The 72,089-nt window shown below is 43.4% G+C and overlaps 1 protein-coding gene across 10 annotated transcripts; it reads left to right on the top strand.

Moving 5' to 3' along the window:
• The first annotated feature begins 12,666 nt into the window (after window positions 1-12,666).
• On the top strand, window positions 12,667-70,244 carry LOC135524284 (ras association domain-containing protein 8-like). Of its 10 annotated transcripts, none has more exons than XM_064951696.1 (8): window positions 12,667-12,803; window positions 16,930-17,037; window positions 52,286-52,347; window positions 61,578-61,784; window positions 62,541-63,517; window positions 67,635-67,800; window positions 67,885-67,992; window positions 69,591-70,244. In XM_064951696.1, the coding sequence occupies exons 4-8, from the start codon at window positions 61,682-61,684 to the stop codon at window positions 69,620-69,622; spliced, it is 1,386 nt and encodes a 461-aa protein (XP_064807768.1). In that variant the 5' UTR covers window positions 12,667-12,803; window positions 16,930-17,037; window positions 52,286-52,347; window positions 61,578-61,681; the 3' UTR covers window positions 69,623-70,244. The 10 variants fall into 10 exon arrangements, with proteins under 10 accessions (XP_064807768.1, XP_064807763.1, XP_064807769.1 ...); XM_064951691.1 differs by having other exon boundaries at window positions 52,286-52,377; XM_064951697.1 differs by lacking the exon at window positions 52,286-52,347.
• The last annotated feature ends 1,845 nt before the right edge of the window (window positions 70,245-72,089 follow it).

The following is a 72,089-nucleotide window of genomic DNA, read 5'->3' as shown; positions in this document are numbered from 1 at the left end:
CTTTTTTTCCCCATCCCTAGCAAACACAGCTGATTTACACAAATTGCATTTTTAACTGAAGATCATAATTTAGTTGATTATTGGAGTTAGGTGTGTTAGCTGAGGCAGGGGAAAAAGTGTGACACCAATCAGGCCCCCGAGGACTGGAGTTGCCCAGGCCTGTTTGTCCCCGCCTCCGACTGGCACAGCAGGCAGGAGGCTGGGGCGATACAGTGTGCAGAGCACTTCACTAGATTCCACGCCCACTTCGCTTCTCTTATTTCCCTTCTTGTCAGCCACGGCAATCCATTCCTTCTCATCTCCACTTGACGAGCCATCAGTTTCAAACAAAACATCTGCCTCCGCCATCTTCTCCATCCTTCTGGCCGCTCCTAGCTGTACTGGCACCTGCCGCTCCTCCTCTCTGACAAGGTTAAAAGGTAAGGGTGATATATTTATGTTATGTATATTTATATTTATGTGAGACTAGCTTTAAACTGTGAAGAATGTTACCTTCATTTAGTGCAATAAAATTATGATTTAGTGTGACATCCATTACATATACGGGTTTGTGCTCGTCTGAAAGATAAAGACTTAGGTGAATGTAAACTATTTATCAGTGCATCATAGCTGTGGGAAGTAGGGGTGCTGAAGATGCTGCAGCTCCCCCTGAAAAATCTGAATTGCAAAAAAATATTAATAGCACATTTTACACAGTACCAGTCAAAAGTTTGGACACAAGCTACTCATTCCAAGGTTTTTCTTGATTTTTACTATCTTCTACATTGTAGAATAATAGTGAAGATATCAACACTATGAAATAACACACCGAATCTTGTAGTAATCAAAAAACTATTAAACAAATCAAAATATATTTGAGATTCTTCAAAGTAGCCACTCTTTGCCTTGATATCTTTGCACACGCTTGGCATTCTCTCAACCAGCTTCATGAGGTAGTCACCTGGAATGCATTTCAATTACCAGGTGTGCCTTGTTAAAAGTTAATTTATGGAATTTATTTCCTTAATGCGTTTGAGCCAATCAATTGTGTTGTGACAAGTTAGGGTTGGTATAAAGAAAATAGCCCTATTTGGTAAAATACCAAGTCCATATTATGACAACAACAGTTAAAATAAGCGAAGAGAAACGACAGTCCATCATTACTTTAAGACATGAAGGTCTGGAAAATGTCAAGAACTTGAAAGTGTCTTCAAGTGCTGTCGCAAAAAGCAACAAGCACTATGATGAAACTGGCTCTCATGAGGACCGCAACATGAAAGGAAGACCCAGAGTTACCTTTAGAGAATAAGTTCATTCGCGTTGCCAGCCTCAGTAATCGGTAATTAACTGCAGTGGCGTCCCGTCATTCAGGGCAGGTGGGGCAGAGCCTGTTTTGAGCCCCACATTATTTCCCCCCCCAAATAAATAAATAAATAAAAATGTGTGTATATATATATATATATATATATATATATATATATATATATATATATATATATATATATATATATATGATTTTATTTTGGGGGTGGCCTATTTTGCATGTTATTGTGGCATTAATACGTGTCACATATCAGTTTGCAAACAATGTAAAAAAAAAATATATTATTGTGTTAATAAAGCCACGTACAAACAGTCAGCTCCAAAATGCAGGTATTTCAGCCTAGCTCAGTGCTTTCTGTTGTGGTGGGGCAGGCCAGCAGAAAATAGGAGCATTGCACTGTGATTGGCTCAGCATTGCATCGTGATTGACTCAGTGTTCTGTCACTCATGGGGACACTGTCACTGCCTTTCGTAAGTTTAGGCGTCAACAATGTGAGGCCTTTGGGCGCTGCCATAGCGTTACATTAGAAGTGCTCTTCCAAGAAGGCTCTACAGTGGGGCAAAAAAGTATTTAGTCAGCCACCAATTGTGCAAGTTCTCCCACTTAAAAAGATGAGAGAGGCCTGTAATTTTCATCATAGGTACACTTAAACTATGACAGACAAAATGATTAAAAAAATATCCAGAAAATCACATTGTAGGATTTAATGAATTTATTTGCAATTATGGTGGAAAATAAGTATTTGGTCAATAACAAAAGTTTATCTCAATACTTTGTTATATACCCGTTGTTGGCAATGACAGAGGTCAAACGTTTTCTGGAAGTCTTCACAAGGTTTTCACACACTATTGCTGGTATTTTGGCCCATTCCTCCATGCAGGTCTCCTCTAGAGCAGTGATGTTTTGGGGCTGTTGCTGGGCAACACGGACTTTCAACTCCCTCCAAAGATTTTCTATGGGGTTGAGATCTGGAGACTGGCTAGGCCACTCCAGGACCTTGAAATGATTCTTACGAAGCCACTCCTTCGTTGCCCGGGCGGTGTGTTTGGGATCATTGTCATGCTGAAAGACCCAGCCACGTTTCATCTTCAATGCCCTTGCTGATAGGAGGTTTTCACTCAAAATCTCACGATACATGGCCCCAGTCATTCTTTCCTTTACACGGATCAGTCGTCCTGGTCCCTTTGCAGAAAAACAACCCCAAAGCATGATGTTTCCACCCCCATGCTTCACAGTAGGTATGGTGTTCTTTGGATGCAACTCAGCATTCTTTGTCCTCCAAACACGACGAGTTGAGTTTTTACCAAAAAGTTATAGTTTGGTTTCATCTGACCATATGACATTCTCCCAATCTTCTTCTGGATCATCCAAATGCTCTCTAGCAAACTTCAGACAGGCCTTGACATGTACTGGCTTAAGCACGGGGACACGTCTGGCACTGCAGGATTTGAGTCCCTGGCGGCGTAGTGTGTTACTGATAGTAGGCTTTGTTACTTTGGTCCCAGCTCTCTGCAGGTCATTCACTTGGTCCCCCCATGTGGTTCTGGGATTTTTGCTCACCGTTTTTGTGATCATTTTGACCCCACGGGGTGAGATCTTGTGTGGAGCCCCAGATCGAGGGAGATTATCAGTGGTCTTGTATATCTTCCATTTCCTAATAATTGCTACCACAGTTGATTTCTTCAAACCAAGCTGCTTACCTATTGCAGATTCAGTCTTCCCAGCCTGGTGCATATATATAAAATTTTGTTTCTGGTGTCCTTTGACAGCTCTTTGGTCTTGGCCATAGTGGAGTTTGGAGTGTGACTGTTTGAGGTTGTGGACAGGTGTCTTTTATACTGATAACAAGTTCAAACAGGTGCCACTAATACAGGTAACGAGTGGAGGACAGAGGAGCCTCTTAAAGAAGAAGTTACAGGTCTGTGAGAGTCAGAAATCATGCTTGTTTGTAGGTGACCAAATACTTATTTTTCACCATAATTTACAAATAAATTCATAAAAAAATCCTACAATCTGATTTTCTGGATTTTATTTCTCATTTTGTCTGTCATAGTTGAAGTGTACCTATGATGAAAATGGCAGGCCTCTCTCATATTTTTAAGTGGGAGAACTTGCACACTTGGTGGCTGACTAAATACTTTTTTGCCCCACTGTATGTCATTGGCCACAGAAATGTCAAATCACGTTATATGTACAGTAGCTTTGATTGGACTGATCATGTCAACGTCATACTTTCACAGTCTTAGCTAGCAGTCATCATCATGAATCAAGTCTACTGGCAAATCCTTCTTAATCCTTGTCATATCAAGAGAAATAAAGAAGAAAAAATATAGATCAAAATGTATTGGTGCTCATCTGCCGTTGGACATAAACACTACACAACAAGTTGGAAATCACAAATTCGCAATGAGTTGTTTGGAAGGAATAATTGACTGTGGCTAAATGCAAGCATTGCAACTGGGAAGTCAGGAATAACACGTCTTTGAACGGTCATTCAACTCGGAACTGTAAATCCAGAATCTTTCTCTTTGATGACAAAATTTGCACATGGAGGACCGCCGCGCCACTTTCCTGTTCAAGCACATCACAACAAGTCCAGAAATGTCTTATGCTGCTTCATAAATTATGTAGGATGCCAGAGAGATATGTATACTGTAGCTAAGAAAGTCATTCTAATGGTATGTTGTGTAGTAAGCTTTTAGTAGCCCATGTGCCTCACCCTAATCATTTGGTCTATTTAATTTAATTTAACTTAACATTATTGTTCTGACTCGGTGGTGCTGCAGCCTGTAACCTGTTTTTGAGAAACGTCATCATTTAATATTGTAAGAGGTTTCATTGTCTGCTTATATGCCCCATTTATCCTATGGGAAAATACTGTAAGAGCATCCCATGTTCTGCATTCTGTCGCTGTACATTTCAAAAGTACTGAACACATAGTTATATTAACTACGTCCATCTTACCGTAGCTCACTCATTAATATCTTAATCGAAATTACGTAATGCCTCTTATCTGCTCATCGTTCCCTTATGCCATAGTTTGTACATTTCAATTGTCAGTAGAAACCACATTTGTTTAAGCAAGTCAGCCATATCAGCTATGGTTTTTAAAAAGACAGTAAACGAGTCTGAATGAATTTCTTCGCTGCCAGACAAGGCTCCGCTGATAGCTAGTTGTAGCTGTGGTAAGGTATAGGCCCTAACAGTTTGTGGTCACCACTTGTCGCTGCATATAGTGCAATTAATGTATTGTTTAGTGTTGTGTAGTGTCTTTGCTGGCATGCATCTTACTTTTTTTTGTTGATTTACATGCTTAAAATTGACACTGATTAATTGCACCTCAGATTGCAGCCCAAATAAATGCTTCACAGAGTTCAAGTAACAGACACATCTCAACATCAACTCTTCAGAGGAGACTGCATGAATCAGGATTTCATGGTCGAATTTCTGCAAAGAAACCACTACTAAAGGACACCAATAAGAAGAAGAGACCTGCTTGGGCCAAGAAACACAAGCAATGGACATTAGACCGGTGGTAATCAGTCCTGCCCAAATTTGAGACTTTTAGTTCCAACCGCCGTGTCTTTGTGAGACGCAGAGTAGGTGAACGGATGATCTCTGCATGTGTGGTTCCCACCGTGAAGCATGGAGGTGGAGGTGTGATGTTGTGGGGGTGCTTTGCTGTTGACACTGTTGGTGATTTATTTAGAATTGTGTTAGCCATGGTTAACCAGGTTTGTGCTTAGTGGGATTATCATTTGTTTTTCAAGAGGACAATGACCCAGCACACACCTCCAAGCTGTGTAAGGGCTATTTGACCAAGAAGGAGAGTGATGGAGTGCTGCATCAGATGACCTGGCCTCTACAATCATCCGACCTTAACCCAATTGAGATGGTTTGGGATGAGTTGGACCGCAGAGTGAAGGAAAAGCATCCAACAAGTGCTCAGCATTTGTGGGAACTCCTTCAAGACGGTTGGAAAAGCAATCCAGGTGACTACCTCATGGAGCTGGTTGAGAGAATGCTAAGAGTGTGCAAAGCTGTCATCAAGGCAAAGTGTGGCTACTTTGAAGAATCTCAAATATAAAATATATTTATATTTGTTTGACACTTTCTTGGTTACTACATGATTCCATATGTGTTATTTAATACTTTGGATGTCTTCACAATTATTCTACAATACAGAAAATGGGTAAAATAAGTAAAAACTGTTGAATGAGAAGGTGTGTCCAAACGTTTGACTGGTGCTCTACATAATCACAAGAGGAGTGCACTTAGCCTTTACTAGTATTAGCGGGCCGATATAGACATCTGTAGAATCTGTAGAGGGGTAAAAAAATGTGCAGCGTCTCTGCTTTGGCAAAAAAAGGTTGTTGTATAATTAAGCAATAAGGCCCAAGGAGAGGTTGTATATGCAACGCGGAGTGCCTGGACAAAGCTCTAAGCCGTGGCGTGTTGACCATATATCACAAACCCCCGAAGTGCCTTGTTGCTATTATAAACTGGTTACCAACGTAATAAGAGCAGTACAAATAAATGTTTTGTCATACCCATGGTATATGGTCTGATATACCATGGCTGTCAGCCAATCAGCATTCGTGGCTCGAACCACCCAGTTTATAATTAAGAACAGTATCTTGCAGGATTCAATAGATGGATTTGTAAGAGTTGTTGCCCTGTTCCTTTCTCTGCCATTGTCATTCTAATAGATGTTGCAAAGTTATGGGCGAAGACACAAAAGATCACATCAAATTAACACATTTCTTGATCAAATAATATGGAAAACAACCACTTTTTGTGCTGTATTAATTTGCCATCCTTACAAACCACTTAATGTAAATGTACATTAATGTATTGTACTTAGGCTAGTCATCTAGGTTTGTACCTGTAGACTTTCCATCACCATGAAGAAAAACAATGTACAATACAGAAATTGAGTACATTGAGACATCAAGTGGTTTGTGATGATGTGGTGATGTGGCTCAGTTTGTAGCATGGCACTTGTTAGGGTTGTGGATTCAATTCCAAAAGGGGACCAATACGAAAAAGTATGAAAATGTGTGCACTCTACTGTAAGTTGCTCTGGATAAGAGTGTCTACTAAAATGGAAAATGAATTAATAGACCATTTCAGCTTTCACATAGAAATAAGTTGCATTTGCAAAGTATTTTATGAAAGTGGAAAAAATACAGTATGTCAAACAACTATTTCTATATTCCACAAGTATTATCAGATTAACTGTTTTGTACAGATAGTTATCAGACTCAAGTTACAAATTCTGGTAAACGCATACATTTAGTTATTTTCTTTCCACAAAACTAGTGCACTGGGCCTTTACTAATCCTGTATTAGCAGACTGATATAGACCTGCGGCTATGTAGTGCATGATGTTGCTGCTTTTTCCTATGAAATAAATAATCTGCCATAGCAGTGTGAGAGTGCCAGCTGTTATAGTGTTCTGTGGGAAAACAGCAGTCCTTATAGTTGTGTGTCTACGGCCACATACGGTCTACAACTTTAAAAAACAACTTTAAAAAGACAGGCTATATTCAGTAGCGAGGCTATAAAAGTAGCGAGGCTACATACAGACGGCGGTTAGTCAGGCTGATTGAGGTATTATGTACATGTAGATATGGTTAAAGTGACTATGCATATGATGAACAGAGAATAGCAGTAGAGTAAAAGAGGGGTTGGCGGGTGACGGGACACAATGCAGATAGCCCGGTTAGCCAATGTGAGGGAGCACTGGTTGGTCGGCCCAATTGAGGTAGTATGTACCTGAATGTATAGTTAAAGTGACTATGCATATATGATAATCAGAGAGTAGCTGCAGTGTAAACGTGGTGTGAAAAATTATTTAATGTACTAATTAAGTCCTACTTGGTAAGTCCTACTTGGGCTCCCAAGTGGCGCGGTGGTCTAAGGCACGTCATCTCAGTGCAGGAGGCGTCACTGCAGTCCCTGGTTTGAATCCATGGTGCATCACATTAGGCCGTGATTGAGAGTCCCATAGGGCGTCCGAGTTTGGCTGGGGTAGGCTCTCATTATAAATAAGAACTATTTTTGGGGGGGGTATCTGTACTTTATTTTACAATTTATATTTTTTTTAACTTTTACTTTTACTTCACTACATTCCTAAAGAAAATATTGTATTAATAGCTCCATACATTTTCCCTGACAACCAAATGTACTCGTTACATTTTCAATGCTTAGCAGGACAGGAAATTTGTCAAATTCACCTTATCAAGAGAACACGTGGTCATCCCTACTGCCTCTGGCCTGGCGGACTCACAAAACACAAATGCATCTTTTGTTAATAATGTCTGAGTGTTGGAATGTGCCCTTGGCTATCCATACATTTTAAAAACAAGAAGGGTGCCGTCTGCATTGCTTAATATAAGGAATTTGAAATGATTTATACTTTTACTTTTGATACTCAAGTAAATTTTAGCAATTTCATTTACTTTTGATACTTAAGAATATTTAAAACCAAATGTAAGATAGAGCTGACAGATATGGCAGCTCTGCTTCTAAGCAACTTTGCAATATTTAGATTTTTTGGGTGTTATTTCTTACATTATTAGCCCATAATTTTTTTTGTGTTATTACATACAGCTGGAAATAACTTTTGGATATCAGAGCGGCGTTAACTCACCATCATTATGACCAGGAATATGACGTTCCCGAATTGGATTCTTTGTTCGTACCCCCCAGGGCAATTGAACTTATTCCAGAGGCTGCTCCAAAACACCGCCGGCGGAGAAGAGGTTTTCGGAGTGGACTACTAGTCCGACTCAGGAGGCATGCACACCATTCACCGCTTCCGAGTATATTAATCGCTAATGTTCAGTCTCTGGATAATAAAGTAGATGAGCTCAGGGCGAGGATCTCCTTCCAGAGAGACATCAGGGATAGTAACAAACTCTGTTCCACGGAAACATGGCCCCGTCCATACAGCTAGCTGGGTTCTCAGTACATCGTGTAGACAGGAATAAAGAACCCTCCAGGAAGAAGAAAAGCGGGGTTGTATCTTTCATGATTAACTACTCATGGTGTGATTGTGATAACACAGAGAGATTCAAGTCCTTTTGTTCACCCAACCTAGAATACCTCACAATCAAATGCCGACCGTATTACCTCCCAAGAGAATTCTCTCCGGTTATAGTCATAGCCGTGTATATTCCCCCTCAAGCTGATACCATGACAGCCCTCAAAGAACTACACTGGACTTAATACAAACAGTGTAGTTATTCCCTCTGTAATGCAATCAAACAGGTAAAACGGAGTCGCAATGCAACCGCTCAAACACAAGATGTATGTGGCCGGGTCTACAGACAATCATGGACTACAAAGGGAAAACCAGCCATGTCACGGACACTGACTTCTTGCTTCTGGACAAGCTAAACACCTTCTTCGCATGCTTTGAGGATAACACAGTGCCACCTACACGGTCTGCTACAAAGGACTGTGGCTCCACTTCTCTGTGGCTGATGTGAGTAAGACATTTAAGTGTGTTAACCCTCGCAAGGCTGCCGGCCCAGACGGCATCCCTAGCCGTGTCCTCAGAGCATGCGCAGACCAGCTGGCTGGAGTGTCAACGGACTTATTCAATCTCTCCCTATCCCAGTCTGCTGTCCCCACTTGCTTCAAGATGTCCACCATTGTTGCTGTCCCTAACACCCAAGACCCAATTAAATTTGCTTACCACCCCAATAAATCCACAGACGATGCAATCACCATCGCACTGCCCTTTCCCATCTGGACGAGGAATACCTGCGTAATAATGCTGTTTATTGGCTATAGCTCAGCATTCAACACCATAGTACCCTCCAAGTTCATCATTAAGCTTGGGGCCCTGGGTCAGAACCCCGCCCTGTGCAACTGAGGCCTGGACTTCCTGACGGGCAGCCCCTAGGAAGTGAAGGTAGGAAACAACACCTCCACTTTGCTGATTCTCAACACAGGGGCCACACAAGGGTCTTGCTTAGCCACCTCCTGTATTCCCTGTTCACCCATGATTGCTTGGCCACGCACGCCTCCAACTCAATCATCAAGTTTGCAGATGACACAACGGTAGTAGGCCTGATTACCAACAATGACACCCTGGGAGAGTGATGCCAGGAAAATAGCCTCTCCCTCTCCCTCAACGTCAACAAAACAAAGCAGCAGATCGTGGACTTCAGGAAACCACAGCGGGAGCACGCCTCTATCTACATAGACAGGACCGTAGTGGAGAAGGTGGAAATCTTCAAGTTCCTCGGTGTACACATAACTGAGGATCTGAAATCGTCCACCCACACAGACAGTGTGGTGAAGAAGGTCCAACAGCGCCTCTTCAACCTCAGGAGGCTGAAGAAATGTGTCTTGGCCCCTAAAACCCTCACACACCCTTACAGATGCGCAATTGGGCGCTGGCAGCGCTGTTAGTCAACTCTTTGGACTAATGATTAAACCTCAGATGAGCTAGATGCAGGCAAGAATGTGCAAGGTGGTATTGAATGTGTCACTGTCTGTCACCTTGATTACTCAAATTTGTCTATAGACCTGTGCACCTACATTTTAAAGTATAATTTGTAGGTTGTAGCAACCTCATTTTTAAATGTTACCTTTATTTTACTAGGCAAGTCAGTTAAGAACAAATTCTTATTTTCAATGACGGCCTAGGAACAGTGGGTTAACTGCCTGTTCAGGGGCAGAACGACAGATTTGTACCTTGTCAGCTCGGGGATTTGAACTTGCAACCTTTCGGTTACTAGTCCAACGCTCTAACCACTAGGCTACGGGGCGGCAGGGTATAGGTGTATGGGTATAGGGCAACTTCGAGTATCATGTAGCCTAAACCTATCGATAGGTGAATAGGTGAATGGTGAAGGTGAATGGAATATGAATGACAGTCATCCAATATGGTGTAACAGACATAAGGCCCCCAGAAACCATCCTCCCTAAACCATCCTCCCTAATCTTAAACGGCAAAGACCGCCGTTGTTGCTGTGGAATGCCATTAAAGTATTTCAGAATGAACTTAGTTATCGCTATGTTTGTATCTTAGTCTTTTTGTTAGTAAATATCCCATCCCCCTGATCTGTAGACTAGTCCTTTCATTCTGCTCCTCTTCATCTCCTAATGGTGGAAGTAACAGTTTATTTCTGCAATCTAAAACTGCGGTGCAAAATCAGACATATTTGCATCTTTCTATTTCTTTGTGAGTTGCACTTCAGTGAAACGCAAAAACATAATTTGGTATGTTCATGGTGTATTTTCCCATGATATGAATACATTCCCTCCCCCAGTGTCTATTGGGTCTCATCATATTGCTGTAATGAAACAAAAGATGTGTATCTAATTGTAGGTCTTCCCCCTCCTTGCCTTCCTCCCCCTCCTCCTCCCTGAAATCCCCCCACACTGAATCATCTGTCCAGCTGCTTTTCCATTGGAAAACAAAAAGGCTTGTGTACCAGCTGCACTTTACACACATCACCCACACACACACATCACCCACACACACACATCACCCACACACACACATCACTCATCCTTACACACTGTTAGCTGTGGGGTAGACAGAGTGCATTCCGTTCATGGGCATGACCCCAAGTAAACTACGTACTCCCACAGCAGTCCACTCTGTGGAAAGATCCATAGAGGTACTCCCTGTTCCCGTCACCCCAATTAGGCTACTCACTGGGTGAATCTCAATATACACTCTTCCTCTGTCCCAGTCAGAGCCGTTTGAAGTGAATCCTGCCTGTACTCCTACAACAGCCAAATCAGAGCTGTGACTCACATGTTCTCCTCTGATTGAAAGGCCCATAAAAACATAACTTAGGCTACTTCTGGTTCCTCCTGTCAGCTCCAGGTTCTCTCTACAGTCAGTCAGTCACTATTATACTGGAACACAGTATTTACAGAACATGCTGCTCAAACACAATGTCTCATTGTTCAGTCTCTGATTATGGGGATCTATGATTTTGAAATGACTGTCATACTAGGATGTTATGAGGCTACTTTTATTAAGCTTACAATAGGCTATATCCATTCAAAGAGCATGCCAGATCCATAGCTATTAGGCTACCCTCTATTACTATTAGGCTACAGTGCAATAGGTCATTCATTGTTCATTTTGGGAATACATCTCATTTTCAAATATGCTAGGTGATGTCTACCTGCTGCTGTATGTAGCCTAAATATCCGTGCTAAACTGAGATCTATGGTACAGCTGTTACTAAAAGCCTAATTCAGCAGCCATTACAGGGCTATCACAGAGCAGTTCACTTCCAGTCAAAACTCTCCATTACCCACTTCAAATAAATCAATCCTAGCCGTTTAGACCTGTCTGTTCTCCCTGTGGTGTGTACCCCACTTTTGGAGAGAGCATTTTACTGCTGAAGTAGGGTCATTTAGTGAAACAGATCACGTGCTCAAGTATTGCTGAAAAGGTGAGGGATGTGTGAGTGCAAATATACAGCTATCTTTTCTGTTTAGCCCGTTTACATGTATTTCACTCTCCTTCGTCCCTACACGTTAGCTGCTGTTGGAAAATCAGGGCTATTCTGCACTGCACTTTTACAGCACTTCAGAAGCCAGTCACATTCTTATCAAACCACACGGTACACCAGCCACCTGTGACAGTGTTATCATCAGCAGACCAGTTGACAACACCAGAATGGTGTCAACAACAGATAATAAAGTGGAATATCAGCTGTTTCCGAACGTAGGACCAACTGACGCTGTAGCACTTCTCGTCAGGCTCACACAGTGGTGTAGAGTGTTTTTTTCCCCATCCTCCTAATAGTTAGGCCGAAGGTTTGGATTGGGGAAATGGGGTATGCTGGCCTGTGGTTAATGGCAATTTCTGCCTCAAGCACAGTGAGGCTGTGGGGGTGTTAGCAGGTTAAAGGGCATAATGGCGGGCAGGGAGTTAAAGTTTGAGCTGGACTAGAATATGTTCCCCCCCTTGAGCAGGAAGGGGGAGGAAAATGGGGACAGGACATGGTCTGGTGGCCTCTTCAGTGTCTGGCCCCCTTTTGACTTCCATTCAATCCCCCTTTCTTTCTCTCTGTTTCTCTCTGTCTGTTTTTCGATTATTCTCTCTCTTTGTCTCTCTCTCTTCCTCTGTCTTTTTCATAAAATCTTCCCTGTCTCTTTTCTTATTTTCACTCTCTCTCTCGCACTCTCTATCTCTGTGTTTTTTGTGTTAAGGGAACTGCAGTCATGTGACTTTTTTGTCTCAACACAATCACCAGTGTTTGTCATTGGTCGATTTCTTTGAAAGAGCATTGGTCTCCAGGGCGACAGAGAATGGCGGCACCACTTTACTTTTCTCTCCTGCTCCCACCCCTCCCCTCCACATCACGCTGAGTGTGTGGGGGGCTCTTATTCACTCCACTGGATCAGGTAGCAGTGTAACACTCTCTCACAGTGACAGGGCTGTTTCTCTCTCTTGCTCCTCTTTCACACCACCACAGAAACCCAGACAAACGGTTGGAGTCTACTAAACAAAGTGAGTAGTTGTTGGGTTTTTGTCCCATGTTTTGCAAGTTTGCTCTGTGTCTTTTTCTGTTGGCTGTCTTTGTCAAACTGTTGCTTTCAAGAGTGTTTTAATTCATGTGAAGTAATAGACGTTGATCTCGTTCTAAGGCAGATTGTAACAAAAAAACTAATGATAAAATCAGTCTGGAATTGAACTTTTTGTTTGCTTATGTGGCATTCACATTGTCTTCTGGCAACTGATGAAAAATGCTCTTACCAGTAGCTTATCTATTAAAGACATTACCATGGTAACGACAAGAGCAGAGCAATCACTTGAGTATCTAAAGGTGAATGCAGGTCTAACATTGGCACAAATGTCTTGTCTTCATACCAGGTGAGGGTACATTTTACAAAGCTCTCATGTAGGCTATTTACATTCTGAACATCTTTAAGGAGTCATAGAGTCATGTTGTTATTAATGCATGTTGACTAATAATCCATGAGTATGATTCATTTTCTGGCTAGATTGATGGTGGATTTCCTTTCCATGGGAAATTAAAATTGACAGGTAATTTTGGTGTAACGCTGCATTAGCCCTAAACATGGACCTTACAGTTAGTTGTCTTAATTTCAGTGAAAGTCTATGGAAAAAAATTATATTTAAACTGATGGTGTGACATCTGTGGTCTCAAGATTTGTCTTCTTAAAATCATTGGGTCGTATTGGTCGTGCAGTAGAGAAAGCTACGATCTTGAGATGTGAGCTGTCTGTGTTCCTTTGGCCTTGTCCCGACACAATCTTTGGGCTGTGTCTGTGAATTAGGCCACTTTCTCACATTTTTGCATGGCAACCGCCTTCAAGTGTTGTCTTCTTTTGGCTGTGTTTGGTATCCGTGACAACGCCAGAAGCAGAGCTCTCGGCCACTCCCACAGGTGCACTCTTGTCTTGTCTGTCTAATGGCCAGAGGATCTACTGTTACACACACACACACACTGCTCGATTGACCTGGCTGTCCTGTGATACTTGACCTGCGCAGATCAGTCAGTTATCAGTTCCTACACAATAGAGCGGACATACCAGGTTCATTTCAACATCTTTTTAGTCAGGGGAGACCAGTCGGGGGAGAGGTTATACTCAGAGCTTGGTTGCTGATATTAGAGACTGTATTGCTTGTCTGTGTCTTGTATGGGAAGGCTAATGTACGGGAGGCAGACTGGCTGGATCTAGACTAGACAGGGAGGCTAATGTACGGGAGGCAGACTGGCTGGATCTAGACAGGGAGGCTAATGTACCGGAGGCAGACTGGCTGGACAGTTTGGGAAACAGCTGTTCTGTGACGAGTGAATAATTGTTTATCTACTCAAGAGTTTAAGTGTGTTTGTTTGTGTGTGTGTGTGCACCCCCATGAGTGTGAGTGTGTGTGGGCTCACAGGAAGCTGTGGTGGAGTGTGTCATGGCTTTATCTATCCGTAGACATTAATACTTGACTAAGAAGAAAAGGGGACTTGGGCCGCGTTGTTGCTCCCTGCTGCATGGTGCTTTGTATGATGTCACCCCTGGTGGTGTTAGGCAAAGCAGTGTTTCTGTAGATTCTTTAGGCTACTAGATTATTTTTATGCCAGGTTCTGATTAGCCCTTTTACACTACCACTCTCTAGAATATGAGACGTACGGCATATTGTGAGGATGATATCTATAAAATAAATGTGCAGTAGAACAATACAAGGCCATTATGTGAGTGGAGACAGTGTCATGTTCCCCAGGCTGGCGGTTGTGTGCAGAGGGAAGGGGAGGGTGAGGGTGGGACGTACACTGACTCAACCAGCCACCCCACTGCACACACAGCAAGATGAATCATTTGATCCACAGAAGAGAAAGAGAAGTGGAGTGAAAGCCATTGAGACTTATTGTTCTAACAATAGATAGCCCTTTCCCCAAACATCAGAGAGAGAGAGAGAGAGAGAGAGAATGGCACAGACAGACAGACAGACGGACTGACAGGGAGACGGACGGATAGGGAGACGGACGGACAGGGAGACGGACAGACAGGGAGACAGACGGATGGACCGACAGACAGACAGACAGAAAGACAGACAGACAGACGGACAGACGGACAGGGGGAGAGGGGGAGACAGACAGACAGGGGGAGAGGGAGACAGGGGGAGAGGGAGACAGGGGGAGAGGGAGAACCAAACAGAGACAGGGCGTCAGTGCCTGCATTAGGGGACCTCACACACTCTCTGTTAGGCTTACTCTGTGTTTTTGTTCACCCCTGACCTCTGACCTTTAATCACCTGACTGGTCCATTTGCCCTAACCGGGAGTTCATGCCCTTCCACTACCAAAGCACATGCACCCCCACATGAGGATCTGTCTTTTTCAGCCATCTATTTCCTGTGTTCGAGGGTTACAAAATCCACTTGTCACTTAAATCTGGCTGGATTGATTGCTTTCATTTTACTCCTGCAACCCTTTCATACTCTTGCTTGTGTTGTTTTTTCTGCTGAAATGTTTGTGATGACCTGTCAAACACACCCCGTTTGTGGCTGAAATGGGCTGAATGGAATACATTATCTTTCCATTGCATCTATAAGAATGCTAAAGCTTGGACAAGGATTTAATGTATTGTCTTGACACTTAGATGAAAAGAAAGGTTCCCTTTTATTTTGAAAAAGTAATAATTCAATACAGTTGAAATGTTTACAAATTAGATGCGCTGAAATGAAACCACCCCTGAAAATGAACACTTGGATTATAGTGATATTATGTCTGGTCTCGCAAACAATGTAAAGTATGTATATATAGGTGTAATCTAGAGCCAAGCCTGTTGATTTTTAATCTGAAGGCATCCTGCTATTGACACACGTTGAATTTTGCAACAACAACCGCAATTAATGAAGCAGTCCAGACAGCTAGGTCTAGACAGAGCAGGTGAGTGCAGTATGTCTAGACAGAGCAGGTGAGTGCAGTAGGTCTAGACAGAGCAGGTGAGTGCAGTAGGTCTAGACAGAGCAGGTTTATGCAGTAGGTCTAGACAGAGCAGGTGAGTGCAGTAGGTCTAGACAGAGCAGGTGTATGCAGTAGGTCTAGACAGAGCAGGTGAGTGCAGTAGGTCTAGACAGAGCAGGTGAGTGCAGTACGTCTAGACAGAGCAGGTGAGTGCAGTAGGTCTAGACAGAGCAGGTGAGTGCAGTAGGTCTAGACAGAGCAGGTGAGTGCAGTAGGTCTAGACAGAGCAGGTGAGTGCAGTAGGTCTAGACAGAGCAGGTGAGTTAAGTAGGTCTAGACAGAGCAGGTGAGTGCAGTTACGTCTAGACAGAGCAGGTGAGTGCAGTAGGTCCAGACAGAGCAGGTGAGTGCATTACGTCTAGACAGAGCAGGTGAGTGCAGTACGTCTAGACAGAGCAGGTGAGTGCAGTTACGTCCAGACAGAGCAGGTGAGTGCAGTACGTCTAGACAGAGCAGGTGAGTGCAGTACGTCTAGACAGAGCAGGTGAGTGCAGTACGTCTAGACAGAGCAGGTGAGTGCAGTTACGTCTAGACAGAGCAGGTGAGTGCAGTAGGTCCAGACAGAGCAGGTAAGTGCAGTAGGTCTAGACAGAGCAGGTGAGTGCAGTTACGTCTAGACAGAGCAGGTGAGTGCAGTAGGTCCAGACAGAGCAGGTGAGTGCAGTACGTCTAGACAGAGCAGGTGAGTGCAGTAGGTCTAGAGAGAGCAGGTGAGCGCAGTAGGTCAAGACAGAGCAGGTGAGTGCAGTAGGTACAGCCCTGTTCCACCCCTTTAATTAAGTAATATATGCAAATATACCCAGTATATTTATGCAAATGAGGCACATATAATTTTCTTTGTTTTAACATAAAATATAAAACAATTGTGTGTGTGTGTGTGTGTTTATTTGATCATCTGTCTGTCCATCTCTGTCTGTTTATCCATCTTTCTCTTTCTCTCTCTCCCTCACTTGCTTGTCATTTGCTTGTCCCTCATTTGCTTGTCTTTCTGTTTCTCTCTCTGTCTGGCCTGGCGGTTTGTTATCCCACTTACCCCCACCACCAGAACTCCCACAATGCAGAGGAGCTGAGGGTTGGGGCTTGGGGTCAATGTGTGATTTGAGCGTACTGTTGACTTAAACCCTGACTGGCTTTTGTGTTCCACACTGAGGTGCTCCATGCATGACTGAGCGAGAGAGCCCTTCCCTGCACTGGCTGTGGGATGACACCAAACTGGTCTAGACTGGATGACAGCAGAGGAAGAGATACAGGCTACCAGGTTCGCTTCTCTCTTTCCTATTGTTGACCTGATATATGAACCGTTTTAATGCACAGACAAGACAATGGCCTGTTGTAGTAGTACAGATGAAATGAGGTGGGATTATTATTAGGGATGCACGATATCGGTGAACATATCGGAATCGGACGATATTATCTAAAAATGCCAATATCGGTATCGACCTGATGTCTAGTTTAACGCCGATGTTAAAAACCGATGTCAAAGCTAACGTGCATACCAATATAACGTAATAACGCCACGTAAAATTTTGCGCTACACGTGCAACACAGCATTCCTAACCTAGCCCACACAATGCTGCTGTGTGGATCAAGCAGTCAACAAGTCGAGCAATCATTTAAAGACTAAGAACATTTCAGCGAGACAACTCAAAGGCAAGACCATGGAATTCATTGCCCTTGAAAATCAACCATTCTCTGTCGTGGGTGATGTTGGCTTTCGCCAACTGGTCGAGCACCAGTACACACTACCAAGTGCGCTGTTTTTCAGATGTTGCCCTACCGGAGTTACACAGTAATAGCGTCACTGCTATTAGCTTCACAACATACTTACTATGGAACACCGTATGGGTCATTGCATGTCAAAAAAGATACAGTAGCACTGTCTAAGCTGTACAAAAAGTCTGCAAACACCGGCCACAAACGATGTGTTTACAATACCCCGTTGGTAATAAAGAATTATTTGTTTGACCGCAACTTCTGGGGTAGCTGGCTTTAGCCTTTATTTAACTAGGCAAGTCAGTTAAGAACAAATTCTTATTTTCAATGACGGCCTAGGAACAGTAGGTTAACTGCCTGTTCAGGGGCAGAACGACAGATTTGTACCTTGTCAGCTCGGGATTTGAACTTGCAACCTTTTGGTTACTAGTCCAACGCTCTAACCACTAGGCTACCCTGCCCAGCTAGCGCCAATGCAACCAGCCTGAAAACAATGACCAGTAGAAACTGCAGTTATTTTCATTATTCTTAGCAATGATTTAGGAATCCTCGTGAGTAAGTATTAACTAGGTTGCCACTTGATGTTCGCCTATTGAAATTGAACTTCAGTTCATGAAAATAAATAACTAGCCAGCTACTTAACCCTGTTGCCCAAAGCGAACATTATACGCAGCCAGCTAGCTTTATCTGGCTAGTGAGACTCGACCGAATCGGGATATGTGTTGTGAAGCTAGCCACAATAAGGATTAGGCACAATAGTGGAATTTTAGTGGTTAGTGGTTTGCCTTCAAAGTAAAAGTATGTCATTGACAGTGATGCAAATGACTACAAATATTATAATAATTTTATTTTGAAGGATAACCACAAAGTCCACTATTGTGGCTAATCCTTATTGTGGCTAGCTTCACAAAGATGGGTCCGACCACCATTAATCAAATAAGAGCTGTCTTATAAATTAGGGTTATTTTAGATGATGACACCTAGCTATATAGTTAGCTAGCTAACTATAGCTAATGAAACAGATTGTCATGTTATTTGACCCAAACGGAGTTCCATCAAAATCCTGGTTGAGAATGAAATGACTGAACAAATGAACAACAAAACAGCACAGCAAGTAAGTGAAATAAAAATGTTTAGATGATGTTTTACTGGTAATGGGGACATACACTTGAAGTTGGAAGTTTACATACACTTAGGTTGGAGTCATTAAAACTCGTTTTTCAACCACTCTACAAATTTCTTGTTAACAAACTGTAGTTTTGGCAAGTCTGTTAGGACACCTACTTTTAAAATTAGTAATTTTTTATTTGAATTTTATCCCTTTTCCTCCCCAATTTCATGGTATCCAATTGTTAGTATCTACTATCTTGTCTCATCGCTACAAGTCCCGTACGGGCTCGGGAGAGACGAAGTTTGATAGTCATGCGTCCTCCGATACACAACTCAACCAAGCCACTCTGCTTCTTAACACAGCGAGCATCCAACTCGGAAGCCAGCCGCATCAATGTGTCGGAGGAAACACCGTGCTCCTGGCAACCTTGGTTAGCGTGCACTGCGCCCGGCTCGCCACAGGAGTCGCTGTTGCGCGATGAGACAAGGATATCCCTACCGGCCAAACCCTCCCTAACCCGGACGATGCTAAGCCAATTGTGCATCGCCCCACGGACTAGGAACCTACTTTGTGCATGACACGAGTAATTTTTTCCAACAATTGTTTACAGACACATTATTTCACTTATAATTCACTGTATCACAATTCCAGTGGGTCAGAAGTTTACATACACTAAGTTGACTGTGCCTTTAAACAGCTTTGAAAATTCTAGAAAATTATGTCATGGCTATTAGAAGCTTCTGATAGGCTAACTGACAGCATTTGAGTCAACTGGATGTGTACCTACCTTCAAACTCAGTGCCTCTTTGCTTGACATCATGGGAAAATCAAATGCCCTCAGAAAAAAATTGTAGACCTCCACAAGTCTGGTTCATCCTTGGGAGCAAAACGGCTGAAGGAACCACGTTCATCTGTACAAACAATAGTACGCAAGTATAAACACAATGGGACCACGCGGCCGTCATACCGCTTAGGAAGGAGACGCGTTCTGTCTCCTAGAGATGAACGTACTTTGCTGCGAAAAGTGCAAATCAATCCCAGAACAACAGTAAAGGACCTTGTCAAGATGCTGGAGGAAACAGGTACAAAAGTATCTATATCCACAGTAAAACGAGTCCTATATTGACATAACCTGAAAGGCCGCTCAGCAAGGAAGAAGCTACTGCTCCAAAACCGCCATAATAAAGCCAGACTTATGTTTGCAACTGGACATGGGGACAAAGATCATACTTTTTTGAGAAATGTCCTCTGGTCTGTTGAAACAAAAATAGAGCAGTTTGGCCATAATGACCATCGTTATGTTTGGAGGAAAAAGTGGGAGGCTTGCAAGCCGAAGAACACCATCCCAACCGTGAAGCACGAGGGTGGCAGCATCATGTCGTGGGGGTGCTTTGCTGCAGGAGGGACTGGTTCACTTCACAAAATAGATGGCATCATAAGGTAGGAAAATGATGTGACTATATTGTAGCAACATCTCAAGACATCAGTGAGGAAGTTAAAGCTTGGTCGCAAATGGGTCCTCAAATGGACATTGACCCCAAGCAAACTTCCAGAGTTGTGGCAAATGGCTTAAGGACAACAAAGTCAAGGTATTGGAGTGGCCATCACAAAGCCCTGACCTCTGTTAGGAGGAATGGGCCAAAATTCACCCCTTGTGGGAAGCTGTGGGAAGCTTGTGGAAGGCTACCCGAAACGTTTGACCCAAGTTAAACAATTTAAAGGCAATGCTACCAAATACTAATTGAGTGAATGTGAACTTCTGACCCACTGGGAATGTGATGAAAGAAAGAAAAACTGAAATAAATTGTTTTCTCTACTATTATTCTGACATTTCACATTCTTAAAATAAAGTGGTGATCCTAACTGACCTAAGACAGGGAATTTTTACTAGGATTAAATGTCAGGAATTGTGAAGAACTGAGTTTTTATGAATTTGGCTAAGGTGCATATAAACTTCCGACTTCAACTGTACGTAAATGCCAACAAAATAACAGTGGTGTGTGTGTGTGTGTGTAACCTTTTTTTTAACTAGGCAAGTCAGTTAAGAACAAATTCTTATTTACAATGGTGGCCCGGACGACGCTGGGCCAATTGTGCGCCGCCCTATAGGACTCCCAATCATGGCCAGATGTGATACAGCCGGAATTCGAACCAACAACTGTTGTGACACCTCTTGCACTGAGATGCAGTGCCTTAGACCACTGCGTCCATGTGTGTGTGTTAACTGTACTAGAATGCTTAAAAGGCCACTAAAATTATAAATATTGGTTATTAGTATTGGTATCGTTTTTTTTACAAGGAAAATGTTGGATATCGGTATCGGCCAAAAATGTCATATCGATGCATCACTAATTATTACGATTTCCTAATGAGATCATAAAGATAGACTTACATTATTCCCTGATTGAGCCAGGTTTCAGGACATTGAGCCAGGTTTCAAGGCATTGAGCCAGGTTTCAAGGCATTGAGCCAGTTTAAGACATTGAGCCAGGTTTCAAGACATTGAGCCATGTTTCAGGGCATTGAGCCAGGTTTCAAGGCATTGAGCCAGGTTTCAAGGCATTGAGCCAGTTTTCAAGGCATTGAGCCATGTTTCAGGGCATTGAGCCAGGTTTCAGGGCATTGAGCCAGGTTTTCTGCCTATATTTAAGAGTAAACCATGCAAAGACTTAAGAGAAAGCCATCCAGCCCATCTTAATGATACACTGAGCAGAGCTACAATGCAGGAGCTATAGTTTGACCCTGACCATAATGATAGCTCTGCTAGGAAGGAAAAACAAAACATTACTATTACCTTGGTCTTACTTACCCTGAACATGTCTATGTCAACAAAAGTTCAAAACTCAGAGTGTGTCATTGCAATCCTGGGATGGCTTCAATTGGACAAACAATGAAGCAAACATTGGACAAAAGGAAAAACAATATCAATGTTCTTATTGGACTGTAATCCCTTTTTAGGGAAACATTTTTTCTTATGTTTGCTCCTATTTAACAGGACCCTGTCTGATTCTACTTCTTGTTTGTTTTAAAGACCTGTCCCACTGGGCACAGACGTCCGTTCAACGTCCAGTTTTGATTTACATTTGGTTGAGTTGTCAACTAACGTGAATTCACAGTGAAATCAGCAAACATTTTCACCATGTTATTGGATTTTGGTTAAAAAGTGGGTGAAAAAAAGACGACATGCCCTGACGTTGATGACTTTTTGCAAATCCAATAAATTTCCATCGTTGATTTTTGGGGGTTGGAATGACGTGGAAACAAGGATGATTTAACCAGTTTTTGCCCAGTGCGGTGTCTATCTGTCCTGTTCCCACTTGCTGAATGAGGTTTTCTGGGAAACAAGAGAGGGAGGACTAATCTCTGAAGAGGGGGAGGGGAGACAGTTGAGCCTTAGACAATGCTATTCAAGACTGATGCAGAACAGCCAACAAAAAAACCTCAGCCCACTACCCTCCGCAGGACCTAATTGATAGAGTCCCAGGAAAGACCGGTCTATTTATCATTCTCAAATCAAACAAATGTTATTGGTTGCGTACACATATTTAGCAGATGTTATCGAGGGTGTAGCTAAATGCTTGTGTTCCTAGCTCCAACAGTGCAGTAATACCTAACAATACAGAACAATGCACGTAATCCAGATGATACAAATAAAGGAATTAAGAAAAATAGAAATATTAGAACGCGCAATGGACAATATATGATTAGAAAATGTGTGCACAGCAGTACTTATATAGAATGAGCCGTGTCTAGAATACAGTATATACAATACATATGAAGTGGGTAAACCAGTATGTAAACATTATTAAAGTGACCAGTGTTCAATGACTATGTACATAGGGCAGCATTGTCTAAGGTGCAGGGTCGAGTACCGGGTAGTTGCCGGCTAGTAACAGTGGCTAAAGTTTAGCGCAGGGTACTGGGCAGAGGCCGGCTAAAATACTTGAAAGTACTACTTAGGTAGTTTTTGGGGGTATCTGTATTTTACTTTTACTTTACTACATTCCTAAAGAAAATTATGTACTTTTTACTCCATACATTTTTCATGACATACAAAAGTACATTTTTAATGTTTGTCAGGTCAGGAAAATGGTCTAATTCACACACTTATCAAGAAAACATCCCTGGTCATCCCTATCGCCTCTGATCTGGTGGACTCACTAAACACATGCTTTGTTTGTAAATTGTGTCTAAGTGTTGGACTGTGCCCCTTGTTATCCGTCAATAAAAAATAAAAATGGTGCTGTCTGGTTTTAGAAATTTTTACTATTTTACTTTTGATACTTAAGTATATTTTAGGAATTCCATTGACTTTTTATACTTAAGTATATTTAAAACCAAATACTTTTCGACTTTTACTAAAGTAGGATTTTACTGGGTGACTCACTTTTACTTGAGTCATTTTCTATTACGGCATCTTCACTTTTACTCAAGTATGACAATTGGGTACTTTTTCTACCACTGGCTAGTGGTGACTATTTAAGAGTCTGATGGCCTGGAGATAGAAGCTGTTTTTCAGTCTCGGTCCCAGCTTTGATGCACCTGTACTGTCTCTGCCTTCGTGATGGTTGCTGGGTGAACAGGCAGTGGCTCGGGTGGCTGAAGTCCTTGATGATTTTCTTGGTGTTCCTGTGACACTGGGTACTGTAGATGTCTTGGAGGGCAGGCAGTGTGGTCTTGGTATTGAGTTGTGCTGACCACACCATCCTCTGGAGAGCCCCGTGGTTCTGGACGGTGAAGTTGCCGTACCAGGCGGTGATACAGCCCGACAGGATGCTCTCAATGGTGCATCTGTAGAAATTTGTGAGGGTTTTAGAGGCCAAGCCGAACTCCTGACTTTGAAGAGGCACTGTTGTGCCTTCTTCACCACACTTTGTCTGTGTGGATAAACCATTTCAAGTTGTCAGTGATGTGCAAGCCGAGGAACGTGAAGTTTTTCACCCTCTCCACTGCAGCCCCGTCGATGTGGATGGGGCGTGCTCTCTCTGCTGTCTCCTGAAGTCCACAATCAGCTCCTTCACAGAACCCAGTTGCACAGGGCTGGGTTCAGACCCAGGGCCCCGAGCTTATTGATGAGCTTGGAGGGCAATAAGGTGTTGACGGCTGAGCTGTAGTCGATGAACAGCATTCTTACATAGGTTATCCTCTTGTCCAGATGGGATTGGGCAGTGTGCAGTGGGATGGCAACTCCGTCATTCTTGGATCTGTTGGGATGGTATGTTGGGTAAGATGGAGGTGATATGATCCTTAAAACTTCTTTCGGATCATTGGGACGCTAGCGACATCATCCGGTGAAATTGCAGAGCGTGAAATATATTTTTTTTTAAGTAGTAATATTAAACATTCATAAAAATACAAGTGTTGTTCACCATTCTTTAGCTTAGAATCTTTGTAATCGAACCGCTTTGTCCGATTTACAATGGGCTTTATGGTGAAAGCATAGCATTTGATCTTCTGAGGACAGCGCCTCAGCCACTTCCTACATTAACATGAATTCATAACCTGCACAGGTGTCACAAAAATCTAAAATAGTTATAAAATAAATCACTTACCTCTGAAGATCTTCATCTTTTTGCAATCCAAAGGGTCCCAGTTACACAATGAATGGTCGTTTTGTTCGATAAAGTATTTTATATCCCCAAAAAGTCAGTTTAGTTGACGCGTTTCATTCAATAATCTTCTGGTTTCTCCTCATTCAAAATGCATACAAAATGAATCCCAAACGTTACAAATATACTTCGTCCAAACAAGTCAAACAACGTTCCTAATCAATCCTCAGGCACCCTAATATGCAAATAAACAATAAAATTGAAGACGGAAAATAGTATGTCCATTCCCGGAGATAAATAACCAAGTGCGCGCCCTCACCGGAGCACGCCACAAACATTTTCCAACCAAGCAGAGGCATAACGAAAGTCAGCAATGGCGAAGAAATAAATCGCTTACCTTTTGGAAGATCTTCATCTTTTTGCAATCCAAAGAGTCCCAGTTATACAATGAATGGTAGTTTTGTTCAATAACGTCCTTCTTTATATCCCAAAAATGTAACTTTATTTGTCGCGTTTGATTCAGAAATCCACCTGCTCCAACTCGCCCAACATGCCTACAAAGGAATCTAAAAAGTTCTAGACTTCGTCTAAACAATTCAAACAACATTTCTAATCCAACCTTAGGTACCCTAATATGTAAATAATCTATACAATTTGAGACAGAATAAACTGTGTTCAATACCGGAGAAAAGGATAGAGGAGCACGCACTCATTGTGACGACCCTCCCACTCTGTCTGCCGTATTCCGTCTTTGTTCTTGTTTCCTTATTAGGATGCCGGTGGGTGGAGTTGGGGAGGGTCGTCAGCTACATGGGAAACACCTGGGCCAGGTGTGTCCCAGAATAAATGGACCTCTTCCACATTCATGGAGGAGACTCTCTCCATGCAGACACCTTCGTAGATTATGTTGTGGTTCTTGGTGGCCTTTTGTTTGTTTGCATTGGTACCTTTCAACACCCTGCATTATCACATTCATGCAAAACACTCACTTACACTACTGATTACTGATTACACACACCATTGTATATTTTCCTTAGTTGCTTTGGTTAATAAATATATATTTTGTTACTCCTTATCTCCACGTTGTCTCCCTTTGTTACGGGCTTTGAGCCGGTTCGTGACACTCATTCACACGCTCCAATAGACTAGAGTCCTTCTGAGGGATACTTCGAAAGATTTACGAATACTTCTTCATTTTTCCAAAAACAAGCATGAAACAATTTCTAAAGACTGTTGACATCTAGTGGAAGCCATGTGAACTGCAATCTGGGTCCTAATTATTAGACCTTTCCATAGAAAAGCATTGAAAAGTCCTCCCCCTAGCCTTATAAAGTTAATTAGCCTCTCAATGCACTTCATGATGACAGAAGTGAGTGCTACGGGGCGATAGTCATTTAGTTTAGTTACTTTTGCTTTCTTGGGTACAGGAACAATGACATATTGAAGCAAGTGGGGACCACAGACTGGGATAGGGAGAGATTGAATAAGTCCGTAAACACCTCAGCCAGCTGGTCTGTACATGCTCTGAGGACGTGGCTAGGGATGCATCTGGCGATCCGGGTTGTGGATTCAGGAATGCTCTCTAAGTCTTTTGTGTGCTGGGACTGAACAGTGAGAGAAAGGAAATGTATCTGTATTGGGTTTGAATGCGAAGATTAAGCTTTTTTAGACATCTGTTCTTGCTTTCTTTTTGCTGGATGCAAACTGGAGGGATGGAGAAGGGGGTGGGGTGTTGAATGTCATAGAAAAGTAGGGGTGGTTGAGGGGGAGGGATGGGGTGATGGAAAAGGGAGGTATAGAGGGAGAAGGCACCCTCAGGAATGCCTGGAAGGTGACAGTGAACTCTCCAAGCCTTCAGACGGTTCATTACATCACAGGGCCCACAATTAACCCAACTTGCCCTGTCCAGTTGGCTCTGTTTGACTTTTGGGATTTCCCAACTAAGTTGGCCCTAATTGTTAGGAAAAAGACTGACTTCTTGAAATTGTCCCTTTAAAAGGTTACTTCCCTCTGACACCTTGTGCTTTTCTCACCCTGGCCACTATCAGCTGAACCTCTAGGGTACTCTCCCTTTACTGTAGAAGTGACCTACTGTGTGTTTGTGTGAGAGAGAATTACAGGCAGTGCATCTCAGCTCTTAAATGTGTCAAAAGCTTGTGTCTCAGATGTGAGCAAACTCTGATAGTTCTGGCTGAAGTAAAAAGCTGGGCCAAGCCTCGTCTAAATGGTATTACGTTTAGGACACGGACTATTGCAAGAAAAACATAGACCAATCCTTTTGCATTGTAGTGTCAATGTGTCTGTGTTTGTGAATGTGTTTAGCTAAAGATGGTTATGAATCATATCAGGCTAGTCTGTATATTAATCTAATGCTCAGTCTGTCTGTTGATTTCAACACAACAAAATCTAATTGGTCTGGCATGGTTCCAAACCCAGCCTAAGTAGCTTAGCAGAACAAGACACGCACACACACACGGTCTCTAAGGTGCAGGGTTGAGTACTGGGTGGTAGCCGGCTAGTAACAGTGACTAAAGTTCAGGGCAGGGTACTGGCCGAAGACCAGCTACTGGTGACTATTTGACAGTCTAATGGCCGGAAATAGAAGTGGTTTTTCAGTCTCCCGGTTTACCTCTATTTTGTCTGCTTACAAGATGGTAGAGGGGTGAACAGGCCATGGCTCAGGTGTCTGAGGTCATTGATGATCTTCTTGGCCTTCCTGTAACACCGGGTGCTGTACAATAGATGTCCTGGAGGGCAGGACGTATGTGTGTGTTCCCAACCCAAATGGTCAGGTTTGCCCTGCACTCCCTGGGAGAGGCTCCCTCACTGTTTAAACACACACTCACGTTTACACACACACACACAGACACAGACACAGACACACACACACACACACACACACACACCTGGACATGGGACTGTGACCTCATTCCAGGAAGAGAACATCACCTGAGAGACTCATTTACATAGTCAGCTGTTCATGTGACCAGAGGCCAGAGGGAGGAAGTCTACTTCCTCAGGTAGTATGTACACAAACACACACAAATAAATACATACACTATGCAGTGTACGGTGTGAATATTAAGACAGTTCAATACAGCAAATTAAATTCTGAGTGTGTTATTAAGAGTGAAAGAGAAAGAGAGAGAGAGAGACTCCTCTACTAACCACTACCTGGAGAGGGGGAGGGGCCTGCCCTGTCAGCAGAGTGTCAGGAGAGAGAGAGAGCTAGAGAGAGAGAGAGCTAGAGAGAGAGAGCGTGAGAGAGAGCGCAAGTGTGAGAGAGAGAGAGAGAGAGCGAGAGAGAGCGCGAGAGAGAAGCTTAGCAGTCTCAGATCTTTGCTGTGGTGAGAACATCCAGGAGAGCTGCATTCCTGAAGCAGCCAGCGAACGAGTGAGGGAGACAGATAGATAGAAACCGGAAAGGGAGAGGAAAGATAGAAACAGAGGAGTACCGACAGACAGATCGGTTTAATCTCCAGCCACCTCATCTGACTCTGACCCCTGCTGGACTTTACCTCCCCTGAAACACTCACTCACTCACTCCCTCCCTCTTTTGTTGGGACTACACTTCCTGATCCCACTCTCCAGAGCTCGGAGGAGCGAGTGGAATCTACCTGAGAGAGAAAAAGCTAGAGCGAGAGTTGAGAAGGAAGACATTTCCACACCTGGTGAGTGTGACACATTTTGTTCTGGGAAAGAGCGTGTGTGTTTCTCTGCGTGAGTGTGTGTGTTTGTATGAGGGAGTTTGTGTTTGAATGTTCCTCAGTAGTTTGTGAGGAAGTTTGTTTTTATATTCCAAGTGCATCATATTGTGTTTGAGTAAAAGCTTACCCAGAAGTGCAAGTTTGGGTAGAAAACCAAAAGATTTGACCCATGATGAAAATAATAGTGTGGTCATCCTCACAATTCAAGCCAGTCCTCCATGAAAGTAATTCAGTTTGTCTTTCTTTTCAATTGATTTGTGTCCTGGAAACGGACCTTTGTGTTTGGTTTATTCCCTTAAAAACATGTCTAGAGTAGTTACTGCTAGAACACGGAAAACAATAGGCTATTTCAATTCTAATGGTTTCAGTGTTATGGTCTCTAGTGGTCTTCGATGGTAAAAGACCAAAACGCTTAAGACTGCCATGCAATTACATTCTTTTATTTTATTTTAGTCTCTAGCCCATTTCTCCATCAACGTTTTGGGCTTGTAGGAAAAGTCTTCAGAGAGCTGTCACTAGTTGGACTAATACATATGCCATTCAGCAGTCACGTTTATCCAAAGTGACTCTTACAGACATGCCAAAATAAATATTTCATATGGGTGGACCCGGTAATTGAATCCACAACCCTGGTGGCACAAACACCATGCTCTACGAACAGAGCCACACTGGACCATACAGGACTTTTCAGGTAAAGTTTGGTTGAAGCATTGGGTTGCTAAAAGACGGACAAACTGAATTACTTTCATGGAGGACTGGTATGAATTGTGAGGATGACCACACAATTTATTTTCTTCATGAGCCAAATCTATTGTTTTTCTAACCAAAGTTGCAAAGGAAATGGTGTGTTCTCTGAACAGGGGAAAATCAGGAGTTGCAGGTAGCCTAGTGGTTAGAGTGTTGGGCCAGTAACCAAAAGGTAGATTGAATCCCTGAGCTGACAATGTAAAAATCTGTCGTTCTGCCTCTGAACAAGTCAGTTAACCCACTGTTCCTAGGCCATTGTAAATATTAATTTGTTGTTAACTGACTTGCCTAGTTAAATAAAGGTTGAAAAAAATCGCCAGATTGACAAGGAATACATTGCATAGTAGGGAGAAGCAATACTCCAAGCTGCAGCTTTAAACTACTTGTCAAACATAGAGAACTGATACTGTATGTTGGATTGGCATATGGTGTGGAGTGTCCATGTGTGGCATATCTTACTCATTGGTAGGAATAAGTTTGATCCAAATCAGATGCTGGGTACTATATTTACTATATATCATGAATCCTATAAATAAAAAGGGGAAATTTGGGTGCAATCAATTAGCTTAATTTCACAAAGATCAAATTATATTTCAACAAAATAATGTTTCAGGAATGCTAATCATATCTGTTAATTACTCCAGAAACAGCTTGAGAACAATCTGAGATGGTGTGTGTCAAAATCCTCTTTCGTGTGTGTGTGTTCAGTGTCCCTGATCAGGCTACTGTGTCCTTAAATGTATCTGTTGGTGTTAAGCCCCCCTCCTCTGTAACATGGCACAACCTGGAACTGTCTATCCAACCCGTGTGTGTGTGTGTGTGTGTGTGTGTTTGTGTGTGTGTGTGTGTGTGTGTGTGTGTGTGTGTGTGTGTGTGTGTGTGTGTGTGTGTGTGTGTGTGTGAAGGAATGATAAAGCCATGGGTGTCTCTTCCACAGCCTGCACGTCACCAAGCTCTTTTACCCTCACAGATTAAAGATCGATTTATGGAGGGCTACACATGCTAAAACATAACTGATTATCCTAGCCTATGTGTGTGTGTGTGTTTAGAGATAGCATCTTATTATGTGTCTGTAGTTGTTATCTTATCCTGTGGATCGATGAGGGAGCCAGAGAGAAAAAGAGAGGTGATTTTATTTCCTGGCTTACCCTGAGACAAGCATATCGCTACATCCGCAATAACATCTGCTAAATATGTGTATGCGACTAACGAAATTGATTTGATTTGAGTAAACAGCCATACTTCATGTGTTATCTGTGTGTGCATGTGTGTTTAAACTACCAACGGGACATTCAAATCTGTAATATCTTACAGGCTGACTACACTGCTCGCATGGCGTGCGCGAGCAATGCAAAATAAATGTAGAAATCTATATTATTCAATTATTGCACCCACACTGCTTGCGCGCGCCAACAGAAGTCAGTTCTATTTGTGACGCAGAACGCACTGCAAGTCCTGCCTCTTCCATCTCCTCATTGGTTTATAGAAGCAGGTACTCACGTGCCATCTCCTCATTGGTTATACCCACGTGGATGACTGAAAGACGAACAAGGTCAGTGGCAGTAATGCACCTGATTTATGAAAGTTGCCAATTGCAATAGAAGAAAAACCCTGGAAGGAGGAGAGATGACTAGAAATGATTCAGTTGACCGTTTTATATGTGGATTAATTGGCGGAGTAGACGACCTTGTGCATTTCAGGTAAAATAACAACTCAATGTTTATATCCCAGGACAAATTAGCTAGCAACAGCAAGCTAGCTAAATAGGACAAATTAGCTTGCAAGTGCAATATCAAGTGCAAGCTAGCTAAATTGCCATAAATGTTTAATGCTTTTCGACCTGTCCCCAAATTAATATAATTGGTTCAGAGTTTAAAAAAATATTTTAACCTGCGTGTCGTGATCGCGTTTGGTGTTGGGGGACAAAATAAATGTATAAACAATGGCTCACGCGCGCAGCCGGTTTGGGTTCTGTGTTATGTTTCACTGAGTCGTGGCTGAACGACGACATGACGAATATACAGCTGGCGGGTTTTACACTGTATTGGCAGGATAGAACAGCAACCTCTGGTAAGACAAGGGGTGGCGATGTATATTTGTAAACAACAGCTGGTGCACGATATCTGTCTTAAGGTTTTGCGCACCTAAGGTAGAGTATCTCATGATAAGCTGTAGACCACACTATCAACCAAGATAATTGTCATCTGTATTTTTTGTAGCTGTCTACACACCACCACAGACTGATGTTGGCACTAAGACCGCACTTAATGAGCTGTATATCGCCATAAGAAAACAGGAAAACGCTCATCCAGAAACGGCGCTCGTAGTGGCCGAGGACTTTAATGCAGGGAAACGTAAATACATTTTACCAAATCTCTACCAGCATGTTAAATGTACAACCATCTCTGGATGGCATTGAGGAGTATACCACATCAATCACTGGCTTCATTAATAAGTGCATTGATGACGTCGTACCCACAGTGATCGTACGTACATACCCCAACCGGAAGCCATGGATTACAGGCAACATCCGCACTGAGCTAAAGGGTAGATCTGCCGCTTTCAAGGAGCGGGACTCTAACCGGAAAGCTTACAAGAAATACCGCTATGCTCTCCGACGAACCATCAAACAAGCAAAGCGTCAATACAGGACTAAGATCGAATCGTACTACACTGGCTCCGATGCTCGTCGGAGGTTGCAGGGCTTGCAAACTATTACAGACTTCAAACGGAAGCACAGGCGAGAGCTGCCCAGTGACACGAGCCTACCAGATGAGCTAAATTACTTTTATGCTCGCTTCGAGGCAAGTAACACTGAAACGTGCATGAGAGCATCAGCTGCTCCCGACGACTGTGTGATCACACTCTCCGCAGCCGATGTGAGTAAGACCTTTAAACAGGTCAACATTCACAAGACCACAGGGCCAGCGGATTTACCAAATCAAATAAAATCAAATCAGGATGTGTACTGCGAGCATGCGCTGACCAACTGGCAGGTGTCTTCACTGATATTTTCAACCTCTCTCTGTCTGAGTCTGTAATAACAACATGTTTCAAGCAGACCCTGTGCCCAAGAACACTACGGGTAACCTGCCTAACTGACTACCGATCCGTAGCACTTACGTCTGTAGCCATGAAGTGCTTTGAATGGCTGGTCATGGCTCACATCAACACCATTTTCCCAGAAACCCTAGACCCACTCCAATTTGTATACCTCCCTAACAGATCCCCAGATCCCCTTTCCCACCTGGACAAGGAACACTTATGTGAGAATGCTATTCATTGTTCAACACCACAGTGCCCTCAAATCTCATCACTATGCTAAGGACCCTGGGACTTAACACCTCCCTCTGCAACTGGATCCTGGACTTCCTGACGGGCCGTGCCCAGGTGGTAAGGGTAGGTAACAACATATCCGCCACACTGATCCTCGACGCGGGGGCACCTCAGGGGTGCGTGCTCAGTCCCTTCCTCTGCTCCCTGTTCACTCATGACTGCATGGCCAGGCACGGCTCCAACACCATCATGAAGTTTGTTGATGACAAAACAGTGGCAGGCCTGATCACTGTCAACGGAGAGACTAGAAATCAGTCAGCCTATAGGGAGTTGGTCAGAGACCTGGCCGTGTTGTGCCATGACAACAACCTCTCCCTCAATGTGCTCAACGTGATCAAGACAAACGAGATGATTGTGGACTACAGGAAAATGAGGACCGAGCACGCCCCCATTCTCATCGACGGGGCTGTAGTGGAGCAGGTTGAGAGCTTCAAGTTCCTTGGTGTCCACATCCCCAACAAACTAACATGGTCCAAGCACACCAAGACAGGCGTGAAGAGGGCAAGACTAAACCTATTCCCCCTCAGGAGTCTGGAAAGATTTGAAATGGGTCCTCAGATCCTCAAAAAGTTATACACCATCGAGAGCCTTCTGACTGGTTGCATCACTGCCTGGTATGGCAACTGCTCAGTCTCTGACCACAAGGCACTACAGAGGGTAGTGCGTACGGCCCAGTACATCACTGGGGCCATGCTTCCTGCCATCCAGAACCTCTATACCAGGCGGTGTCAGTGGATGGCCCTGAAAATGGTCAAAGACTCCAGCCACCCTAGTCATAGACTGTTCTCTCTGCTGCCGCACGGCAAGCGGTACCCGAGCGCCAAGTCTAGGTCCAAAAGGCTTCTTAACAGCTTCTACCCCTAAGCAATAAGACTCCTAAATAGCTAATCAAAGGGCTACCCAGACCCCTATTTTACACTGCAGCTACTCTCTGTTTACTATCTATACATTGTCATTTTAACTCCACCTACATGTACACATTACCCCAATTACCTCAACTAACCTCTGTCCCCGCACATTGACTCTTTACCGGTACCCCCTGTATATATCCTCGCTGTTGTTATTTTAATGCTGCTATTTAATTATTTGTGCCTTTTTTTTCTTCAATTTTTATTCTTACGGTGGGGCAAAAAAAGTATTTAGTCAGCCACCAATTGTGCAAGTTCTCCCACTTAAAAAAGATGACAGAGGCCTGTAATTTTCATCATATGTACACTTAAACTATGACAGACAAAATGAGAAAATAAAATGTATTTATTTATTTGCAAATTATGGTGGAAAATAAGTATTTGGTCAATAACAAAAGTTTATCTCAATTCTTTGTTATATACCCTTTGTTGGCAATGACAGAGGTCAAACGTTTTCTGTAAGTCTTCACAAGGTTTTCACACACTTTTGCTGGTATTTTGGCCCATTCCTCCATGCAGATCTCCTCTAGAGCAATGATGTTTTGGGGCTGTTGCTGGGAAACACAGACTTTCAACTCCCTCCAAAGATTTTCTATGGGGTTGAGATCTGGAGACTGGCTAGGCCACTCCAGGACCTTGAAATGCTTCTTACAAAGCCACTCCTTCATTGCCCGGGCAGTGTGCTTGGGATCATTGTCATGCTGAAAGACCCAGCCACATTTCACATTCAATGCCCTTGCTGATGGAAGGAGGTTTTCACTCAAAATCTCACGATACATGGCCCCATTCATTCTTTCCTTTACACGGGTCAGTCGTCCTGGTCCCTTTGCAGAAAAACAGCCCCAAAGCATGATGTTTCCACCCCCATGCTTCACAGTAGGTATGGTGTTCTTTGGATGCAACTCAGCATTCTTTGTCCTCCAAACACGACGAGTTGAGTTTTTACCAAAAAGTTATATTTTGGTTTCATCTGACCATATGACATTCTCCCAATCTTCTTCTGGATCATCCAAATGCTCTCTAGCAAACTTCAGACGGGCCTGGACATGTACTGGCTTAAACAGGGGGACACGTCTGGCACTGCAGGATTTGAGTCCCAGGCGGCGTAGTGTGTTACTGATAGTAGGCTTTGTTACTTTGGTCCCAGCTCTATGCAGGTCATTCACTCCCCCCGTGTGGTTCTGGGATTTTTGCTCACTGTTCTTGTGATCATTTTGACCCCACGGGGTGAGATCTTGCGTGGAGCCCCAGATCGAGGGAGATTATCAGTGGTCTTGTATATCTTCCATTTCCTAATAATTGCTACCACAGTTGATTTCTTCAAACCAAGCTGCTTCCCAGCCTGGTGCAGATCTACAAATTTGTTTCTGGTGTCCTTTGACAGCTCTTTGGTCTTGGCCATAGTGGAGTTTGGAGTGTGACTGTTTGAGGTTGTGGACAAGTGTCTTTTATACTGATAACAAGTTCAAACAGGTGCCATTAATTACAGGACAGAGAAGCCTCTTAAAGAAGTTGTTACAGGTCTGTGAGAGCCAGAAATCTTGCTTGTTTGTAGGTGACCAAATACTTATTTTCCACCATAATTTGCAAATAAATTCATTAAAAATCATACAATGTGATTTTCTTGATTTTTATTTTTTTTTCCTTTTCTTCTTCTTCTAATTTTGTCTGTCATAGTTGAAGTGTACCTATGATGAAAATGACAGGCCTCTCTCATCTTTTTAAGTGGGAGAACTTGCACAATTAAATACTTTTTTGCCCCAATGTACCTTTTTTTTACTCAATTTTTATACAAATTTATTAAAGCATTGTTGGTTCATTAAGGGCTTGTTGTATTCTGGGCATTCTGGGCATGTGACAAATACATTTTTATTGGATTTGTTTGTGTATGTTGGTTTCTCAGTGTGTTTAGTGTGTGACTGTGCCAGTATGCGAGTCTGTCACTGTGTGTGTCTGTTTGTCAGTGTGTGTGAGATGGTGTCAGTGGTAATAGATGGTTGTGGAGGGAGGGAGGGAGGGAAGTGATTGTGTTTAAACACAGGAGCCCCACATTTATTATCCTTTTAAAATTGGCTATGTGTGTGTCTGTGTGTGTTTGTGGTGTGTGTGTTTTCTAAAATGAAGCACATCATCCAGCTGTCTCCTCAGTCAGTGACATCACCTCTAAGTTCCCCTCTTATCTTAGCCTGGTTGTTTAGTTCTCATCTGTGCACACACACACACACACACACACACACACACACACACACACACACACACACACACACACACAGGATTAAACCTGCACTATGGTTAATTTCCCACAACATTGGGCTGGGTGTGTTTTGAATGCAGAGAATGGAGCATCCTCTGAGGGATGGCTGTGATGTTATTTTTAATGGCCTTTTATTACGTCAGTATACATCAATGGAGAAGCATGACCCCTTTTCTCTGCCTCTGTTATGAATTGTGTGTGTGTGTGTCTAGCTGTAATGCAATGCAATCTTGGTGAGTGCAGTCAGTTTCCTCTAACTCATGATGATGGTGTACATAGTGACTGTCCTCACGCTTGTGAAGTGGTTTTGCCTGTCACGACGAGACCTTGGCTACCTACTGAAAGTGGACTCAACTCAAGGCAACAGTATAGGAATGTTTGCATGATGGAAAGTATTGCTTGTTTCTTATGTGTTTTAGCGAGTGAGTGAGTTGTGCTTGGCTCAGGAAGGAGAGCGCAATGCGGTGATAAAAGATTGATCCAGTGTTGCTCTCCTCACGTGCACACTCACTCACTCACTCACTCACTCACTCACTCACTCACTCACACACACACACACACACACACACACACACACACACACACACACACACACACACACACACACACACACACACACACAATATCTCTTCTTTCTCTTTCTCTTATGCTCAATGAACAATTTGACTTTGATATGTTACCTCATCAGTCCTTTCAATAAGCCATGTTTACATTGCTTAGTAAACGTGGCCCTAACTGCGTAGCAGGAACCAATAGCATTCAGTCTGTTTGTGTTTCTGGAGTGAAATGTTTGATACCAATTGCTGCAAGTTTGCATTCAGTCATCCAGTTAGAGAGAAGTTCTAATGGAAAGTCCCGGACAGTTAGGCTGTGGTCATTTAGTCATCCAGTTAGAGAGAAGTTCTAATGGAAAGTCCCGGACAGTTAGGCTGCGGTCATTCAGTCATCCAGTTAGAGAGAAGTTCTAATGGAAAGTCCCGGACAGTTAGGCTGCGGTCATTCAGTCATCCAGTTAGAGAGAAGTTCTAATGGAAAGTCCCGGACAGTTAGGCTGTGGTCATTCAGTCATCCAGTTAGAGAGAAGTTCTAATGGAAAGTCCCGGACAGCTAGGTTGCGGTCATTCAGTCATCCAGTTAGAGAGAAGTTCTAATGGAAAGTCCCGGACAGTTAGGCTGCGGTCATTCAGTCATCCAGTTAGAGAGAAGTTCTAATGGAAGGTCCCGGACAGTTAGGCTGTGGTCATTCAGTCATCCAGTTAGAGAGAAGTTCTAATGGAAAGTCCCGGACAGTTAGGCTGTGGTCATTTAGTCCGGCAGTGAAAGAGCAAGAACTTGGTGCCCCAGTAGCAACAAACTCGCTCACTGTCAGACTACAACCTGATAACACACACACCTCAGGATTTGTTGCTACTGACAACAGTCTACCTGGGTGACGGTGGTGTGCTTTTCCACTGCACTCTCAGCTTTACCGCTGGCCCTGTCTGTTTCTTACTGCTTCACCTCTTTCACCCTGACCTGAAGACAAGTGTGTGTGTGTGTTTTCTGTCAGTGTCCTTGGCAGTGTTGCCAAGCTTCCGGACACCTGTGGATGTAGAGACCACGGGCTATGTCTGTGTGTACGCACTGCAAAACATGAAATCTAAGCAAGCCTAAATATCTTATATTGAGTGATAATTCACTTATAATTCGCTTGGAAAGAAAACAAATACTAAGTGATCTAACATTATTGGCAGATCATTTTGCTTATTTTAACCTAAAAATGTCTTAAAGATATTTGTCCTTAATATTTTAAAATCAGATACATTCAGATTTGCCAATGACGTTAGATAATTTATCTTGGTAAGAAAAAAATATTTTAAGTGAGTATTTATCACTCAATATAAAATATTTAGGCTTGCTTAGATTTCCCTTTTTGCAGTGTGTGGTGCGTCTCATGAGATTTATCTTGACGCAGCTTTGTCTCCTCAGCACTGTCTTGCTACCGTGGCAACGCAAACATCCCACAATCCCCTGGGAGAGTCTTGTGATGCCAGGCGGAGACATGGCGATGGGGTGTTGTGTTTGAGGAACACACACACACACACACACACACAGACACACAGACAGACAGAGGCCTGAGAGAGGGGTTTCGGTGCCAAGCATAAGGCAAGCTGTGAAGGTACTAAATCTATGATTTTAAAAGAGTATATAAAGAATACAAAATTATTTGTATTATCATTTAACCCATCCACCCCCCTGTTCGGAGGACACATCTTTTTTATTATTATTTTTTATTTTACATATACATTTTGCAGACACATTTTATATACAGCAATCACATAACAATAATACATTACTGAACATAAGCTCCTTAGTTCCGCCACTCTCATCACATCCCATCTATCACCGTAGACCATCCTCATTTGGTTTCCATGTGCCATATATTTTTAAATTGTGCTATCATGTTTTACATACATTTTGAACCTTTCTAATATTATAGTATCAACAGGTTTTGAGCCAAAGATGAAAACCTTTCCAACAAGTATTATTCTATAATTTATTGACTGACTGTGGCTTTCCAAATTGCCCAACACTGCTATTTGTAAGTTTCATTTTAAGTGAAACTTGCCTCTAAGTAGAGTTGAAGACGTTGCCTTATTTATTTTAGATTTTTTTGAGCCTTTATGTAAACATGGAGTCACCATTTAAGACCAAATTTAATTTATTGACGGTCCCAAACTAGCCCCAGACATAGGCCATCCAATGTCAAACCACCAGCCGGCTGAAGCTAATTGGCGAAAGCAATTAGCTAGCACTAGCTAGCCTAGGCAACTTCAAGACATAAGACCTGGTTAACTGTTTAGGTTATCTAGAAGGGTGAGTGAGTGTAACAAAAAGAGTGCCTTTGATATTTTAAGTCTGTTATTTTAAATGAAACACCCTTTAATATAGACCACATGGAGAATTCAATTTTATGACTAAAGGCTTGCTAAAGTGCCAAAATGCAGCATTTTGACATGTCCCTCCATCAACCCTGTGTCACTTCAATGAAGAGTTCAACCCACTTAACCATTTCTCCAAGTTTTCACCATCATAGTAAAGTCCTAGTTATTTTTGTTGCTTTTTAAAATAATTTCTGAAGATGATTATTTATGTAAAATGTGTTTAGTGATTCATTTACGTCTGTCCATCATTTTAAGGTCAAACCCTGTAACATGAACTGAACTCTCGTTTTAATATGGTGAAACTATTCCATTTTAAATCAAACAAATTCAGAATAAACATTGAACATCTAATAGATCATAGTGTAAAAGCAGGTGAGCTGGTCCTACTCTTTTTGGTGTAAAACTGAGCGGATCGAGTCTTGTTACCCGTAGATTGAAATGCTAGAACTGTTTTAGCATTTTCATTGTGTTTGTGACGCTTGCATTCAATTGCCACTCCCTGTTGCACAGAACAAGCTTCCATTCCCCCTGTCACGAGGGAATTTAAGGCTGATTTAAGAAGAAATCATCAACCCTGTTACGGTCAACCCCGTTTCTTTATTTGGCATTTATTTGACTATAGTAATATTTTGATTTAACCTCTTGAGATGGGAAAAGCAGTTTTTTATGAAGTTGAACATGTCAATGTTAAAATTAGGTGAAATCAAAGTTTTATTGGATCAAGTTACACTTCTCAAAAGGCACCAAATTGGTGAAATGACCGAACTGTGTACTGTTTTGGCAAAGTGAATGTACAAATACTTACCACGTGTGAACACGAGACATCCACATTAAAACACCCCCACCCCACTCCCAAGACAACTCTCGTTTGGCTTCAGTCATGGCCGCTGCATTTCTTAACGACCAAGCTGAAAAAAGAGGCCAAATCAGAAAGTTCAGCCCCCCTTTAAACCGGGATCTATTATCTGTGAACATCATAGAAGTAGGTCAAAGTTTTCTCCATGAACAGGTAACACAAAAAAAATATATTCCGTGTGACCTGCTACTGTTGACTATCAGGCAGTGAGGCAGGCTGTTGCTGAGTGAGTGGTGGGAGGGCTGGAGGTGTGTGTGTTGAGAGAGCACTGCATCATACACGTTAGTCCACTATTGCTTGAGTCACGTGAGCGAGTGGAGACAGATCAGCACACGTGCACATCATGACAACTTTTTACCAGTTGTAGGTAGGCTATTTAACACAAGTGGAAATTTTAAATGGAAGTTATTGGAACAGAAGTTATGGAATTTCATCGCGAGCTTCTGTTATGGGGAAAAGTCCTCAATAAAACTAACATTAAATGTGGAGAATTATACATTTGCATCTTTTGGCCATCAAGTAGCCTATTAATTTATACAGTACCAGTCAAAAGTTTGGACACGCCTACTCATTCAAGGGGTTTTCTTTATTTTTACTATTTTCTACATTGTATACTAATAGTGAAGACATGAAAATTATGAAATAACACATTTGGAATCATGTAGTAACCTAAAAAGTGTTAAACAAATTGTTTACTAAGAATGTAAACAATACAATCTTCAAAGTAGCCACCCTTTGCCTGCCTTGATGTCAGCTTTGCACTCTCTTGGCATTCTCTCAACCAACAGTCTTGAAGGAGTTCCCACATATGCTGAGCACTTGTTGGCTGCTTTTCCTTTGCTCTGCGGTCCAACTCATCCGAAACCGTCTCAATAGGGTAGAGGTCGGGTGATTGTGGAGACCAGGTCATCTGATGCAGCACTCCATCACTCTCCTTCTTGGTCAAATAGTCCTTACACAGCCTGGAGGTGTGTTTTGGGTCATTGCCCTGTTGAAAAACAAATGATAGTCACACTAAGCGCAAACCAGATGGGATGGCACATCACTACAGAATGCTGTGGTAACCATGCTGGTTAACTGTGCCTTGAATTTTAAATAAATCACTGACAGTGTCACCAGCAAAGCGTCCCCACACTATCACACCTCCTCCTCAATGCTTCACGGTGAGGACCACACATTAACTAATTTAATCATAGTAGTCAAATGTGTTAAATCGACAGTCATTGATGGAAAATGATCTGGCGAGTTTAATAAGGGCAAATTATTTTCTCTCTTGCGACATATTAAAATGAGTTTATTATGTCATAGTTTGTATCCAAACTTTGCTTCTAATATCATTACAGATTACCTCAATATTCTTTCTTAATTGGCTCGCTAACATTATGGGAAAAGTTTTATTGTTTAAATGTGGCAACTCCTCTCTTGCTGTGTAAAACAAATGTTGAGCTAGTTTTCAGGCCTTTTGGTTGGGTTTTGAGTGGTCATTTGGTTGGTAAGGTTAAATAGACTTGGAAACCCTGGACAGATGTAACGGCGAGAATCTGTCAAGGATCACGTAGGATTATGTGATTACAAACAGCAAATCAGGATTTGGTGAAGGCGGTGCTTAAAATGGTGCAGTGATTTTCAATCCCGTCAAACCGGATGACGGGATTGAGGCTACCCACTAGGCTACCCTGGGGCGGCAGGGTAGCCTAGTGGTTAGAGCGTTGGACTAGTAACCGGGAGGTTGCAAGCAGTTAACCCACTGTTCCTAGGCCGCCATTGAAAATAAGAATTTGTTCTGAACTGACTTGCCAAGTTAAATAAAGGTAAAATAAAATAAATAAGCGGTTTCCACTACATTCCACAGACACAAAGTCAAAATTGGCAAGATCTCCATTCTGCTCTGTTAAATGTGGACTGGTTGTACCACCATAGACACTTTAGCTTTGAAATATTGAAAAGTGCCTGAGCTGTGTGTGTGGAAATTAACTTTGTAAATGTATCCCAGGCATACACAAAGAAAAGCTTAACCCCTCCCCCATGCCTCTCTCCTGGTTCGCAGGGGGTACAGATATCTTCCCCAGAATAAATCAATCTCAACAGCCTGGCCAGTGTCAACTATGGATCCCTGACTGTGTGTGTGTGGAAACCAAACTGCAGGTTTATCTCAGTGTGCGCACATGCGCATGTCTGTGTGTGTGTGTCTGTGTGTGTTAAGAGGGGTGAAAGTGAGGTTTCTGGGGCTGGGACAGAACGAGGCAGATGTACAATCCTGTTCCATTAAAGTGTCTAGGATACAAAGAGTTCCACCATAAATCTACATCCTCCTCTCCATCCATTCACCCCACCACTTGGAGAGCGATAATCGTTACTCGTCCCCCAGTTTAATGAGATAGAGAGATTTGTGGCTGACACCTCCGCACCACTCTATAAATCTGTCCTAATGAGTGGCCTTAGCCCTTCTTAGCCCTACATCCACCTATAGATCCCCACGGCATGACCCACACTCATGTCAATAATCCCTTCATAGCATCCATAAACATCCACGTACTAGGCTCCCCTCTCACTAAACCCCTTCTGCCCCTAAACCCATACCTTACTCCCCCCGCGACCTTACCTCTGTCCTTTCACAATCCTGTTTCAAGTACAGACCTCACCTGAAGGTCCGCTCACTCACTCACTCACTCACTCACTCACTCCCTCGCTCGCTCGCTCACTCACTCACTCACTCACTCACTCACTCACTCACTCACTCACTCACTCACTCACTCACTCACTCACTCACTCACTCACTCACTCACTCACTCACTCACTCACTCACTCACTCACTCACTCACTCACTCACTCACTCACTCACTCACTCACTCACTCACTCACTCACCACACCACACCACACCACACCACACCACACACACACATTCCTGTGTTGTGTTTGCTCCTATCCCACTCTCCCATGGCCATTATTAGATGTGTGTGTTAGGTTTGCATATCCCTGAACTTAACCATGGGAGCCACATGTTAATCTATAACACCTGTTTATTACCTAATCTGTGTATTACTTTGATAAATGTTTCACTAGTGTTTAGGAGATTAAATGAAGAAGAAGAAATGGATCCGTAGGAAACTAAGACGTGTTTAGTGTCATGGGATTGAGCTTGCTGTTGGTTGACTACAGTATCCATTGCATAACCCCAGGTTAAGAACTTTGAAAAATATTTCCCTCGTGTTAGGGAGAAGAAATGGAACTAGGTCCTCATAGAAACTAAGCTGAGTTCAGTTGAATTGAAACCAGTGTTGAGTTGCTGTTGGGCAAACCGGACCAAATCTGTAACAATCATAGACGTCTCTGTTTCATAAGTTTGGACATCAGAGTAGAGCACAGTAGAGTTCAGTACAATACAGTAGTACAGTAAAGTATAGGTCATTACAGTACAGTAGAGTACAGTACAGTAAATTATACTCTACTCTAGTGTGCTTTACTATACTGTACTAAACCGTACTCTACTCTACAGTACAGTACTGTATTGTACTGAACTTTTATTTTATTTTCTTATACTGTACTGTACTGTGGTGTCCAAACTTGTGAAACAGATGTCTATGATTGGTTCAGATTTGGACTGACCAAATTTCAACTACTTTTCACTGTCCTTGGAAGTCTAAAGTCGGTCGGTGCACAGTGGATGGGAGGACTGGTTACAGTAAATGGAAAGTGAGGGGGTTCATGAGTAGGTGTCAGCAAGGTGACATTAACTGGAGAGAGAAGAGGGGGGGGTCCAGACTTGTTTCATACACTTGCTTTGACCACAACATGATAGAAAGAGAAAGAAAACAGTTATGAGCTGACAGTGTGCCAGTGGAAGGGAGGACAGTAGCATGTGACCCAACTGTGGTTAGTGTCTGACTATTAAGAATTCCTATTGTAGCCAATTCAGTTCCGATTTGGTAACAGAACGGCACGTTTTAATCACTTAATAAATCATAAACCAAATTGCTATCAGCAAAAACACTAAAACATATGTGGTAGGTCTACCTGGTGGTAGGTCTACCTACCTAAGTGGTAGGTCTACCTCTATACTTCTGTGAACTTTCATTATCCTACCTCCTCATGAGAGAGAGAAATTAGAAAATATTTTAAAGAAAGACAAGACACTTGGTAATATTTCTTAAAATTACAGATGGTAAATAATTTCCGCAAAACTAAATATAAATTTCGATATTATTTGACACGGTCTTTTGATGTATTTCTAGTATCATTTAGGATTTTTTCTGGTCGATGTTGTCTAAGACCCCTTTTTTGTCTGTTCTACCAGAAATTAAAGCCTTTGCTTATTCTTAATATTTAGGATGGAAAATGGTTGAAAAATGTATATATTCCTTAATTTCACAAACATTTACTCTTATCTATCATTTGAAACCAAATTGTCTATTCTCCTATGAACTTCACATGCTAGCGCTCATGGGGATTTTTACACGGAAATGCCCTATTGTTAACATTGCATGGCCCCAGCCAGGTTGGGTGACTTGGGAGGTAGCCTAACTGGGTGGAATGCAGAACAGAGCTCATCTGTTATAACATTCATCTAGCTGACAATTCCATGTTTTGGAGTCATATATTATTACCGTCTGTCCAGCCCTGTTAAAGTATACACACCTGCATGAGTCTGGACTGGATCCCAAAAGTCTCTCCATTTGTTGTTTGGTTTTAGGCTATAGACAACTTTTAACTTTGTGTTTGATATTTAACATTGTAACACTTTAAATGGATATCATTTGAAACATTTTGGAGCATACTGCTGGAACATTAAATCCCCAAAAGGAAAAGAAAAAATGGATTTAATTATTGATGTTAGCAAACATGGGAAGAGCCTTAAATTACTAATGAGACCAGCCCATTGGTACTGGTGGCCGAGACACACACACACACACACACACACACACACACACACACACACACACACAGACAGACAGACAGACAGACAGACAGACAGACAGACAGACAGACAGACAGACAGACAGACAGACAGACAGACAGACAGACAGACAGACAGACAGACAGACAGACAGACAGACAGACAGACAGACAGACAGACAGACAGACAGACAGACAGACAGACAGACAGACAGACAGACAGACAGACAGACAGACAGACAGACAGACAGACAGACAGACAGACAGACAGACAGACAGACAGACAGACAGACAGACAGACAGACAGACAGACAGACAGACAGACAGACAGACAGACAGACAGACAGACAGACAGACAGACAGACAGACAGACAGACAGACAGACAGACAGACAGACAGACAGACAGACAGACAGACAGACAGACAGACAGACAGACAGACAGACAGACAGACAGACAGACAGACAGACAGACAGACAGACAGACAGACATTAGAACAGGGCTTATGAATAGAGCTGTCATTAGTGCAATTTAAGGATACCATTTTTATCCTTAAGGTAGGAATAAAGAACTCTCTGTTCTTAATTTAAGTCCTAGATTTTGTGCACAAACCTAGCATCAACATGATATGATCTAGGCCAGCGATCATCAAATAGATTCAGCAGCGAGACAATTTTTTTCTTGAATGGATGTCAGGGGACTGGAACATAATTACAAATAATTTGTAGACTGCAAATTGACATGTAAGCAGCCCAAACAGATACATTCGACTAAAACATAATCATTTCAAACCTTGCTTACATTTGTATATGATCACATATATTATGCGTGGGAATCACTTGGACCTGATTTGCGGATGTTTTTACAGTCTTTTATGTCAAGAATATTTTTTGCTCAGAAGACTTTGGGGCCAGTTGGGAAACTCTGATCTAGGCTAATTTCCTTCTCTTCTCTGTCTGACATTCTTTCTCTACTCTCTTATTCCTTTTTTCAGTTATTCAAATTCAGCCACTTCAGAATGTGTTTTATCGTGTGTGTGATCTCCCTTCCAGGCCTGCGGTTGTGCTGAGTCAGGTAGAGAGTGTATAATTACACATATAGGTGCCCATCAGCAGTCTATGGCTGTAGCCTAGTAGCTCTGCTAACAATAAGGCCTCCTGTACTCTGTAGAGCTCAATAGCCACACCAGTCACTCCTCACTTTCTCCGTTTCTCATATCAGTGGAGGGGCTGTATAGGGCTGAGGCACGATAAGTAGCATTCTATTTTTCATCTTCATTTATTTACAAAAACGTTGCCTGCTGTATACTTTACAGTAGTGAATAAAGTGTTTATCCAGTTAGGTCAGTTGTGGATGAGGTAGGTCTGAGGAACTATGAGTAAGCCTCTATTGTTGTCTTTATTAGCCACTAAAACTGGGCCTGCTACATAGTTCAGCTCTTCCCAAACTTGATTTCCTGCTAATGTCTGTCAAACTCCCACCTAAAACAGAGTTTTACCGCCCCACCAATTAAACAGAAGCAGATGGGTCGTTCCACCTCAAAAAGCATAAGAAAGAGGATTTCGACATCCACCATCTCAGATTGTTCTGAAATCATTTTTTTGGTAGTTAGTAACAGATACGGTTAGCATTATAGAAATATAATTTGATCACTGAGAAATTAAGATACTTGATCTCACCCAAATTTGGCATTTTAATTTATACTATTCAGATAATATTCAATAAATATAGCACCAACATCTGGATTGGACCAAACTTCTTCCTGCCATTGAGTAAGACATGAGGAATCCCAAAGAAATGGTCAAAAGACACAACGGACCCCCCCACACCCCATGCCAATCCCACCCCAACAACCACTGTACAGTATCAGCTCTCTATGTTTTACAAGTATTATAAAGCTGTAGCTTGGAGTATTGCTTCTCCATACTATGTCATGTATTCCCTGTGATGTTTTTTTTCCCGCTGTTCAGAGAAATTTATAATTGAAGTCACTTACATTATTTACCATAAAGTAGCATCACTATATGCTGCTGTTCAGGCTATACTGCCACACTGTTTTATCCATTTTCTGGTCTCTTGTGTTTATTAAATAGATCACACCATTCCCTTTGCAACTTTGTGCAGAACACCAATATATTTGGCTCATTATGAAAATAAATTGTGTCGTCATCGACACATTTCAAGCTAGTCCTCCATGAAACAAATTCAGTTTGTCCTAATAGCAACCTAATGCTTAAACCCAACTAGCATTGAATAGTCCAATAAGTGGCCGATCTATGAGAAGGCTATCCCTATGCATGTAACGGTTCTCGTCTGTCGAAGGAGAAGCGGACAAAAATGCAGCGTGGTGGTTATTCATGTTCTTTAATGAAATGAACTAGACATGAAATAACGAACAATACAAAAGCAACAAACGGAACACGAAAACCTATACAGCCTATCTGGTGACCACAAACACAGAGACAGGAACAATCACCCACGAAATACTCAAAGAATATGGCTGCCTAAATTTGGTTCCCAATCAGAGACAACGATAAACACCTGCTCTGATTGAGAACCACGCCAGACAGCCATAGACTATGCTAGATACCCCCACTAAGCCACACACCCAATACCTAACAAAACCCCAAGACAAAACACACCACAATAAACCCATGTCACACCCTGGCCTGACCAAATAACTAAAGACAAACACAATAAACTTCGACCAGGGCGTGACAATGCAATTCTCATATGAACACTTTTCCTAAAAGCCCCAAACGTTGATGGAGAAATGAGCTAAGGACTAAAAAGTAGTTACAATCCGAATAAAGTTATTAATTGCATGGCAGTCTTATGTTTCTCAATAAAATTATTTTTTAAAAGCTCCTTGTATTGTGATTAGCGATATTTACCATTAAACACAACGCAACCCAATACAGTTACAATAGCAAAACACTATACACTGTGTGTTGGGGGTTTTACCATTAAACACAACGCAACCCAATACCGTTACAATAGCAGAACACTATACAGTGTGTGTTTTTTTTTACCATTAAACACATCGCAACCCAATACCGTTACAATAGCAAAACACTATACAAGTGTGTGTTTGGGGGTTTTACCATTTTTACCGTTACAATAAACACTATACAGTGTGTGTTTGGGGGTTTTACCATTAAACACAACGCAACCCAACCCAATAGCAAAACCGTTACAATATAGCAAAACACTATACAGTGTGTGTTTGGGGGTTTTACCATTAAACACAACGCAACCCAATACCGTTACAATAGCAAAACACTATACAGTGTGTGTTTGGGGGTTTTACCATTAAACACAACGCAACCCAATACCGTTACAATAGCAAAACACTATACAGTGTGTGTTTGGGGGTTTTACCATTAAACACAACGCAACCCAATACCGTTACAATAGCAAAACACTATACAGTGTGTGTTTGGGGGTTTTACCATTAAACACAACGCAACCCAATACCGTTACAATAGCAAAACACTATACAGTGTGTGTTTGGGGGTTTTACCATTAAACACAACGCAACCCAATACCGTTACAATAGCAAAACACTATACAGTGTGTGTTTTGGAGGTTTTACCATTTGAAGACCCTTAAAGACCATAACATTGAAACCATTAGAACTGCTGTAGCCTAATTGTTTGGTTGTTCACCAGGAATGGTCTAGCAGTGACTAACCCAGGCCTTTTTTGAAGGGAATAAACCACACACAAAGGATCCGTTTCCTGGACACAAATCAAATTGTATTAGTCACATGCCGAATACAACAGGTGTGAACAACAGTGAAATATTTACTTACGAGCCTCTAACCAACAATACAGTTTAAAATAATAATAATAATAATAATACGAATAAGAAATAAAAGTAACAAGTAATTAAAGAGCAGCAGTAAAATAACAATAGTGAGACTATATACAGGGGGGTACCGGTACAGAGTCAATGTGTGGGGGCACCGCTAATTTGAGGTAATTGGTACATGTAGGTAGAGTTATTAAATTAACTATGCATAGACGATAATAACAGAGAGTAGCAGCGGTGTAAAGGGAGTAGCAGTGGTGCAACCAGTCAGGATGCTCTCGATGGATCTTTTGAGGATCAAATCAAATGTATTTATATAGCCCTTCTTACATCAGCTGATATCTCAAAGTGCTGTACAGACACCCAGCCTAAAACCCCAAACAGCAAGCAATGCAGGTGTAGAAGCACTGTGGCTAGGAAAAACTCCCTAGAAAGGCCAAGACCTAGGAAGAAACCTAGTAAGGAACCAGGCTGTGAGGGGTGGCCAGTCCTCTTCTGCCTGTGCCGGGTGGAGAGTATAACAGAACATGGCCAAGATGTTCAAATGTTCATAAATGACCAGCATGGTAAAATAATAATAATCACAGGGGGTGCAACAGGTCAGCACATCAGGAGTAAATATCAGTTGGCTTTTCATAGCCGATCTGAGGACCTATTTCAAATCTTTTCAGTCTCCTGAGGGGGAATAGGTTTAGTCGTGCCCTCTTCACGACTGTCATGGTGTGCTTGGTCCATGTTAGTTTGTTGGTGATGTGGACAGCAAGGAAATTGAAGCTCTCATCCTGCTCCACTGCAGCCCCGTTGATGAGAATGAGGGCGTGCTCGGCCCTGTTTTTCCTGTAGTCCACAATCATCTCCTTTGTCTTAATCACGTTGAGGGAGAGGTTGTTGTCCTTGCACAACACGGCCAGGTCTCTGACCTCCTCGCTATAGGCGGTCTCATCATCGTCGGTGATCAGACCTACCACTGTTGTGTCATCAGCAAACTTAATGATGGTGTTGGAGTCATGCCTGGCCGTGCAGTCATGAGTGATTAGGGAGTACAGGAGGGGACTGAGCACACACTACTGAGGGGCCCCTGGGTTGAGGATCAGCGTGGCGGATGTGTTGTTACCTACCCTTACCACCTGGAGTGGCCAGTCAGGAAGTCCAAGATCCAATTTCAGAGGGAGGTACTTAATCCCTTAGCTTATTGATGAGCTTTGAGGGCACTATGGTGTTGAACTCTGAGCTGTAGTAAATGAATAGTATTCTCACATAGGTGTTCCTTTTGTCCGGGTGGGAAAGGGCAGTGTGGAGTGCAATAGCGATTGCATCATCTGTGAATCTCTTGGGGGTGGTATGCAAATTGGAGTGGGATAATGGTGTTGATATGAGCCAGGACTAGCGTTTCAAAGCACTTCATGGCTGCAGACTTAAGTGCTATGGGTCAGTAGACATTTAAGCAGGCTTAAAACATGTTGGTATTACAGACTCAGACAGGGAGAGGTTGAAAATGTCAGTGAAGACACTTGCCAGTTGGTCAGCGCATGCTCGCAGTACACATCCTGGTAATTCGTCTGGCCCTGTGGCCTTGTGAATGTTGACCTGTTTAAAGGTCTCACATCGACTGCGGAGAGCGTGATCACAGGAAGGTACTCCTGGTGCCCTCATGCATGTTTCAGTGTTATTAGCCCCGAAGCGAGCATAGAAGTAGTTTAGCTCATCTGGTAGGCTTGTGTCACTGGGCAGCTCTCGCCTGTGCTTCCCTTTGTAGTCTGTAATGGCTTGCAAGCCCTGACACATTTTTTTATTTTACCTTTATTTAACTAGGCAAGTCAGTTAAGAACAAAATCTTATTATAACCCCTAGGAACAGTGGGTTAACTGCCTGTTCAGGGGCAGAACGACAGATTTGTACCTTGTCAGCTCAGGGATGTGAACTTGCAACCTTCCGGTTACAAGTCCAATGCTCTAACCACTAGGCTACCCTGCCGCCCCACATCCGCCGAGTGTCAGAGCCGGTGTAGTACAATTCGATCTTAGTCCTGTATTGACGCTTTGCCTGGTTGATGGTTTGTCGGAGGGCTTTGCCCCCCCTTGTCTTTCCAGACGCCGCTGTTCTATCCTGCCGATACATCGTATAAACAGCCAGCTGTTTGTTGATAGTTTTGCTGTTCAGCCACAACCCTTTGAAGCATAACATATTATAATTTTGAATGTCCCGTTGGTAGTTTAATCTTCCGCCTAGGTCAATGATTTATTCTCAAAAGATTGCACGTTTTCTAGCAGAATGGAAGGAAGTGGGGGTTTATTTGATTGCCTACGAATTCTCAGAAGGCAGCCCACCCTCTGGCCCCTTTTGCTATCCTCTGGCCCCTTTTGCTCTGCCTCCTCTTCATGCAAATCACGGGGATCTGGGCCTGTTCCCGAGAAAGCAATATATTGTTCGCGTCGGGCTCATCAGACTCGTTAAAGGAAAAAAATATTCTGCCAGTCCGTGGTGAGTAATCACAGTCCTGAGGTCATAAGAGACGGTAGCAGCAACATTATGTACAAAGTAAGTAAAAAAAAAAGTTACAAACAATGTAAAGATACGAACAAAAACACAATCGGTTGGGGACACATAAAACGTCAGCCTTCTTCTCCGGCTCCATTGTTGTGATTAAGTTTAAAAGAAGGACAAACTGAATTACTTTCAAGGAGGACTGGCTTGAATTGTGAAGATGACAACACAATTTATTTTCATAAATGGGTTCATGGGTTTTCTACCCAAAGTTGCAAAGGAAATGTTGTGATCTATTTAATAAACACAATTGACCAGCACAATGGATAAGAGTGTGGCAGTATAGCAGGAACTACAGAATCTAGTGGCCACCTGCTACGGTCTGTCCGTTAGCCTTATTGTTGTTGGTGTTTATACTGTATGCTGCTACTGTTGGTTTATATGTATCCAACTGGGTGGTTACTCTGCATCTTTTAAACTGAGTGAGATGTTGCTCAACAATGCCTGGCTGGCATATGCCTTGTCATTTCACAGAGCCGTAGAGACACAGGTGTCCACATTATTAACTTACCACTAAAACGCTGTTGACAGGCTTTGAGAACACAGATTTATTATAAAAAATGTTTTCATTCTTGCAGCAAATAAACCCACAAACCTGGAGGACATAAGGCTTCAGCAAGCCAATCAGTATAATGAGTTGATATTGATGTCTGTAGCAGTGAAGTGTTCTTCTATATGAGTGGCTGAAACCACTTATTACCACAGTTTATGATGCCTCCTGCTAAGTCATTAGCATCTGAATAGTGCTACCACAGACAGACAGAGGGGATATTTTCAAAGAGGCTCTGCCGATCAGTCACATGTGTTTGGGATTTGTTCAGAGAAATATTTGCCAAATTAATGTGCTGTGAAATGCATTATTCATGAGTTGTTTCTGCGCTCCATTCGCTGGAAAACCAGGCAACTGCTCAGTCTAATTAGCAAGCTGTGTCCAACCTGGACTCAGGGGTAGATGTAACATATTAAATGTAAATCCGTGACATGCCAATTAGTATGATATGTTACATTTCGTCTGGTGTGTATTCCTTTTGGATGTCTGTCATCTATTTGGTATGATATGTTACATATTACAATTTATATGATATGTCACGAATTGCGATTCGTACAATATGTTACAAATGTGCAAAACATATATGATATGTTACCAATTCCAAGTTGTTGTGAATAACGTTAGCTAGGTGGTTAACGCCAATGTTAGCTAGGTGGGTAACATTAGCTAGACTAGGGGTTAGGGTTAGGGTTAAAGTTAAGTTTAGGAGTTGGTTACAGGGTTAAGGTTAAGGTGAGGGGAATGGTTAGCTAACATGCTAAGTAGTTGCAAAGTAGCTAAAAAGTAGTAAGTAGTTGCAAAATTGCTAATTACCAAAAATAATAAAGTTGTCCGTGATGAGATTTGAATATGTAACCTTTGGGTTGCTAGACGTTTGCGTTATACCTCCACCCATCAACCTCACCGACTAAGACACTTACTTTCGTTATTTACTCAAGTAACCTTCTGTCTTGTGTAACCATACCAAACGTAACATACAGTATCATGCTAATTTGAGTGTCCCGAATGTGTACTTTTACTATGTTAAGTCTATTCTATGAGACCAGGCTGTCTAGAGAGGCCAGGGCAGCCTGGCCACCTCTGTGTAAGAGAAAAAACGTGACACACACAGCTATACAGACTGTGAATCAGGAGAAAAATCCTGCCTCTACCTCCACACACAGGGACCTTTCATGCTTTTTTTGTTTTGCTAAGACCTCCTAATAAACTAAACCTTTCGTTGAGGTTTTGTTGTTGTTCAAACCTCTTTATTACATTGTCACAGACCGTAAAGGTTAATCCACTCGAGTCTGAGGTGTGGTCCTGTTTGAAAAGTTCTCCAGAAATTAAAGTCCTTTTTAGGCCAGCATGTGGAGGCTTGAGTTCACAGATCTTATTTCCTCCAGGGCCTGTGACCACTCCCTGTTCTCTACTGCAGTCAGTCAGTCAGTCAGTCAGTCAGTGAGTGCAGCTCTGTAGGAGGACAACGCTACTGCTAATCACTTCTGCATGTGAACACATATGCTTAGGTATGGCCTACTGCAGCAGGCAGTTTTGTGGGCTTTTTATGTCTGTGTTTAGAGTGTCAGAATGTGACAGCATCTTGTCTTTCTCCTCCTCAGACATACAAGGAAGTTAGAAACTGCTAGGCTGCTTGCTCTGGACTGTTGCAACAACAAAAAAGGTACAAGAAGACTGCACACTCAGATCTACGGTACGCTCCCATGTGATTCATTGAAACAACATTCTGTAATGTTTCTCGACTCTTGAGTCTTTTATTTTTTTGTTGAGCCTGTGCCTTGACCTCTAGCTCCTGCTCCAAACCACTGGACGTGTGTGTCACCTTTTCTTCTATACATGCTCTGTAGTGGAGACATCCGGTTATGTTGTCAGAACCCTGCTGGATGCAGATGACGATGATTTGACCTAATTGGCTGTTTTATTAGTCTTATCTGCCTCACTTGTGGAGCTGCTCTGAACGATGGAGGGACAGAAGAAGAATAGAGGGAATGGATGTTGGAGGACAAAAAAGTTTAATCAACAGTTTTATTATAGCGTTATCGCTGTCCCACCTGGGGCAGAATGGTCATAAAACAGACGGCCTGACAAGACGGACAGAACCAACAAAGCCGGGAATGAGTGTCAAGCCGAACAAACAAAGCGAGCGTGAGGACGACATAAATATGTGGAGCCCATTGTGACAGACTATGTTGTTGTACATTACCGATAGGAGCAGCAATCAGTGTCTCTGGGGTGCAAAGCAAGAGGAACCCAGAGGAATATATTGTGACCATTGTAACAATGAGTCTCTCCAAAGTGCAGACGGGACCAGGGTGGTTGGTGCCAGCTGTTTACTGTCTCTGTTTCTGCCCGGAGGTGAGAGTGGCACAGCAGGCAGAGCCGTGCCCGTCGCTAGGGCACTGCCCACTGTCCAGAACGCCAGAATGACACTCATTATCACACTGTTTACTTCAGGGAGCTGGGAGTGATACTTACACTGGTACTGGCTGTTGATGTGTCAAGGACTCTGTGTGTGTTTGCCTGTGAGTGAGGATATTAGGGAGAACAGAGATTCAGTTTTAATGTTTGTGTTTCATAGAGAAAGAGAACGCATTTGAAACTCGGTGTGTGTGTGTGCATGCGTCATCTTTGAGGGTGTGTGTGCTGTACACTGGCCTTTGTTCCTCATTGTTCTCCTCTCTTCCATGTGACTACTCAGTGACAAGGGATACTCTCTCTCTCTCTCTCTCTCTCTCAGTGATTGTACAATACTAGTTTTGGGCCTTGGTGTCAACAGTGCTTTCTCTCTGAGGGGCGGGGATAGATTTGAATTAGCATGTAGCGCAGTTAGTGTGGGCACACATCCACCCATACCGCTCCTTGCTTTTCACTGCCTAAGGGGAAGGTGTTGGATCGGATTCATATCCTAAAGCACATGCGGAAAGTTTTTCCATATCCTTTATTATAAGGTGTGTCTGACGTACAGCAAGTAGGTGTGTCTTTGTGAATGTGTGTGTGCGTGTTCCCCTCTATGAACAGCTGTGGAATACCTATGGAGGCCTCTTCATGCTCTGCTTGTCTTGGGTCCTGTGCTGTATACAGCCGACACTGTAACTCATACAGATACAAACAGTCTTTTACACACAGACGGAAAGATATATGCTGCCTGTGTGTCGGTGTGGGCTTTGATGCTGGTCACTTGAGGAAAACCTGTACTGAGTCTTTTGTGCTCTGTGGAATGTAGATGTGTGTTCCTATCCCCTTGAGAGCTGACCCTAGTAGCTTGGCTGACATTAAACTAGGCAAACCAATGAATGACCATCACCTCTACTGTACGGTGGAAACCTAGAATTGGTTGGCATGGACCACTGTGTGCTTGCTTGTGTGAATCTGTGTGCGTTTGCGTCAGCAGTCACGCTACCAGCAAAAAGATTGTAATCAGATTATAGATACTTTTGAAACACTGCGTACTTGTGAATCTGTGTGCGTTTGCGTGAGCGTGCATGTGTGTGTGAATCTTTGTGAATGTGTGTGTGTGTGTGTGTGTTTAGAGTGATCTGTCAAGTGAGTTAGTAGCCACAGGAATGTGTCTATGGTAACCATGGTTAGAGGTACTCAGGACAAGGAGCTCTCGCTTCTGAGGAGCAACACCTCATTATTCACCCTATTCAATCCTAGAACAAGCTGTGGCAAGAGTCTTAGCCTTCAGAGCACCAGACTGTGTGTCAGTGTTTGTTTCTTCCACTGGAATAAGGATGTGTGTGTAGCAAGCAGCCATGTTGGAGGCTTCGTGATGATGATGATGAGAGGCATGAAAAGAGAAGGGAAGTGAGAGAAGGGAAGGGCACATGTCTGTAATCACTGTTCTGTCTCTCTGGGTGGATCTGGACTGAACTAGGAGATAATGAGCATGAGCAGAGCAGCATTGAGCAACTTAGGGTGGGTTGAGGGGATGGGGTCGGGGCGGGGGATATTTCTGGGCTGCTTTTTTGTCTGTTCTCTGAGACTTTTGGGTGTGGAGGGCCTGGGTGGATATTTGTGTTTTTGAAAACCTGGAAAGTGGTGGTGGATGTGTTTCTGAACATGTGTCAGTGGTCTGTTCGGATCCTCCACAACCACATAGACGAGTGTTAGTCAGGCCTTGAAATGCCGCTGTAAGGATGTGGTGAAGTCGACCTGAAGACAGTTGGGGTTGGAGAAGCTGTCAGAGGCTGCTGGACATCTCGTTGACATACTTACATTATCCCAGGATATATGTGCACGATTCATTTTTTTTCTCCAGAAAGGTAGGGGTCATGAATAATGACGAGTGAGCAAGTTACAGAGGGTCATATCCCCTGTTTTTTGGTAATTTCAAGAGAGTAGCATTTCTTGGGGGTATGAACTTTCTCACTCATCCTTATTCACAATTCATTCAGGATTATCCATAATCATGGTAGCATCCACATTAATGTAGTAGTGTTTAGAAACATATTCTATTCTAATATACAATAAAAGTGACTCCAAAATGAGCGTAACGTAACAGACCGGGAGTCAGAAAGCAGGTGCAGAAGGTGAAGTGAATAATGGACTGATGACATCAGAAGAGTACTGAATGTGGGAGAAAACAACAACACCTAAGGACTGATGACATCAGAAGAGTACTGAATGTGGGAGAAAACAATAACACCTAAGGACTGATGACATCAGAAGAGTACTGAATGTGGGAGAAAACAATAACACCTAAGGACTGATGACATCAGAAGAGTACTGAATGTGGGAGAAAACAATAACACCTAAGGACTGATGACATGAGAAGAGTACTGAATGTGGGAGAAAACAATAACACCTAAGGACTGATGACATGAGAAGAGTACTGAATGTGGGAGAAAACAATAACACCTAAGGACTGATGACATCAGAAGAGTACTGAATGTGGGAGAAAACAATAACACCTAAGGACTGATGACATGAGAAGAGTACTGAATGTGGGAGAAAACAACAACACCTAAGGACTGATGACATCAGAAGAGTACTGAATGTGGGAGAAAACAATAACACCTAAGGACTGATGACATCAGAAGAGTACTGAATGTGGGAGAAAACAATAACACCTAAGGACTGATGACATCAGAAGAGTACTGAATGTGGGAGAAAACAATAACACCTAAGGACTGATGACATCAGAAGAGTACTGAATGTGGGAGAAAACAATAACACCTAAGGACTGATGACATGAGAAGAGTACTGAATGTGGGAGAAAACAATAACACCTAAGGACTGATGACATCAGAAGAGTACTGAAGAGAAAACAATAACACCTAAGGACTGATGACATGTGGGAGAAAACAATAACACCTAAGGACTGATGACATGAGAAGAGTACTGAATGTGGGAGAAAACAACAACACCTAAGGACTGATGACATCAGAAGAGTACTGAATGTGGGAGAAAACAATAACACCTAAGGACTGATGACATGAGAAGAGTACTGAATGTGGGAGAAAACAACAACACCTAAGGACTGATGACATCAGAAGAGTACTGAATGTGGGAGAAAACAACACCTAAGGACTGATGACATGAGAAGAGTACTGAATGTGGGAGAAAACAACACCTAAGGACTGATGACATCAGAAGAGTACTGAATGTGGGAGAAAACAATAACACCTAAGGACTGATGACATCAGAAGAGTACTGAATGGGAGAAAACAATAACACCTAAGGACTGATGACATCAGAAGAGTACTGAATGTGGGAGAAAACAATAACACCTAAGGACTGATGACATCAGAAGAGTACTGAATGTGGGAGAAAACAATAACACCTAAGGACTGATGACATCAGAAGAGTACTGAATGTGGGAGAAAACAATAACACCTAAGGACTGATGACATCAGAAGAGTACTGAATGTGGGAGAAAACAACACCTAAGGACTGATGACATCAGAAGAGTACTGAATGTGGGAGAAAACAATAACACCTAAGGACTGATGACATGAGAAGAGTACTGAATGTGGGAGAAAACAACAACACCTAAGGACTGATGACATCAGAAGAGTACTGAATGTGGGAGAAAACAACAACACCTAAGGACTGATGACATCAGAAGAGTACTGAATGTGGGAGAAAACAATAACACCTAAGGACTGATGACATCAGAAGAGTACTGAATGTGGGAGAAAACAATAACACCTAAGGACTGATGACATCAGAAGAGTACTGAATGTGGGAGAAAACAATAACACCTAAGGACTGATGACAACGGAGGGATAAATAAAAGGTGAGTAATCAGGGTTGTGATGAAGTTCAGGTGTACCTAATGATGGGACGCAGTCCACCAGGTGCTGAAGCCGACCCCCACGCCGTTGGGAGTCCATGAGGGATCTGACGGCATAGGCAGGGCTTCCCTCAACATCCAGGGGAGGTGGAGGGGTGTCGTGTGGGACAGCATCAGCCAGGGGACCAGGAGCCATCGGCCTGAGGAGGGAAACATGAAAATAGGGTCAGATCCGGTAGTTAGTGGGGAGCTGTAATCGGTATGTTAACTCAATGACCGTCCGGAGGAAATTGAAATGCCCCACCAACTCAGCTTCCGACAGGGCAAGCGGAGCGGGAGGTTCCTGGTGGAGAGTCAGACGCGATCACCAGGATGGAACACCTCACTACGGTGGCGGTCCGCCTGGTCCTTCTGACGGTTGATGGCGCATTGGAGCCTCTCATCGCATGGGCTTCGATCTGGCTCGGTGTCCACGGGGCCAGGGCCGGCTGGTACCCCAGGACGCACTGGTAGGGAGACAGCTCGGTGGAGGAGTGACAGTGAGTTCTGAGGCCCACTCCCCCTGCCGGTCCTGACAGTGACTCCTAAGGAACCTCCCCAGGTCCTGGTTGGTCCTCTCCACCTGCCAATGGGACAGAGGCCAGTATCCGGATGTGAGACTGATCATGACCCCCAGCTTCTCCGTGAAGGCTCTCCCACAGTGAGAGTGAGTGGTGCTGTGATGTGCGTTATTGTGCCGGATCCCAATGGTCGCATATCCGGGGCTTGGGAAAGGAAAAGGAGAGGAGAGCGGGTATGAGGTTAAGTTCAGGGAGGAGGCGAGGGCCTGGTCGATGATGTTCCCAGCGGCACCGGAGTCCACTAGAGCTGTAGAGCAAACACTTGAGGCACAGGTGTGCGTATATGATGGGTTGCCAGGACTGGTGGTTAGTAAACCTAGAGATGTCGAGCACTGGAGAGGTGGAGCAGGAGTAGACGTGACAATGACACAATACATTATTAACCATTCATTTATATTGATGCACAAAATCTGAAACACAACCAAAAAGAAGTGCAAATGACTCCAACAAGTTTGTAGATTCACAAGCTTGATGTTATCATAGCATGCTAGAAATATGGGACCAAATACTGAACTTTTGACTACTTTATTTATCAGGGGTGTCAATAATTTAGGACTCCACTATACATGTTTTCAACCATTTTTCATATGAGAAATGAGGAATAAGCAAAGGCTCCTCCCTTCCACTGGTCTCCTGCTACTGTCCTCCCTTCCACTTGTCTCCTGCTACTGTCCTCCCTTCCACTTGTCTCCTGCTACTGTCCTCCCTTCCACTGGTCTCCTGCTACTGTCCTCCCTTCCACTGGTCTCCTGCTACTGTCCTCCCTTCCACTGGTCTCCTGCTACTGTCCTCCCTTCCACTGGTCTCCTGCTTACTGTCCTCCCTTCCACTGGTCACCTGCTACTGTCCTCCCTTCCACTGGTCTCCTGCTACTGTCCTCCCTTCCACTGGTCTCCTGCTACTGTCCTCCCTTCCACTGGTCTCCTGCTACTGTCCTCCCTTCCACTGGTCTCCTGCTACTGTCCTCCCTTCCACTGGTCCTGCTACTGTCCTCCCTTCCACTGGTCTCCCTGTCCCCTTCCACTGGTCACTGTCCTCCCTTCCCTGCTACTGTCCTCCCTTCCACTGGTCTCCTGCTACTGTCCTCCCTTCTACTGGTCATCTGCTACTGTCCTCCCTTCCACTGGTCACCTGCTACTGTCCTCCCTTCCACTGGTCACCTGGTCTCACTGGTCACCTGCTACTGTCCTCCCTTCCACTGGTCTCCTGCTACTGTCCTCCCTTCCACTGGTCTCCTGCTACTGTCCTCCCTTCCACTGGTCTCCTGCTACTGTCCTCCCTTCCACTGGTCTCCTGCTACTGTCCTCCCTTCCACTGGTCTCCTGCTACTGTCCACCCTTCCACTGGTCTACTGCCTGTCCTCCCTCCACTGGTCTACTCCCCTTCCACTGGTCTCCTGCTACTGTCCTCCCTTCCACTGGTCACCTGCTACTGTCCTCCCTTCCACTGGTCTCCTGCTACTGTCCTCCCACCTTCCACTGGTCTCCTGCTACTGTCCTCCCTTCCACTGGTCATCCTGCTACTGTCCTCCCTTCCACTGGTCACCTGCTACTGTCCTCCCTTCCACTGGTCACCTGCTACTGTCCTCCCTTCCACTGGTCACCTGCTACTGTCCTCCCTTCCACTGGTCACCTGCTACTGTCCTCCCTTCCACTGGTCACCTGCTACTGTCCTACCTTCCACTGGGAGGACAGCTTGTCATGGCACACTCAACTCCTAAGCTGTCACAGGGTGTCATAGGCAGCGTGGGAACCTGTCACACCCTCAACACACTAGGACTCGTTTGGACAATAAGACTTGGTCAGGTGAGGTGCTATATGAGATTGAGCTCATGTATAGGGGTCAGGGGACAGATACCTCTGTTAATCCAAAGCGTTACCCTCTTCTTATCTAATATGTCCTCACCTTATCTCACCACCTGATGTTACAACCATCTGAAAACACTAGATAAATTAAAGGAAATCTATGGAGGCCTATATCAACTTTTACACTTGCTTCCATCTATCGTCCAGTTCGGCAGATTCAATACAAGTGACAAGGAAAGGAAGCCATTTTGTAGAATTCAGGTGTAGTGTTTGTTCCAGTTTCCTACCTGAGTGTGTTGAGCGGTGTCGCTCTCAGGCCATTGTGGTGGGTTGGTGTTGGATGCCATGTTTGATTTACTGGGTTACTGAGTATATGTTTAGAGTCCTAGTCTTCTCACAGACAAAGGAGAGTTTGTTCCAGCGTCTCTCTCCCTCTCGCTCACACAGGCCCGTAAGGTAGCATTCCACTGCTCTCGGCCTGACTGATACCAGAGGAAGGAAAGAGGGCTGTTATTGAAGGGGATAAGCAATGCGATAGAGATTGATGACTCATTTTATCTCATCTCGATTAGAGTGAACACACTTTGGTCTGTCTGTGTGTGAGTTTTTTATGTGCACATAGTTATTGCAGTACAGTGAAAAAATATTTTGGCCATTCGTGACAATTCCACCTCAGTGCTAGAATGCTCTTTTGGTGAGGTTGATACGCAGATGAACCCTTCCTCCCTCCCTGACTTGCATTCTAAATGAAAACAGCCTGTGTGAGTAACCGGAAGATAGATCAAAATGTGGCAATGTTGAGTTTTGACTCCTTTGTGTGGTGGTGTTGTGAATAGATCTGTGTCCTATTGCCAAATGAGCTCCCCTGATGCTACCCAGCTCGTCCAGTGTTTGGCCTGTAAATACCACATCATGAGTAATGTTGGGGTTAGCTTGGTCACAGGGAGGGGAGCTAGTAATGGTATATAAACCGTAATAATGACGTTTGTTAAGAAAGCTGGAATTCTTGTGCTCGTCAGATGAAGTCAGTGCATTCCTGCTGGGCAGCTCCCGTTTAGGTGGCGCCTGGACCACAGTCAACATTCAATGGGGAGGAGATAATAGAGGATTTGGGTTAAAACACCTCAGCGAGAGGAGGGGGAGGGGCTCGGCTAGGGGGAGGAGCTCGAACACTAGCTGTGCTGTGTGCCAGTTACACAGCAAGTGGGTCATATGATCTATTACTCATGTTGACAGAACCTTTCTAAGAATCACGCTGCCATATTGGTGTCTTTGGCCTTACTGAGTTATCATGTGCCAAATGAGACACTTTATAGGCCTTGCCTACTACTACTGCCATAAAACAAAATAAGGTCTCTGTGTGTGCTTTATTGACTTTGAGTCAGGCTACGCATGTTATTGCCTTGTTATTAGTGGAGAGCAGACCAAGCACAGTCATAAAACGGCACACAGGGAAGTGGTAAGTGCTGTTCCTGTTCGTCACTGTGAAATACACTCAGGCTTAAGGTAAATCTCATCCTGTGTTAGGCTGCGCTGCTCTTCCCAGAGACAGTCTCTGAAGTTCCAGGTCTGCCAGGTCTGCCAGGTCTGCCAGGTCCTGGTGGGAGGCATCAAAGTGGAACACACACACACACACACACACACACACACACCCAGTGGCTACAGTGCATTCTGCCTGTCCACTCCCTTTGGCAATAAGCTGTCTTAACGTCTTTGAAGGAGGGAAGTGGAGAATTTAATTGGGTTACAGATCTGTGTTGATGCTCTCGGGTCCGTGAGGTACCATCGGAGCTCTAACTAACCAGCAGGAAACTTCAGGAACGCAATACTCGGCTCTGCTCAGCTCCCTAGGAGCAGTGGGCTGGAAATATAAACCTCATTCACTACTGGTAGACTCAGTCACACATACGCAGGGCCTGACGTCAAAACGTCTCTGTTACGTATAGAGCCTGCAGGAGAGATTCTAAACCCATAGCCTCAATAATCAACAGATGGAGAAGGAAATGGGCCACTTGTATGTGACACAGATGCCTACAGGGTGTGTTAAAGTTAGCAACAATATTATGCTGCTGTGTCTTGAGGGATTACTTTTTTTTCTCCCCCTTTGGCTAGATAACGTTGTGGAAGTTCGACATGTTCCGTGTAACATGTATAATATTTCGGTTCGGTTGGTTGGTTGGTTGGTTGTGAGGGTGTTGTTTAATCTTATCCATGTTTCTCTTCCTTGCAGGGAGGAGTCAGTAGTACTATGCAATGCTGAACTGAGCCAATCTGAGCCAAGCCAAGCGGATCTGAACGGAAGTCCTTGTCACATCTCATAGCTTGGTGTCTCAGATGGAGCTGAAGGTGTGGGTGGATGGAGTGGTGCGCGTGGTCTGTGGCCTATCAGAGGAGACTTCCTGCCAGGATGTGGTCATCGCACTGGCTCAGGCCATTGGTCAGTATCTCAGTCTCTCTTCCTCTCTAAGGTGCAAGTTCTGTCCCTCGACATCCTTAAGGCTCTTTCCAAACCAACCCTGACTAGCCCCTACCCCATAGTCACTTAACTAGATCTGAAAAGATTGGATAGGATTCAGCAATATGGTGAAATCCCACTGATCATAGGGCAAGGTGGAACTCCTGTATTACCATATGTCTTCCACCTATCCCATCCTTTCTGTCCTCAAAGAAGTGCCAAGGGGGAAAGGGGCTAGGGGTTGACTTGGTATGGAGCAAGCTTCTGTCACCACACCCTCAGGCTGTACTGAAGCCGCATACTGCAGTGCCAAAAACTAAACTCCATATTTAGCAGTTTCCTTTCCTCTGTGCGTGAGCGGCTGCCAGGTCATTAGGGAGAGCTTGTCCTCATTTCAGAGTCCTCATGGAGATTTCAGTTTGTTTGAACATGTTTATATGTTGTATAAGACTTATACAACAGTCTTCTACTCATATTTTTCATTGCTAAGAGAAGTGAGTGAGAGAGAGAGTTGAGTGAAGGACTGCAGACCTAGAGTCTTGTATAGCCATTAGCCATAGCCCAGAGCTAGAGAGAGGGCAACTAGCAGTTAACTGTATATATTATGGAACTTTGGGTGTCAACATGATGCCCACTTACTGTGTATTTGTGTGGTGATGTCTGGTATGTGTGGTGATTTGTGGCTCTCTGTCTCTCCTTCTCTCTCCCGATCTCTTTCCCGCTCTCTTCCTGCCACAGGTCAGACAGGTCGCTATGTGCTAATCCAGAGACTGAGGGACTCAGAGAGACAACTGTTAGCCAATGAGAAGCCCCTGGAGTCCCTGGCCAAGCTGGGCCAACACAGCAACGACGTCCAGTTCTTCCTGCGCCGCACCGGCCCCAGTAGCAGTGATGGACCAGGGTCTGGTTCTGGTACCAGCCAGGACCGGGTCACCCCTCTTCCCCTGCCCAAACACCCTGACCCAGAGCCCCTCAAACACAACCAGCCCAAGAAGTCCCTCACCTTCAACCTGGGGCCCTCCACCTCCCCCAGAACCAAAGCCAAGCAGCTCATCAGAAAGTCTCCCCGCGACTCCCCCGAACAGAGGACCTCACCCAGCCCCATCCCTCCCCACCATGCTCCCTCCTCACACTCCCCTTCTCCCTCGCCCCACTCTCCCTCTCCCTCCCCTCCAGTGGGCCCGTCCAAAGAGGAGGTTTTCCGGCAGGTTCTACACCAGCAGGAGAGGCTGAGGGCCATTGAGGCCCAGCTGGAAACCATGGAGAGAGACTCTCGGTCCTGGAACAGGGCCTCCCCGGCCCCCTCCCCTGTCCCAGAGGCTCGTCTCCCGGAGGAGATGGAAGCTCTGGAGCAGGCAGCCAGGAGGAACCAGGCCGAGTTGGCCCACGAGACGTTCTGGGAGGAAGAGCTGCAGGCGGAGGTGGAGAGAGAGAGAGGGATGAGGAGGAGGCTGGGGGAGCTCCATTCCAAGATGGACGACTGCGGCAGGCGACTCCACGACTTCTCGTCTCGCTCCGCCCAGCTTGAGCAGCAGATCCAACGGGAGAGCCTAGGGGGCGCCACCCAGCCTGGGAGGGCCAATAAGGCAGGGGGTGAGGAGTCCCTAGGGGCGATGAGGGCGGAGCTACAGAGCCAGGGGAGGCACAGCGAGGAGCTGGAGGGGGCGTTATCAGAGACGGACAAGGCTCTGGGGAAGGCCGAAACACTGCTGCAGGTAAGGAGAGAGGGCAGGGCCCTGGAGAGAGGGCAGGGCCCTAGAGAGAGGGCAGGGCCCTAGAGAGAGGTGTGTAGCTTGCTCTCTCCTTCACCCACACACCTACCCAGTACCCACAAGAAGCTCAAATGGTGTAGCTCAGTGGTACCCAAATGGGGGGTCAATGGTGTGGGACAAACTGATTCAAGCCTGGGAAACCAAGTGAGCCAATCAATGACATCAATCAATTAATGGTGGGCTGCAGTGATCTTTTACGTTGTGATCTGGTAGATCACAAGAACATTTGAAAAACTTTATCAAAAATGTTTGGGAACCACTGGTGTAGGAACCCTCGCTCCCCCCCCTCTTGTCAGCACACTGCAGCAAACACGCACATATACACTTATCAGTGCAATGACACTCAACAACAAGTAAATATGATCTCTGACTCCAATGGTGATGGGGAGATCTACAGTATATTTATTGGGAAAAAAACTTTCTCAAAATTAAACAATGTTTTGTACTTAAATCCAACTTGTATCTAATTGGAAGAATGTTTGCTATGAATTGTAATGTGACCCCTGTTGGGTGTCTGACTGAACTTGCTTGACTGGTATGATTGGCTGTGACAGCCGAGTTCTCATCTGGACCGATTGGATATACTCTCCCATATACGAATCTGTAATCTCATTCGTATGACATTGACAGTGCCTCTAATTCCTTATATCCTTGTATCTTAAACGGAGAAAATGATCAAAACAGAATAAAGATCATTATTCAATTATAGTGGTGTAAAGCACTTCAGTAAAAATAGTTAAAGTAGTTTTTGGGGGTATCTGTACTTTACTTGACTATTTATATTTTTGAAAAGTTTTACTTCACTACATCCCTAAAGAAAATAATGTACTTTTTCTCCATATATTTTCTCATTACATTTTGAATGCTTTAGCAGGACAGAACATGGTCCAATTCACACACTTACCCAGAGAACATCCCTGGTCATCCCTACTGCCTCTGATCTTGCAGACTCATCAAACACAAATGCTTCATTTGTAAATTAGGTCTGTGTTGGAGTGTGCTATCTGTAAATTTGGCTATCCGTCAATTTTAAAAACAAGAAAATTGTGCTGTCTGGTTTGTTTAATATAAGGAATTTTCAATTCATACTTTTAAATTTACTTTTGATACTGAAGTATATTTAAAACCAAATACTTTTAGACTTTTACTCAAGTAGTATCTTACTGGGGAACTTTCACTTTTACTTGAGTCATTTTCTATTAAGGTATCTTTACTTTTACTCAAGTATGACAATTGGGTACTTTTTCCACCACTGTTCATTTGCACAAGTGCATTTTCTTGGCTTGACTTGGACACAAGCAGGTCTGGTTGCTTACAGTTGGAGGCCGTAATGCTGTTTAGAGCCGGACTGGTATATTGGTTCACTGATATTGTCGGCCGGTATCGGCTGATAACTCCACAATAACTGATATTCAAATATAGGATGAAAAAAAAAGGGAATTTCATGCTTATCTGAACACTTGTGGACATTCTTATGTGTCATTATTGTCACAAAGTCTGTAGCATAGTTAGTGGACAATTGCTCTTTTGGATGGCATTTCCCCCCCCCCCCAGCTGTAAAACAGTGTATCAGCAGATATATCAGTATCGGAAGGTTTTCCCCCCCAGCTGTAAAACAGTGTATCGGCAGATATATCAGTATCGGAAGGTTTTCCCCCCAGCTGTAAAACAGTGTATCGGCAGATATATCAGTATCGGAAGGTTTCCCCCCCCAGCTGTAGAACAGTGTATCGGCAGATATATCAGTATCGGAAGGTTTTCCCCCCAGCTGTAAAACAGTGTATCGCAGATATATCAGATATATCAGATATATCGGAAGGTTTTCCCCCCCAGCTGTAAAACAGTGTATCGGCAGATATATCAGTATCGGAAGGTTTTGCCCCCCAGCTGTAAAACAGTGTATCGGCAGATATATCAGTATCGGAAGGTTTTGCCCCCAGCTGTAAAACAGCAGATATATCAAAACAGCTGTAGAACAGTGTATCGGCAGATATATCAGTATCAGCTGTAAAACATATATCAGTATCGGAAGGTTTTGCCCCCCAGCTGTAAAACAGTGTATCGGCAGATATATCAGTATCGGAAGGTTTTGCCCCCCCAAAAATCAGAAACGTTATCGGATCCCAAAAAACAGATTTGGTGAGGCTCTAATGTTGTTGTTGTGGTGAGGCTGTGCCTGGTGAATAATGACCTTACCCAGTTGGAGGGAAACACAAGCCTCATCATAATTCACATGAAACCTGATACCCGAACAGAGCCACTTTGTGGATCAGGGCTACTGTTCATGTCAGATACACCCAGAATTATACATTCTGTTTCAGTAGGAATAACAGCTTTTGACAAGGTAGAAGAATGGTTTTGGAAGGTTTATCCAAGAAAACAAACAGAAGGCTGATTGTGCAAATAACCCCCCCCCCTCTTATTTTATTATGTAGCTAATGATATTCTAATGTATTTCATGTGGGTTGAGTGCATTTGCTCCATCCCGCATTAAGAAAGGGCCATGGGCGCTCTTAGACTATTACAACCCATCTGGGGATCCATAAGTAACGGCTGTGCTACATTAGAAGGCCAGTCGGTCATCTAAGTGGGAGTGTGACTTGGTCTGCATCGTCATGATGACTGACTCATTTAGTCAGTCACAACATTTCTTATCCAGAGCAATTTACAGGAGCAATTGGGATTAAGTGCCTTGCTTAAGGGCACATCAACAGATTTTTTCACCTTGTTGGCTTGGGGATTCGAACCAAGACATTTTTGGGTTACTGGCCCAACGCTCTTAACCACTCCGCTACCTGGCCCTATATAAATGCTGCCTGGTACACTGCAAACACACCTGCAACCCCAGTACATGTGACTATAAACACTCTGAATCTGAATGGAGATGAGCCTGCAGGTGTCAATTGTTTCCCACAACTAATCCATTCCGGCAGGGTGTAGAGCACATCTCTCTCTATCTACCCCCCCCCCCCTCCGAGAGCGACTTTATAGTTGACGTTGACAAGACAAATGGCTTCTCTCTTCTTTTTCACCCAGTTCAATTCAAAGTTAAATTCAAATTGATGGGCATCTATACACTTAAACATACTTTGCTGATTGCAACAAGCTTATGAACTGTATGTTCATGAATGTTACACCTTTGCAGGCAGCAGTGGCGAGCTGGAGTTTTATGCAGCAGATGACTGTTTGTTAATGATGACAAGACACCCTGGGGCGGCAGCGTAGCCTAGTGGTTAGAGCATTGAACTAGTAACTGAAAGGTTGCAAGTTCAAATCCCCGAGCTGAACCAGCTGTTAACCCACTGTTCCTAGGCTCTCATTAAAAATAGGAATTTGTTCGTAACTGACTTGCCTTGTTAAATAAATCTGAGATGAATGCTGTGGCTGTTGCTGCCCTCTGGTGGTGAGAATAGGAATCACAGCCTTTGAAAGAACTCAGCGCCAGTTAGTCTGCCTATGATTATGTAACTTGTCCAAGTAACCTTGCAAATTACATTTCATGTCTCTGCCAGTTAGCTCTATATTTGTGATTGATTTATATTCCAACTAAGCATTTCAGATATACATTATCTGAAATACCTCACCGCTTCTTTAATTATCTGTATCTAAATACAAACATGACTGAAACTGTCCTATGTACATTTCAGAGGACAGTTTCAGCGTGGCACCGTGGGGCCAGTAACTGAAATGTTGCTGGTTTGAATCCCTGAGCCGGCAAGTTGGAAAAATATGTCGTTCTGCCCTTGAGCAAGGCAGTTAACCCCCAACAGCTGCTCCCTGGGTGCTGTTGATTTAAGGCTGCCCCCTGCACATCTCTGATTCAGAGGGGTTGGGTTAAATGTGGAAGACGCATTTTGTTTGAGTGCATTCAATTGTGTCACTGTCTAGGTATCCTCTTTCCCTTTGGAGAAATGAGGAGAGAGATTCGCTCATTAAAGCCCATTCTCAACTTTTGACCTATACAACACCTATGCCAATAGGATCATTAAGTGTGTTGGGGTTAGGGTCTATTTGGGATTAGGTGTGACTGTTCTGGCCCCCTCTCTGTGTCCCTCCTTAGGAGAAGCAGGAGGAGTTGGAGGAGCTGAACAAGGAGTTGAGGCAGTGTAACCTGCAGCAGTTCATCCAGCAGGCGGGCGTCCTGCCGACACACACACACTCACGCACAGACCTCAGCGACCAGCTGGAACTAGCTCACCTGCTACAGGAAGGATATAGGAATGGAGGTACGGATCCACACACACACACACAAACATACACACTCGCTCAGATGATTGCTCACCTTAAACCTCTATCTTTCTCTCCACCAGGCCTGAGCCTGCTCCCCTCAGAGTCGCCTCCCCGCCCCACAGCCAAGCAGTTCCTGGGACACCCCCGCAACCTGCAGAACCCGCTGGTGTCCAGCCTCAACCCTGAGGGTGTGTATGTGTGACACTCTACCTGCCGCTACCCCGCCCTGTCTCACTCCGCCTTGCCCCCCTGCCTCGGCTTGATTTTTTGGGCCATGCCTGGCAGCCACACCCCTCTTTTCTGTTACTAAGGGTGGAGGTCCCTGCATGGAGCCCCCAACCCACTCCCTGCCCCTGAAGGTTTCCCTTAACAACCTTCTTCTGTCCTCTGACTGCCCCTTTACGCCTCTAATGCTATCTGATTCCCTGATCATTCTGGTTATCTGTTAAATTGGTCCGTCTACAATCATGGTATTTAACTCTGCTTTGCTAACATCTTACTCAGTTGCACATCTCCCCTCCCTCTTCTCTTTCTGTTTCGTCCCAACCGCTCTCTCTTTCCCTTACTTCTGTCTCTCTCTCTCGATCACCATTCTCTCTAGCTGTTTCTGTCTGTCTGTCTGTCTGTCTGTCTGTCTGTCTGTCTGTCTGTCTGTCTGTCTGTCTCTGTGTGTTGTGGACTACCAGTAGCTCTGCCTCCTGCTGCTCCCTACACTCCAGCTGTGCTGTAACATCCAGACGGGTGGTGCAGCTGTGAGTGCTTCATGATTCCCCACAGTATGTCGCTGTGTCCTCTGCCCCAGTCAGTTCAGCGATGCAGGGTGTCTCTCCACCCTCAGAACAACAGGCTTATTCTCTACGGACAGCTGTGTTTCAACACAACCACACTGTTACACTGTCACCACTCTATTTCTGTATAAAAGAGTGAGCCTCATTTAAATAAATAAAAATACAAATTTTTGCTGCTTACAATTGATAAAAGAGGCTCAACGACTGACCAATCGGGCTGTAGTGTAAAATATATATTTTTGATTATTGTGTCAGAGAGGCTTTTATGTATCTGTTTGGGAGATTACTTCCATATTGTCTTGTATGTTGGTGACCTTTGACTTCCAAAGAGAGAGCGAGAGCCTGACCTCAGAACTCTGTACGGTGTATTGCACAGTCCATTCTCTCCCGTGTGAGGTCATGGGCCCTGTATGAATACTTTAAACATGCATCCTTCCTTCCTCCCTTCCGTGACGTAATCTCTGATCCAACTTGATTGGATAGTGTAAAGTAAGAGTTTCCATGATATTTCAGATGAGTGATTACTTCTAAGGACAGAGAATGGAACGATGCATTTCAGAAGTACTGAAACATGGCCATGGCCCTGTATGTGGGATGTTGGGTTTCCTCCTAACTGGTTGGAATGGGTTTCCACGGTGTGTGTGTGTGCGCTCTCCCTCCTCCCTCCTCCCTCCAGGTTGCTGAGGTATTTGGACTGTTTCTCTGGCTTTATTGGGGAAATAGAAGTAGCATGCTTGAGGTAGAAGTTGCCCCTCATCACAGATCTAGGATCAGTTGTCCCTATGACCCAATCCATTAGGTGGTTAAATAACTCAGAATCAGACTCTGAATCAATGGTTAGGGCCAACTTCTACCCATTACCAGGGCATGCTTTACTGTCTCTATCTCGCAAGCTCTCCTTCCACCTTAAAAAGGAAATTGGTTTCGAGAAAAGTGTTTTCCTAACCAAACCAAATGAATGGAGACATCATCCCCACTTATTTTTGTGTGTCTTGCAGTCGTGACATCCAGAGAATCGTCATGGAGATAAAACAAGGGACAGCAGGGCCAAGGAGTTGTTCACTGTTCAGTTAAAGGGATAGTTCACCCAAATGATAAAATTACAGGAAACAGTGCCAGGAACACTAATCCAAAGCATGGATTGTTGTCATGCATTGTCTATACTGCTTACAGGGTATGGAAACCAATATGTAATATTGTGATTTGGGTGAACTATCCCTTTAATGTCACCACCACATATTCTATTTAACCCCTGTTTGTCTTTATAACTACTGTCTGTCATTATTATAATCCAGATTACCACATATGCTACAGTGGATGCTGCTGAGGGGAGGACGGTTCCTAATAATGGCTGTAATGGACTCAATGGAATGGTATCAAATACATGTGGTTGATACCATTCCATTTACTCCGTTCCAGACATTATTATGAGCCGTCCTCCCCTCAGCAGCCTCCACTGACATACTATATACATACTGTATATACTACATAAATATATTTACAGCATTTGGCTACTGTATACCATATGAAGTACAATACATAGTACCTATGTATGAAATGTAAAATAATTTAGGAAACATTTTACCTAGAGAATTATTACTTTTTCTGTGTATTTAAATATAATAAAAGATGAGGCATTATGTTTTAGATAATCTGGCTGTTGTTGGTGTGTTTTGAATTCATGAAAACGTTCAAACCTCTGAAAGACATCTTTGGAGAATTGAAGAAACCACATCATATTTGCAGATGTACTTGCATATACAGGCCTGGTTTAGTGACACAATAGGATATAGCAACGATGGGCCGTTGTTGGGAATGTCCAACTCTAAATATTTCACATGCTCGTGCATAAAGCTGACTCAAAACTCATGTCGCTCTTTCTACGAGGCACATTTGTTTAATGCATTATACATTTATTATAGGTATTCCTAGATTAATAATGGCTGCAATAAGGAGCTGTTTTGAATGGTTACTGCAAGTCTTCCAATGCACTGTGAGTGACAGAAAGCACAATCAATTCATTACACACAGGTGGCTCACACAGTCTGTTACAAAAATGTCTCTCTTGGTGTGGGAGGGAAGTAGTGCACACATCCTGGCACCTGCAGCTATGGGGAGGGGGGTGATAATAATACAGTAGACATAGAGTATGTGTGACCTAGCACCGATTGCTATGGAGATTACTATGCTATGTTGACATGTCCACTCACAAAATGGCTGAACATACATATTTAATGCACGCTCATTCTCTATTCAAGTGCTTCCTCATACCATCGCCATTTCCCAGGCTCCAGTCTAGACCTCTTCTCTCATCTCAACCACAGTGACTTGCTTCGGTAATTGAACATGGAAAATAAAAAGGAACTCATTCACAAAGCAAACATGACACGAGTGCATAACTAGGAACAAGTACAATCTACTTTTAACAGACTATGCAAATGATCAAAAATGCAAATGAAATCTATCCAACCCTTTATGATAAGCAGCCCTGGTCCCGATAGTGTATTTATCAGACTAGATAGCATTGAAAGTAAAATGTCTATTCACTGTTTTCTGCTCTGTAATGTAGCTTGTTAGAGATTGCACCACTACAGTAAGTGATATCATAAACAGTGATCAAACCCACTTCTCTCTGGACCCACGTCAGATGACTCAGTCCCACCGTTCTCCCTCTCTCTGTGTTTACCTGTGTAAACACGGTGGCTGTCTGATGGAATGATTGACATGAACCACCACTGTCCTGAAACAAACTCTGCTTAGCTGCTCCACAGCTCTGTAAATATTTGTCCTTGCTACCACTTGTTAGGAATCCCAAGAAAAGCACATAAAAAGATTCCTCATCTCTTTACATACTGTATGTGCACCCATATATTTAGACCTTTTTTCCACCCTTCAGTAGTTGTCTCATGACTTTGTCAATGTCAGGCATTTCTCTACATGCCTGTTGTAACCCTTACCTCGGTGGGTTGGGGGAGTAGCTGAGGCACACACAGTACAAGTCAAAAGTCTGGACACAAACTCTTTCCAGGAGTTTTCTTTATTTGTGCTATTTTCTACATTGTAGAATAATAGTGAAGACATCAAAACTGAAATAACACATGGAATCATGTAGTAACCAAAAAAGTGTTAAACAAATCCAAATATATGTTATATTTGAGATTCTTCAAAGTAGCCACCTTTGCCTTGATGACAGCTTTGCACACTCTTGGCATTATCTCAACCAGCTTGATGAGGTAGTCACATGGAATGCATTTCAATTACCAGGTGTGCCTTGTTAAAAGTTAATTTGTGGAATGTCTTTCCTTCTTAATACATTTGAGCCAATCAGTTGTGTTGTGAAAGGTGGGGTTGGTATACAGAAGATAACCCTATTTGGTAAAAGACCAAGTCCATATTATGGCAAGAACAGCTGAAATAGTCAAAGAGAAACGACAGTCCATCATTAATTTAATACATGAATTTCAGTAAATCGGGAAAATTTCAAGAACTTTTAAAGT

The sequence above is a fragment of the Oncorhynchus masou genome, chromosome 31, assembly GCF_036934945.1.
Source record: "Oncorhynchus masou masou isolate Uvic2021 chromosome 31, UVic_Omas_1.1, whole genome shotgun sequence".
NCBI lineage: Eukaryota > Metazoa > Chordata > Actinopteri > Salmoniformes > Salmonidae > Oncorhynchus > Oncorhynchus masou.
This window is presented reverse-complemented; position numbering and strand designations above follow the sequence as displayed.

Bases quoted from the DNA above. Each gene is read 5' to 3' on its own strand.
- LOC135524284 (XM_064951698.1), top strand. From the start codon at position 61,682: ATGGAGCTGAAGGTGTGGGTGGATGGAGTGGTGCGCGTGGTCTGTGGC. The intron at 63,518-67,634 runs GTAAGGAGAGAG...GTCCCTCCTTAG, and splicing joins AGGCCGAAACACTGCTGCAG to GAGAAGCAGGAGGAGTTGGA. The intron at 67,801-67,884 runs GTACGGATCCAC...TCTCTCCACCAG, and splicing joins GGAAGGATATAGGAATGGAG to GCCTGAGCCTGCTCCCCTCA.